Source organism: Beta vulgaris, chromosome 5, assembly GCF_026745355.1.
Source record: "Beta vulgaris subsp. vulgaris cultivar EL10 chromosome 5, EL10.2, whole genome shotgun sequence".
In the NCBI taxonomy this organism is placed as follows: Eukaryota; Viridiplantae; Streptophyta; class Magnoliopsida; order Caryophyllales; family Amaranthaceae; genus Beta; species Beta vulgaris.
In genome coordinates this window covers 5,380,099-5,452,187 of record NC_079206.1, presented here as the reverse complement: position 1 = coordinate 5,452,187, position 72,089 = coordinate 5,380,099, and the positions used below count along the sequence as shown (strand labels likewise).

Below are 72,089 nucleotides of genomic sequence, written 5' to 3'. Positions count from 1 at the left end.
TTTCAAATTTATCTTCCTTTGGGACAAAACAAAATTTTAAATTTATACTCACTTAATCAGTGAACTGCTTATTGAATATGCTTAGTTCCTGTTCCCGTTAATTCCAGAGACAAAAAATCTGATAGTAAAATAAATGTGCAAGCACCGTGAAGTTTGTTATAATTAGCTATGTATTATGTAGGACATTTATCAACATTTGTAGCAACAGTACCGTCATTCCCTGCCAATAACCTATACTTATCCTTCCTAGTGAAGTTGGTACATCCGAACTTGAGAGTGGCAGCTAATAGTCTTTGCACATAATTTGCGACGTGAATTGATGTTTTACCATGGAAGCAAGTAGTCTCAATGGGAAGCTTATCTAAGAAAGTGAACTCATAAACCGACGTAGGATTCATAGCGAAGAAAACTGGATCCAAGGCCTTCCATCCCCTAGCAGTGGTTGCGTAGAATAATGGAGCCTTATAATTTATGGCAACGGGAACGATTTGATCAGTTAGTTCTGCAAAAAGACTACTAAACCTTAAGAGGAAAGGCTCACGGCATGTAGTTCCTTCAGGACAGATTATCAAGTCACCTTTTGCCAACTCTCGTTTTATCTTCTCTTCGTCGGTGTTGCGAATTCGAGATAGACGAATAGTTGGAATAGGTGCAAAGGCCTCACATATAGATGAGAGAGAGTAAGTGACGGCGGCGATCCTTCTTCTATTCAAGATGCTTGCGACAAATACGGGGTCGAAAAGAGTGCGATGGTTGCAGACAAAGAGGACACTGGTGGAGGAGGAAGGCGGCGGGGAGGTGGGTTCGCCTTTCACAATCATGCGAAGACCCATTATCTTTACCCCGTATTTAAGTGCCGACATTGGAAGCATTATGAAGGACACTATGCGGATGATTGCAAGCAGCATTCCAATGGGGAACCATAGTAAGATGAGGAGAGCTGTTACAGGTTTCGGGAGCTTAATAAGTCGACCATCATGAAAAATCACAGGAATTGGGAGGTTCGATCGGTCGTATTCTTCTAATGGCTTATGTACGAAAGGAGGATGGCATTTCTCCTGCAATAGTGGAAACACCGTGTTTTTTATTATACTTTTCTTCTAGCACATAAACAAAATAATGATCTTTATAACTTTGTTTCAAGCTAAGGTTTATTTTCAAATCCAAGTCGTCATGAAAGTTTTATTAATGCGTTATTATGAATATTGACTTGTTGATACATACCTCAAAAAGTGAAAAGTCGATGTGAATTTAAGCATGGGGTCCTATCACGCAATTAGTTGATGGTACAGTTACATCAAAAGGTCCTAATTGACGACTAGCACATAGAGCCAAAGCACATATAACAATAAGGAAAAATGATCAAAACATACCTTATAAAAACACTTTTTTTTAAAAAAAAACTGCTTTATATCACGTTTATTTTACAAAATTACCTTATAAGTGGAAAAACCTTACAAAGCACTACCAAAATGTAAAATAAACTAATCATGGTTAACTATTTCCTCCAATTATTCGTCTAATATAAGATTATGAAAATACTCCTTAATTGACCTGAACCACCCTCTTTGTTTATTCCCTCACAAGAGCATTTTTTCATCCCTTCCACATACCACAATCCCTTCTAGACTCGTTGAATTTTTTTTCACTTCCTCACTGTCAAATTCCTCACTGCAGTCATATTTTTTTTTACTTTCTTTCAATTACCCCAACCAGGTACACGAACATCAAATTGCATCTAAGTCATTAAGAGAAAGATACATATATTGCAAGTTGGGTTAAAAATGGAATTGCAGAGCAGCATTTAGTGGTTTTAATCAGCAAATTTCCAATATCACTCGTCTTTCCTATGTCTCTGATGAACTAGAGATATCTCTGTCTCCACTTGATCCAGATAATTGGGGTCCATCGTTAATATCTAGACGATAAGGCACAGTTGTGCACATGTTAGCCATCTATGTTTTCATTATAAGTAAGGGCTTAGAGCAATAACTCTGGCTTTCATAGTCATTAGTCATGAATGCAATTGCTTTTTCCCTTATGTTTAGAGAGCTGAGGATTGATGCTGAAATTCGTGGTATAAACTTATGGGAAGATTTCACTGAGGTGGCTTGAAAATTACCCTTACTACGTTGAGAGTCTCACCTTCAATAGTTACAATGAGGTAGCCTCGCAAAAGCTTTTGACTTGTTTTTTTTCATGCTATATATAGTAGATTACTTAACCCCTATTGCAAGAACCAAAAGTTTAAGTTCTCTGAATGTTTAAACGTGGGCAAAAGGATGCTAGTGGTAGTTACCATTGAAATGGTGGACGGGGGAGATTTTTGCTGTTTAGGGGTTGTTATAAGTCTATATGAACTACTAATGTAATCAGAAGACAAAGGGATGATGACGAGAGATATGCTACTGCTGTGAGAAATTGACAATGAGGAAGTGAAAAAAATTGCATTGATAGAGTCTAGAAGGCAACGAGATATGGTATGATGGGAATGTCGCTGCTCTGCAATTCAATGGTTGAAGGGATGAAAAATGCTACTGTGAGGGAATAAACAAAGATGGTGGTTAGGATCATTTAAAGGGTATTTTCGGAATCTTAAATTAGAGGATACTTGGAGGGAATAGTTAACCATGGTTAGTAAATGCTACATTTGGTAGTGCTTTTTAAAGGTTTTCCACTTATAAGTTATTTTTGTAAAATAAACGTGATATAAGGTAGTTTTTAAAAAAAAAAAAGTATCTTTAAAAGGTAGTTTCTAACAATATTTCCTAACAATAAAGAATAAAACACAAAATGTTAGAATTCGTGTTTTAGGGAGGAAGAAAGGAGAAAAGAGTGGAGTTAGTCATTGATGAGTTAGTGAGAGCTCGGAGAGCGTAGAGAGAAAGAGAAATGGAATGTGTATATCATTATATAAAAATTAAAAGTTAAGTATTAGATTATTATAACATACCTATTTATACTAATTACAATAGGTAACCAAACTAATGGTAAAATTACATCTAACAAACTAATTAGCAATACTACCAAATCTTAGACTCCAACCCACCCACCCACCCCCCCCCCCTCAAATTGGGAATGGTAGAACAAGTATTTCCAGTTTGAACTTTGAAAGTGAATAACCATTGATGTTGTTGTTGTATGAAATTGAAGAAAGAACCTTGCATCTGTGTGAACTTGGGAACTTGTAGTTCATCACCTACTAGAATGAACATGTAGAATAGGAACTTCATTTGTCGCATGAATATTACTTCAGCCTTACCATATACCACCAAGCATTAAATACCACGAGTCCATCAAAAAGAATATACTCCAAAATACCACAGTGCAGCAAACTTTTCTTAAAATAGAAAGCCAATATACTTTACAACTTCTTGTCCTCTGAACTAACCACCAATCAAAACCATATACACCATAACTCCAATGTAATATGTAAAACAAGCCCCCCTCAAGCTTGGAAGGACTACATAACATTCCAAGCTTGAAAAGAAAACCAGTCACTAAGGTGAACTGATACCATATGTGCCAAAGGGCAAGTGAAGTACTATGAGACAATTCATGTATAGAACCAAGAAAAGAAAATAAGAAGAGACTAAAAATGGAAGGAATAAAGATGGGAATGATAGGAAAAGAAGTAGAGTGAATATGGAAGGGAGAGATAAAGAAACAAAAAATATGAACCACTTTGGGTCTTTGAAAATGACTAGCTACAATGAGTCTCATAAAAAATGATCACAATGATCATAGAAAACACCATCTGTTAGGTCTTGAAGAGCAACCACTATGGGTGTAAAATTGACCATCTAATGGGTCACAACAAAACCTCCAATGGGCGACAAAGGACCAATATGGGTCGCAACAAAAAAAAAATGATCACTTGGATCTTGAAACAAACAAGCCTCTAAGGGCACAAAACACACCTGTATGGGTGAAATATAAAGAAGATAACCACTATGGGTTGGAGTTTAAAGTCATAAGACTATGAAATTTAGAATCTAACAACGTATGCTTTGAGAAAAAGAGATCACAATGAATCATTAAACAAAACAGATAAATGATCACTCAATAGGGATCACAGAGAAAATTTAGAAAAGACATTCAGTAGATAAACTGATTTTAGATGATTAAAAGAAGAATTTCAAAGAAAGAGAAGAAAAGCACAAAAAAAAAATTTGGAGAAAATATTGTAGTAGAGAAAGAAGATGAGGCAGGGAGAAATGAATCCATGTGAAGAATTAATCAAATGCACCAAACATCATTATCAAGGTGTCGACTCATGAACAATGAGCAAGAAACTACATATCCAAAAAAATACACCACAATTAATCCTCAACAAGACCATCAATAACCACAACAAAATCAACACAACAACAAATCCAAGAACAATAACCAGCAAAACAAAAACTAACTACCCAGTTCACACCAACAAAACAAAAAATATCAAGCATCAACATAATACATAATCTTTCAAATCACCAGGAACATCCAAAAAAAACCTCATATCCTCCAAAAATTAATGCATCAGAGTATCCACTCAAACTCATCAGATCTTAATCCAAGACCAACCAAATCGACCGAAAAACACCAGAAAAATTCACTAAAACACTCTCATATTCAGATGACTACCAAATAATCATCATCCAATAAACTATTACTCCAAAATAGGACTCCGATTTCCAAATTGCAATCAAGAATCAAAGTAATTTCTCAACAATTACGAAATTGCAAATCAACACAAAACAAATCTCTAACTTCAAGAAAACTCAAGATTCGGATATCAAACTAGTTGCGCCGGAGCAACTGTGTAGAGAACTGAGCAAAATCATTAATTCAGCGATGAGAACTTTGCAGATGAAATCTTGAAACAAAAACCAAGAACCAAACTTTGAATGCTTCGAATAAGAGAAGAGGAGATAGAAGCTGAAAATCGCGAGCAAAAAACAGCAAGCACAAATAAAATCACCACCAAGAACAACAATTTCTCCATACTAGTGGAAATAGGAGAGGATAATGATTTTAGGTTCGTGAATAAAAAATTACAGCAAAAGAACCCTAAAAATTGATCAAAACTTTGATGGGAAAAACTTTAGGGAAACTGAGAATATAAGATGAAATTTTGTGAATTAGGAAGAGAATTTGCGGAAGAAATTGAGCTAGGATTCATCCCGCTCTGATACCATGTTAGAATTCATGTTTTAGGGAGGAAGAAAGGATAAAAGAGTGAAGTCAGCCATTGATGGCTTCGAGAGAGCTCAAAGAGCGTAGAGAGAAAGAGAAATGCAATGTGTATATTAATCTGATGTAAAAATAATAAAAGTTAAGTATTAGAATATTACAACATGCCTATTTATACTAATTACAATAGGTAACCAAACTAATGTTAAAATTACATCATCTAACAAACTAACTAACAATACTACTAAATTCTTAACAATCTAACTAACAATAATAACCAAATCTTAAACTCCAACAAAAAACACTCTTGTTAATAAAGACATAATTAAGTCCATCAACACAAGAAAATCCCTCCTGAATTAACCCGTATCAAAAATTTATAGTTATATTAATTAGCATAGGTTAACACTAATAAATAAATCTACATCTTCTATTTTTTTTATCCATATGAGCCACGAAGGCAGTACATAGAAAAGGATGAGGATTCAAACCTGTGACCTATCTTTCACAACACCTCAATCTTAACCACTAAGCCAAGACATCTTTAATTTATCTTCTATCTATTTCAAACAAACTCAATTGGCTCATCGTTAATTTCCACAAAAGCATCTATGGGCACCACGATACATTCCCGCTTGCCTTGTAGACTACATCATCAGGACGAGGTAGCCACAAACCCTTAAAGACCTAGTCCATGTCTACACGAATCAAAATGTGGAGTGCGCGAACTACTTATAGCTTTATAAAGGAATCACGGGGACCTTACTAACGAGGAGATGTGCTCCTTTCATCATTTCTTTTTAATATAACAGATAGTATAAATAAATTTTATGATCTAATGATTGACATTTAATCACAATCTATTTGATGTAATAAGGTTCTCTTTCTTCAACAACTTTTCTTTAGAATAAAAAAAGGTATAAATTTAGTGAATAATGATGGGTTAAGTCAAAAAAACTTAAACACAGTGTGTTCCACTCAACAATATTGTAATTGATAGTTTAAAATGCAACGTGTCAAGCACATCATAACTCTTTCACCTCATATGCGTGTGATTGTCACTGTTTAATGCTAACAAAATATATTTGACAGTACTACTTGTTGTAATATGCAAATGTGATTCATCAAGTAGGTTAGTTTGGAGAAATTTTACTTGCCAGTTACCATGCAATGCCACGGAACACTAATCTAATTATAAATGCTTCGTTTGTAAGTGATACACTTTTCCTAAAAAGTTCCAATATAAAATAAAGAAGTGTATTACTTATATATAAATACGTAAGTTAACTTGGGGAAAAAAAACTAACCTCGCAATGTGATAAGAATGTGGTACCATTAGATCCCATCGAGCTCCCTAAGCCCAAGGAAGGCTTTTCATTCCCAAATAACTTGGAAACCCGATACGAGATCGACCCAACATTTCGAACCAAACCCGTGGCAAACCCGAAACGATTCGTGTCAAGCTCACTGCCAATAACTTCCTCAGCACCCAAATGTTCCTTCACAAACCTCTCCACCATCAACCTAGGGCTTTTAGTCACAACAACTCGTTTACCATATTGGTTAAAAATTCTCCAAGCATCCATATTCATATCATCCATATAAAACTTGGGAAGAACCGCCCTCCCAACATACTCTATGTCAGATATTCGGATCCCAGCAACCGCGATGAAAACGGTAAGCCTAAATCCAAAGTCCTGCATACCTAGTAAGTCCAACAAACGGATGACAGGCCAGAATAAGAGCAGCAAAGCAAAACGAATCGGACCCGAGGCTTCAAATGCGATCAGCATGAAGTATGGAAACGGGTCTGGATCCCTCACTAATATTCCTTCTACCTGTGCTACTACTGACCCCATCCCGAGTTTATTCATCTCAATGTGAACTCAATTTTGTGCCCAGCTGATTCACAATATTTGGTGATTAAAATGGAGGAAATTACCTAACTATTTGAGTAGTTGAAGGGGGATGGAGGCATGGTGAACCGACAGCTAGGTTGTTCAATATATAATATGATAAAACATCTTCTTTCTTATTTTTGACTTTCTATAAATGATTGTCGTCCTCCACAAACTTTCCACTCCTACTATTTCCTTAAATATTCATCTTTGTTTAATGTTTTCCATTGTCTCCCTCGTGGCCACTTCCTACTTCTATTCATATAGAAACATTGTATTAATCAATTTTTTTTGACTAATTATTTAGTATGAAAGATATCGTTGAATTTATCTAAATGTATGTTTGAAAATTAAATTTCTTTATAACTTTTAGCGAAATATATTAATAGTAGCTAAAAATAATCTGAAACTGAAAAGTTAATTGAAATTAATAAGATAAATTTAAAACTGATAAGATGTTAGAATGATAAACTAGCTGATTAGTTTAACTATTTGAAAAATTAGTTGCTTAAGTTGATAAATTATTTTTAGCAAAATTAGTAGTTGTTATCAAAATTTGAAAAAGGTTTCCAAAATTTCAGTCACCTGATTTTGAAAAGGTAAAAATTTTAACATGTCATTTATATCATTTTAACCATCTAAAATTTTGTTGAAGATATTTCTTAAACACTAGTGTTGTATTCATTGTTTTAATGATGACAAATAATATATTATTACGTCTAGAGTTAAGTGGTTTACTTAGAATTTATTTGTAGACTTAGATTTTCTTTGTTTTTAATCATTGTATATAAATTAGTTTATTTAACACACTTTGAACTTGATGAACATATTACGAATCTTTCTACAAATTATACAACATCCCTACACATTCAAATTATGCACTTTAAGACATTTAGATTTTCAGGCTTCACAATTGCTCATAATCTCGCAGACCCAAGCCACGGTATAATCCTGAGGGTCCTTAAATAAATTCTCTATTTTTATATTGAAGTTACTAACATTTGTTTCCTGATGTAGATCTTTAATATAAAATCGTTCTACTGTATATTCTAAACCTTTTTTCTTTCTTTTTATTTTTTTTATACATTATATTATGCTTGCTTGATTATTCTATGAATATTATATGAATGTCCAGCTTTGTTGATTTTATCACCAACGTGTTATTTATTACTAATCAAGACTTAAAGAACTGTTCTGACATTAATCAGATTAGATTGGACGACCTTCTAGGTTTTTCGTAATATTGATTGCATAATAACATATCACTAAAAAATAGTCTTTTATGTGTTTCCTAAATCAATCTAGACTAAATATTTTTAGGGTGCTTAAAACATTATGTGGTTATTCTATTGCATAAACATTGACTTGAATCTACTAGTAGAATAAATGCTTATTGTTGCGGTCATTAAGTGCCCTATTGCGGCGGTTTTGGACGTGCAACAATTAATGAGACAGCAATAGATAATAAATATATTGCTGCGGTTTCTGAGCAAAACCGCAACGATAGATATTTTTTTAATAATAAAAATTCAAGTATGTTGTTGCGGTTTCTTTCTGAAACCGCAGCAATATACGCGTGGCAGTTAAAAAAAAAAAAATTCATTACTCAAGGCGTAAATTTTTGGTAGTTATAATACATTTAGAATATAAATATTTTTAAATTCAAGGAGACAATTGCAGTAAAATAACACCACAAAAGTAATTAACCCAAACTGCCACATATTCAATAAAAATAATATTTTAGAAATCCTAATTACAAACCCTAATTACAAAATATAATTACAAAATATATTCACGCCTCTATTTTTGTTAACTCACGCAATATTTTACTCAATATTCACGCCCAAATAGATAATTAACAAAAAAAAAAAATAAAAAATGAAAGAAAAAAGGGTATGACGTTGAAGAGAAACAAATCTCATTCGAACGAACAGGAATGACCCGAACGACGAACATTGGTGGTGGAGACGAACGCCGACGGTGGAGACGAACGACGATGATGGAGAGATGCAAACGACGTAGTGCGGACTAACGACGACGGCGAATTACTCGAAACGCACATCTTAACATCGTCGATCGTCGTTATTGTGGGCGGTTTTACACGCTGCGAAAGACAGTTTTTCCGGCGGAATTATGGGAGAAAACGAAAGGCGGCAGAATTGTGGGCGAAAATGAGGAAGAAAAAGAGAGAGGAAGCTAGAGGAAGACAGTGGAAGCGAGATGAGAGAGAAGATGAGGGGAGGAAAGGAGAGGCGTGAGCGTGATACTGGTAAGAGGAGAGATAGAAATCCTAACTTATGAGAGGAGGCGTGATATTATGAGAGGAGGAAACACTAGAGGAATCTTTTTATAATTAATTTTAAAAGCCTATTGCTACGGTTTTTTGTAGGACTGCAACAATAGGTTCAAATAATATTATTTTAATATATTGCTGCGGTTTTAATAAAAAACCGCAGCCATATGTTTGGTCAAATAGTCAAAAAATTTGAAAAAAAATTCGTTTAAACCATATTGCTGCGATTTTCGGCCGAAACCGCAGCAATATGGTTATTTTATATTTTTCTTTTTATTTTTACGTGATATATTGCTGCGTATGTATAAAACCGCAGCAAACATCACCGCAGCAATAAGTAAATATTCTACTAGTGATTTATATGTAGTATTAGAGGCCAAAAATGGGTAACCTAGTTCATGACTGTGTTGTACCCTCACCCCTAAACTGCAATTTTTGGTTTATTTTGACCATTATCTATGGAGTCTAGACGAGAAAATCTATATTGGATAATTGCCTAATTTGTCCTTACGGTTTCTCAATATCCAATTAGGTTTATGATTCTTCCTCTAAAGAATTGTTGTCGACTTCAAAACGTTTTTAATACAAAAAACTTTCATAATAGAGTAGTCAAATATAACATGCGCTCATCCCGTACGTATAGGCGATATAAAAACACGCTTACAATAACCAATATAATAATATAGTAATTAATATAAAACTTTCAAATAAGAAAAATGCGAGAGGGAGGAATTATAATGTATGTACAGAACTGCACAAGTTTAATAGCTACTATTGATATTGCAGTAATAAATTAAACTTAGAAAATGCATGGAACTGCACGAAGTGTTTTTGCTTTCGCTAATGTGATTCCATATCTCTCTTCCATATCCATGTTGGCGGCCGAAACCCCAGCTTCCAGCTTCCAATCAAACCTATGAATGAGTGATCCTAGCACCAAATGAAGCATCCGAATCGCCAACGGCAAACCAAGACACATTCGACGGCCAGCACCGAAGGGAATCAGCTCAAAATCGTGACCCTTGAAATCAATCTCCGACCCCAGAAATCTCTCTGGTTCAAATGAATTGGGGTGTTTCCATGTATCAGGATCTCTACCTATTGCCCATACGTTTATGAGAAGCTCAGCTTTTTTGGGCACCGTGAAGCCGAAGATCATCACATCTGCATCAACTTTTCTTGGTGCTAATATTGGCACTGGTGGATGTAGTCTTAAAGTCTCTTTCACAACCGCTCTCAAGTATGGGAGTCGGAAAATGTGGGATTCATCTAGTGCGTTTCCTTTTCCGATGTTTTCTCGAAGCTCCGCTTGTGCTTTCTTAAGTTTTTCTGGCTTCTGGAGCAGTTCTGCCATTGCCCATTCAACGGTGCTTGACGATGTGTCGGTCCCTCCGATGAATACGTCCTACAAAAAGAGAAGATAAATGTTTAGCCAAATGACGAAAACGAAATTCGTATTTTCAGCAATATTTAGGAAAATATGGTTGGCGTAAGCTTTACCAAAAGAAGAAAAGGAATTTTCGATGTTTCAATTTTATGAGCTCCATCATTGTCGAAGCCTAGCAATACATCTAGAATGTCAATGTCTTGTAATGAATTTGATACCCTCTTCCCTTTTAGCCGTTGATCAATTAAGTTGTTGAATATATTAATGATTTTCTTCATATGGACACTCGCACGCCGCCTCCCACCTTGGAGATCTATCTTTCTGAGGATTGGGAAATAATTTGCAAAGTTGAGTTTGCCTGCTTCTTCCATTAGCGCTCGTATCGTCGTTTTAAACTCTCGAGCAAGTTCCGAATTCGGGTCACCCAGATCCTCAGAAAAGAAAGTGCAGGATAACAGATTCAATGAGGTGGTAAACACTGCTTGGCCAATGTCCACTGACAAACCTGATTCATTACATTTTTGGACATAAGCAATAAGATCATTCACCTTGTTTCTTCTAAGTCTTTCGCTCGAAACAAGTCTAGCAGTTGACAGAATGTGGACTGTGCAGAATTTACGGATGTTTCGCCATTGAGGTCCTACTGGCAACCAAACTGCTGAGTTTTCATTGTACCTTTCGGCATGAAAAACGTCTACTGTTCGCCTGTTGCAAAAGGAAATATCATGAGTTTTAAGGGCTTCTTTGGCCATGGAAGCTGAAGAAATGACGACTGTTTGAACTTGGCCGAGTTGGAGAGTCATCAGAGGTCCGTGTTTCTCGGCGAGTTGAGTCAACCCAACATGGGGCTTGTCGCCATGGCGTACTAAGTTGCCAAAGATGGGTATAGGCCAAGGACCAGGTGGTAAATTTTTTTTGTTTGATTCACTGCGTTTATTTGTAGCTGAAAGGAGGTGAATTGCAATCAATGATGGTAATACAAGATACAACACGAGGAACAGGTAATCCATGAATTCCTGCAGCTCTATGTTACGAGTATGTTGTGATCTGTTTATTTTGGATACTGGAGTATTTTTTTTTGTATTCATAGATGGGATACGTGGAGTTTATTGGTGTATATTACTAAATTGTTTTTCTTTTGACAGGAAAAAGTGAGCTATCATTACTGAATTAAATCATTGTTTACAAACTCTACAATGTCCAGGGGACTTTCCTCAAGCCAAACTAACATCTCATCTAACAACAAAGTCTGGTTGGCTAAATTGTTGGTCGTGACCTCCCACTACAATTTTTGTTGGAAAAACTTAATTTCTATTGTCATTCACATTTGTAATTTTCTTTTCATGTTTTTGAACAAGTCAATAGATGTTCACATATTGTTGTGCATATACATGTTATGTTTTATGCACATGTTATATTTTGATGATGAAAATTAATATAATATGTTGTAGCATGAAAGTATGTAACAGTTGCAACAGATGCATGAAGAAATAAATTGATAAACGAAGACTTTGAAGAAAAGAAAAATCAAGAATGAAGTTCTAGTTTATAATTTCTTAGAATAGTAACTTTAGATTAAAATGTAATATGCTTAGTAATATGCTATGTGCTAAATATAGAAATATAAAGTTAGTATAGTTATTATTTTCTTAGAGTTAAGAAAGTAAATAATTATATTAAAATTATATATCTATATGAGAGGAAATAAATTTTCGAAATCAGAAATAAAAAGGGATTAAGGAAAACGAGTTTTTAGAAGAAGATTTTGTAAAACCGAGTTTCTAAAAGATTTTGATAAAAACAAGTTTTTGAAATTTTTTTTAATAAAAATCAATTTTTGATAAAAACGAGTTTTTGAAAAGTTTTTAATAAAAATCAGTTTTTGATAAAAACGAGTTTTGAAAAAGATTTTAATAAAAATCAGGTTTTAATAAAACGAGTTTTTGAAAAAGATTTTGATAAAACCGTTTTTGATAAAACCGTGTGTTTAAACAAAAAGATTTTTATAAAACAAAATTTTATTAAAACATGTTTTCAGATTTTCTAAAAGGATTTGGAAAAATACTTTTTAGATGTAAACAGACTTTGAGTTGAAAAAGAAAATCTATGTGGAAAACTTATCTTTTTTAGTTTAAAAGATAAAGATAGAAAAATATAAAGTTTTATCCCTTAAATCAAGGATTAAAAGATAAAGATATTTTTAAGTGATTTTCGTCCTAAACAAGCCTATAAAAGGGAATCAGAATTCACTTTTAAATCTCACGTTTTCAGAGAAAAAATCGAGTCTATTAAAAGCTGAAAACTATTTCCTCCGGCACTGAGCATAGCACTGAGCTAGTTAGGTTTAAGTTACTATTTCACAATTGTAATTCCTCTATTTGCTTGACTAAGAAGCACATCATTGAGGATCGTTCTTTATTGTAACTTTTACATTATAGAGAGTGTCAACACATAGAGTTAAGTGTTGGGAGTCATTACTAGGGTTAGTAGTGAGGGGAATCGTATTGTATCAAGAGTTTGATATTTTAGGATTCAAAGAAATAAAAGAGTTTTTGTTTCTTGTGGATGTAGATCTCAGAGGTGAGATTGAACCACGTTATATCTTGTGTCTAATTGAGTATCTTTTAAGTTTATTATTAGCAAAAACGTAAATTAGCGATTTTCGAGTGTTTGGCTCAGAGCCTGGCACTGAGGCGTAAAAGGATTTTTGCAAAAAACGATTAGATTTCACCACTCAATTCAACCCCCCCTTCTTGAGTGTTCCCTTGGGTTCCAACACATATCTTGATATAAATTCATTGTCATGAAATTACTCAAAATCCCCCAACTATCATGTAAATGTATTATTATACCCTTGTATGCTTTTACAACTCTCCCTCCACCACCACCTAAAATCAACAACCACAAATCTCTACCTTCAATCCACCGACCATTACCACCGCTGACAACAATGTCTTCCGTTCCGGCAACGTAATTTTTTTCGGCAAGTTAATTTTTTAAAAAAACTACATCCATAGGCTAACGTGTGGCCTGGACGTTGTGTCCATGCACACACGTTAACGTTAGGCCCAGCCCAACCCTGAGGGATGTTTGAAGGGGCAAAGGCCAAGGGACCAAGGCTAAAAGGGGTCCAATCCTCTAAGTTTTAAAATAAAATAAACTAGGAAGAAAAAAACTAATTAATCACCCACAAGTCACGCGTCTTTGTCTAACGTTTCTTCAGCGTTCACCAAACTGAACAAACTCCTCGTCTTCTCCTTCTCTTCGATTCTACTTCTTCACTCCTTCTCTCTCTTTCCAAAATCCACATTAAATTCTTCTTTTAATTTCCAAATTTTTTTTATAATCTCCATTAGACTCATTGAAATTTTGCATATTTCCCAAAAAATTAGCTGTTAAATTTCCCTTAAATGTGGTAACGGGAATTTTTTCTACAATTTAAATAGGGAAGAATTGGATTTTTATAATGCAATACTCATAAGATTTAGTCTTAATCAAGTCAGTTATCAAGATATCATGAAATTAAGAATATGATTAAGGTTTTTGGGAATTTTTTCGTTTCCGATTTGGTTGAGTTCAAATTCTGATTTCTAATTTTTGATTTCTATACTGACGCCTCATTGGTGGTTGCTACCGTGCCGGCTTGCCTCCTGCCGGAGCCCATCGCAATCGTCGGTGGTTGCTGGCTTGTTGTCCTGCGGCTGCTCTGTTCGCGATGCCCCACTGCCGCACCGCCTGCCGGCTGCCGGATTATCTTCTCGCATGCTTGTTCAAGGTGTTGTGATTCCTTTCTATTGTCTGTAATATGATTTTAGTATTCTCAATCATGTCAAACTGATTTTTTAATTTCTGGGTTTTATTTATTTTATTTGCAAATTACAATGTTGCCTAAAAAACATTTATCTGGAAGTGAAAAAAAGAAAAAAAAAAGTATTTTTTAAAGGGGCCCAATCTACTATTTTGCCTAGGGCCCTAAAAAGATCAGGACCGGGCCTGGTTAACGTTTGGCCTAGACGTTGCATCCATGGACACAACGTCCAAGCCAGATGTTGTGTTCGCGGATACAACTTCTTGGACAAACATGGTGTCCATGGACACAACTTTCATGACACACGTTGGATATTGAACAGTTTTAGAACATGCTGCTTTTAGAACCTGAATCAGAGGTTGGACAGTTCTAAAAGCAGTTTTAAAAGCAGGTTCTATAAGTAGAGGTTCTTATGAGGTTGGACAGTTTTAAAAGCAGTTTTAAAGAAGCAACTTCCATGACACATGTTGGAAATTGAACAAAGGTTCTAAAAGCAGTTTTAAAATTGCTTTTAGAACATGTTTCTCCAAAATTTATATTTCCACCGTTCCATAATAAGTGAAACACTTACTATTTTAGAACATTTCAAAATAAGTGAAACATACCTTAAATGGAAAAAAGAAAGTTATAAAATGACAAGAATACCCATCACAAACTTGTGTGGTTTGCTTTTCTCTCTCCTCCTTTCGATAATGAAAAGGGTATTTTATGACTTTTTGGTTTTTGAAAGTGATGTTTATTAAATCTTGTGTTCAATCCCTATGTTTCACTTATTATGGAACGGAGGAAGTATGAGGTTATTACTTTCAAAATTTAGGCTTTACACAGGAAGATTCATATTTTGAAGAAGACCTGCCATATGACCGGAATTTCGAAAAAAGATCATATAAGTGTACTTGTAAATTTGTTACCATGAGTAGCAAGTTTTCATTTCACAATCGGCGTTTTGAATTGTTTTTTTAGATATTGTAAGGGGCTAAGGGCTAGTGCGGAAGTGTGTAACAAGAAAACAACATAAACAAACTAGTTTTAGAGTTCGTGTGGGCACCGATTATTTTTGACGTGCAAATTTTTTAATTAATTGTCTTTAGGTGTAATAACAAACTAAATATACTTTCATATATGCTCTCTTTGTCTTTTATTATTATAGGATGTTTCTTTTTTGTGGCGGAATTATATCAATTAATATGTTATTACAATAAAAAAAACTTCATGCTTTGGCAATTCTACAGAGTGCTCCTAGTACTCTTGAAAAGTTCCTCCTTGATTTTAAGTAGGTAAGATGAAAAATACTATTGAGATGGCCTCTTGGAGTATAACCAACTACGTTTGTACGCCAAACTTCTCGGTATGAAGGGGGGACGGTAAGGGGAACCTTGTCCATTGGTTTGGTCACATACCATAAAGTCATGAGGTCATACTTTACCTCTAGAACAAGCCTTGCTTCAATTTGTTTTGGCTTAGCGTAACTTATATATGCTGGACTCAACTTAATTAGTTTATGCTGTATTTTAATTAATTTTGCTAAACTTAAATTTTTTTAAGGTTATTTTGGCTAAAGCTTGTTTTAATAAATTGAAGAGACAGAGCATAAATATTTATGTGCATAATACATATATCATCTTACTAGGGTATAAATGATCACTTGAGGCTCCTAAGATAAAAAACTAGATACTAAATAATAAAGTGGAAACAAATGAATTGTATAAATTATGCAAAACTTCCCCCCGCCACACACAGACCGTTCTATTCATCTTATCAAAATGAGTTTCAACAAAAAATCAGTTTAGTTAAGAAAAAATAAGTTAAATTCAACATAAATCTACTTTAAGTTTGAGCAAAAATAAGTCAAGTTCAACAAATTATAATTGGATTAATAATGTATAAGTTTATCCAAATAAATTAACTTCAACAAAAATAAACTCAATAAAATTAAGTTGAGCACTTACCCATAAAAAAATTAATAAATTTAATAAAAATAAGTTCAGCAAAAATATGATACCATGAAAAAAAAAATTCCGATGAACAAAAATATACAAACTCATCGAAAATATATTCAATAAAAATAAGTTCATTGGAAAAAATGTTAATTAAGCAAAAATTTCAAGAGAACTATATATATTTAATATTTCTTAGACAAAGCATATGTTTGTGTGGTTAGCGCGTTCTATATCCGTTTGCTCTTCTTCACATAAGAATGTATCTTGAACAGTACGGAATTCCATAACATGATATGCTACCATGAACGCGAATCGATTGGTAGACTTTTAGAAGATGGTCCGAAAAAAGCAGTCATCTATTGCATACGTACCACGAAAAAGGATTGGATAGCAATGATTAGGGGTGTTGATGAAACGAACCGAAATCAAGCATGGGGTTGCTAGACTCGGCTTGTATAACTTTTGTACTTTGTTGCTTACATCACTCACTCATTCACTCTCCTTCTCTTTCATTTATTTTTCAAGAACCATTTCAATTCTCTCTCTCATTTATTTTGTTCTTCATTTATTTCTCCCTGATTTTCATCCATTTATATCATAAATTCCCAAAAGTTGATATTTGATTTTCTTTTCTGTTTTGCATTTTTAAAACTTTGCATGTTTTATGTACTCAGTTTGTAAAATGGGGGATATAAATGGAAATGATGGAATTTCAATTGATAATGTTATTTCTTCTAATGCAATGAGAGATTTTGGTGATGGAGGAGAAAAAGAAGAAGATGAATTACCAGAAAATTCTGGTATTCATTTGTTGAAACAAATTTTTTGATGTACAAACACATATGATTTGTTGTACAATAATATACGAGTGTACATTTTGTGTTTTTTAGTGATCAAAGTAATGACCATCAGTGTACATTGTGATTTATCCTTATTGCGTTGGTTATTGTGGTACCTTTTTTTATTACTAGCTCCACCTACAGTTGCATGCACATGTACATACCTTGTACATTTAGTCATACACAGTGAACATTAAGGCAACTGTAATGTATACAAAACAAGGTCAACTCTATAAAATAACTTGAACATCCAGTCATAACAACATTGTACATTCAGGTTTAGTAATTGAACAATCTTGGTAGAACATTTGTACATTGAGTCATATCCAGTGAACATTCAATTACAATAATGTATATATTGTGAGTTATAACTAGTGAACAATATCAGCTTCATAAAATAACTTGAACATTCAGTCATAACAACATTGTACATTCAAGCATAAAAATTGAACAATCTTGCTATAACATTGTAGATTGAGTCATAACCAGTGAATAATCAATAAAACAATGTTGCTTATTGAGTCAAATCCAGTGAACATATTGAATTTCATCACTTTGAATTGTGGCACCTGGAGCACTATGAGGTATGGGACTGTAATTGTACATATTGAATTTTATCAGTGAACAAACATCAATGCACCAGTGTACAAAGAAACAAAGATGGCAAATTACTCACTTGACATCAGCTTTAGGAATTAGGTTAATTTCAACTGGCGGGCTGTCATTGTACATTTTGATTTTGTTAATGAACAACCACGAAGCCAAGAATGTACAAAGAAACAAAATAGAATAAAAGTATTCATTTGGCATCCTAGTTGCATGTAATGTTTCACTCTTACTTGTGGGACTGTTAGTGTCATTGTACATATATTAAATTTTAATGAACAACCATAGTCTATCATTTGTACCTTTACCTCAATAATGTACAATCAATTTCACTTAATATACAATAATTTAAATAATAAGAAGTAACTATAGTTTGTTTACATGTTCATAAAAATAACAACATAGTTCATAAGTTCAATGGAAGTCCATTATTGTACAATAGAAAGATTAACAATGTAAGTCAATTGTTCAAATCAAATTCCATCATGCAGCCCCAATAAAATCGTCAATAACACACAATGAACAATAACAGACATCCAAAGTACAATCTGTTGGAACCCAATGTGACACTCAAGAAGGGGGGGTTGAATTGAGTGTCGAAATCTAATCGATTTTCGCAAAAATCTTTTTATGGCTCAGCGCCTGGCACTGTGCCAAACACTCGTAAATCGCTGATTTGAGTTTTTGCGAATAATAAACTAAAAAGATATTAGATTTGACACGCAAACACAAGTTATAACGTGGTTCAATCTCACCTCTGAGATCTACGTCCACAAGAAACAAAACTCTTTATTTCTTTGAACCCTAAAATATCAAACTCTTGATACAATAAGATTCCCCTCAATACTAACCCTAGTAGTGATCCCCAACACTTAACTCTAAGTGTTGACACTCTCTATAATGGTAAAGTTACAGAAAGAGAATGATCCTCAATTATGTGCTTCTTAGTTAAGCAAGTACAGGACAATTACAATCGTATAATAGTAACTTAAATCTGACTCGCTCAGTGCTATGCTCAGTGCCGGAGGAAATAGTTTTCAGCTTTTAATAGACTCGATTTTTCTCTCTGAAAGCGTGAGATCTAAAAGTGAATTATGAATCCCTTTTATAGAACATGGGTTGGACGAATATCCTTCCAAAGGATATCTTTCAATTCCTTAATTCAAGGGATTTAATTCTCTTTTAGAAAATCAATCTTTATCTTTTTCATCTTTATCTTTATTCTTAAAAAGATCCAAAATAAAATCTGCTTTTATGAAACTTGTTTTTAGGAAATTTCAGTTTTATAAAACTCTTTAAAAAAAACATTAAAAACACGTTTTGGAAAATCTTGTTTTAGAAAAAATCTTTTCAACCACGTTTTAAGGAAACGTATTTTTGTAAAATCTTTTTTCTTGAAACTCTTTCATTTTATCAAACACGTTTTTATGGAAAATAATTTTTGTAAAATCTTTTTCTAAAACTTACTTTATTATAAAACACAATTTTATTAAAATCTTTTTCCAAAATTCGTTTTTATCAAAATCTTTTTCACACACGGTTTTAAAATTCTTTTTTCTAAAAACATTACGTCTTTATCAAAACACAATTTTTATTAAAATCTTTTTCCAAAATTTGTTTTTATTTCTTATTTCGAAAACTTATTTCATTTTTATATAGATATATAATTTTAATACAATTATTTATTTTCTCAACTCAAAGAAAATAATAATTATACTAACTTTATATTTCTATATTTAGCACATAGATCACCAAGTTAGAGCATATTACATTTTAATCCAAGAATAACTATTCTAAGAACAATAAACTTGACTTCAATCTTGATTCTCTTTTCTTCAACAGTCTTCATTATTAATTCCTTTCTTCATGCATCTGTTGCAACTGTTACATACTTTCACACTAAAATATATTATATTAATTTTCATCATCAAAACATAATATATGCATAAAACATAACATGTACATGCACAAGACAATCCTTGTGATATACTGAACAATGTGATAACACACAATGAACAATAACAGACATTCAAAGTAGAGATTCAGATATTTCTTCTGATTTGTCCCATTTGCTCTCAAAAGGGTGGCTAATGGTATTTCTTCACTTTGTGTTCTTGCAACCCAAAAAAAATGAAATTTGGTAACTAAAGGACGAAATTTTAAAAACGAAATCATTAAACATGGAAGGAGGAGAAAATTACTCAATTGTTGGGATATTGAGCGAAATTTGGGATATTGAATGAAATATTTGCAAAATTTATGACTAATTTCTGGTATGGTGGAAAATAATTATAGTGGATTGGAAATATGGAGGTTATGGAGTTTTTGAATTTATTGGAGAGAGAAAATGTAGAGGGAAGTGAAATGATGGAGGTTGAGTGTGGGAAAGTGAGAAGTGGGATGGTGGTTTTCCCGCATTTAATATTGAACAGTAACTGTCAAATCAATCACTCTTTGCATTTTCCATATGTACACTGGAAGCAAGGGAATGTACATTGGCTGTCAAATAAATTACTTTTTGCATGTTCATTGGTGCGTTTTATTCTTTTTGCCTTGCGTTTTGGAGCTGGTGTAGGACGCTCATCCTACACCTCATACCAACATCTACTTATTGCCCAAGTAGTGCACTTTCCAAATTTGTCACTTTTCCCTTCCTCTGAATCAATAAAAATCACTCTCTCTGTTTTCTTTTGTTGTTCCTGTATTTCTCATTAGGAAATTTCAATATAATGTTCCTATTTTGAAACTTTTCATACATAGTGTAATTTATGAGTTAAATTTCCCATTAGTTTTAAGTTGCGATAAATGTTCTCACATTATTGAGTAGTCTTTTTTTTTTTACCTTTTTAACCCTCAAACTTTTGTTTCATTGGTTGCCTAATATAGAGTAACTTCAAGGACAATAAATGTATTTCAATGAGCTTATAGTCATTTTTTTATTTTTACACTCTTGAAACTTTTGTGTCATCGGTCGCCTAACATAGAATAACTTAAAGAGATATAATAATTACTTTTAGTCAATTTAATTTTTTTGAAATAGTTAGATCTTGCTTATTTTTTAAGTTGCATCAATTTTTTCACGATTTCAAATAGGAAAAAAAGAAAAAGAAAATGGAGGGAGTATTAGTTCATGATAATAGTTAGGGAAATTCCCAATGGTAGGCTTCTATTTTTAAGAATTCTCAATGGTAGATTTAACTTCTTTTTTTCCCCATTGCTAGGCCTCAACTTTTCTAATTTACCCAAATGTAGCATTAATGAAAAGCAAAACCGAATCAAAAAGAGTTGTTCACATTAAACTAAAAATATACTAGTACTCCCTCCGTTTTCTAAAGATCTTCCCACTTTCCGTTTAAGTGTGTTTCCAAAAGATCTTCCCACTTTTGCTTTATTCCTTATTTGGCAAAACAAATTTCCCTATTTACCCTCTCATGTCACTATCATATGGTCCACTATTACATTATTAATTCAATTTTACTCCCTTTCTCTCTCCTACTTTAACCCCTTTTTATTTGTTTATTTATCTTAACCCTTTCTCTCTCCTACTTTACTCACATCATGCCCCACACAACTTGATTTTCCTTGGTATCTGTAGGAACAGTAAGTGGGAAGATCTTTAGGAAACGGAGGGAGTACTTGGCTACTTGCAGATTTATGATTCTTGTATAAAGGTCTAAGACATTAATTTACAAATGATATATGCCTCTTATAATATAATACTCGTATGGCCTATTAGATTCTCAAACTAGTTTACAGAATTTGTAGAAACAAGTACTTATTCAATTGTGGGTAAAAGTAAAAGATTTAGTGGCTTTAACATAAGATAAAGATTGATACTTTAACATAAAACTAGTTTGCAAATATTGAAAATAAAAATTGATACTTTGAAAATTACAAGGTGGGTCAGTGCCCACAAATCAAAGTTCACGAGATTGACATCATAAAATAATACACCCATGTCAATATGCATCATACTCAAGGAAATCTGAACCAACTCTTTGTCCTCATAGAATTCACAGAGACAGAGACGAATTTGTGAGAAATTATACCAGAAACAGAGGAACATCAATCAAATAAAATTAAGGAAATTCAGTTCGGTGTAGTTATACCTTATTCCCTTGCGTTTAATTGGGAAAAAGAAATTTCTATTACAATTGAATTCCAAAAAGAAACCCTGTTGCAATTGAATGATAAGTATTTCAATAGGGAAGATCAAGAGTTTTGAAGAGGAGGGTGAATGAAACGGGAGTGTGGCAACAGTAAAAAAAGAAAGAAAAGAGGCTAAATTAGGTTTAACATAGTTAATTTAGGGGGTTTAACGCCTAATTAATGTCAAAATCCGATTGTTAACGGAAAATTATCACTAATGTCATATTTAGTAAATAAATAATAGTTGAAGCCTAGCAATGGGAAAAAAAATAAGTTGAATCTACCATTGAGAATTTTAAAAAATAGGAGCCTACCATTGGGAATTTCCATTTCCTTAAAAAATGGTAAAAAAAAATAGTTATCTCGCGCACGTGCCACAAACAATGGTCAGATAGCAGTGAATAGTGATAGTGTGTATGGGATGCTGACTTTTAGCCTAATCGGCTAATTCATAGTGGGAGTAAGTAAAATTACTCCTTAGTAAAGCCAAATAAAAATAGTCTAATTTTGCCATGTGGTATAAAGGACTTTCCACTTCTCAGGGAACCATGTTTTGATGTTTATAAGACCAAACTTTTAGCTCCTGTTTGCATTACAAGGCACCAATCAAATTAATTTTCCAACAAAACTACATGCGTTCTTTTTTCATCTTATTACGTAGCAGAGCCGTTGCCCAAATAATAACTCAAAAGAGTAGTGGAGCATTTTGAGTATTAGGGAAAAGGTCATTAAAAAATTAACTCTGTTATTGCAAGGATAAAGCTCATTACAATTGACCTAGTATACCTGTATAGCTATATGTGTATGACATAAGTCTCTTTTATAATATTATGAATGTAAAACGCTGCTAACTTGTGGTGAACATGGGCATCAACTGTTGAAACACAACATTGCATAGCAGAAGAGTGCATGCACGTCTAGCTAGGAGATGCCAACCATAACTATTTAATTAAGCGGGAGCAAGGATATGGATCGAGTATATTATACAATAGAAACATAGATTTTGTAATGACAAATAAGATGGCTCTTAATCGTCGTGTCCAGATATGCGAGGATATTTCCTTTTGATCTGATGTTTATCTTGATACTTTTTCAAAAGCAGAAATGATTATTTCTCAGATAAATGTACGTGCATCAACCGAGACTATAGCTTGCTGAGAGTTAGCTGTTTTAATATACAACGTGCTTGAGTCACGTACATAAATCAGACATACCTTTCTAGGACAGCTAAGAAATTAACTAAGAGGAAGGGAAGTTGTGAATAGGGGGACAATGAGCTTGATATAGTTCAATTCGTGACCCGTTCAACTCCACTCTGTCAAAGTTTGGTCAAAACTCGATTCTTATGCCTCAGCTCGAGTTCGAGTTCGGCTCGAGACCTTAATAAGTTGAGTTATGACAAGTTCGGCTTAAAAACTCGTGAACAAACTCAATTACTTTTTCATATATGGAAATAATGTATTATGTATGTATACATACATATGTTTATTAAATATATTACACAATAATAAGTCAATAGTTTTATTCCCCTAAAAAAGAAAATAATAATATTATTGTCAAAGAATAAACTCAAAAAACAAACTATTCAAAAATTAAATATGCAGATGACGATTAAACTAAAGATAATAATAGGTCAAACTTTTTCATAACGTTTAGATAATGGCTCGGTCAATGCTTGGTCAAAGCGGCTCTATTACAACTCAGTTCCTCAAGTTTCAAGCCCAACTTCCCTTTTTCCATTTTTGGAGCACTTTGCGTCGAATCTAATAACCCATCCGACGAAAAAGGGTTCCCGCTTCCTCCTTTTTTATTAGAATGAATCCAAATTAGTCTACAAAAAATCAAATAAGTCAAAATTAACTTAGAAGACACCATAAAAAAGCTCGAATCAACATAATAAAAGATCCAATAAAGCTAAAAAACACATTAAATGCCAGGCTTAACCAATGAAGATTTGAGTTTTTTCCTAATCATGCAACTTCAATTAAATACATTGACATAAAAGAAACAAAAAAAGATAAAATGTAGGAGAACACTGATCATGATTTAATTTTAAACAGATGATTTGTAACACTCTCATAACATAAGCAGCAAGCCTCTATTAGACGTTAATATATACAAGAGTAGTGTGCGTATAAGCCTAATGCAGGGGCTAGTTGGTACTGGAAGAAAATTTATGAAGTGAAGGAGCAACTGAAGCAAGTCCGTACACAAGAAGAATTGGTGCGTATGGATCAATACTCAGTTAAAGCAATTTATGAGAAGCTAACAGGTGAGACTGAAAAAGTGAGCTAGAGTTCTATTATCTGGAATAGGCTTAATGTGTCTAAACATAGATTTATAATGTGGTTTGTCTATGCAACAAAAGCTTCAAATTACAACAAGATTATCAAGCTTTGGAGTATGTGTTTGAGCTAACTATTTGATCTGTGATGCAAACACAGAAGATCATGCACATCTTTTCTTCATGTGTATATTCAGTGTCAGTTGTCTAGCTCATATCAAAGCATGGTTGAGTATCCAGGCTACTATGAATGATCTACAACAAGTTTTTTAGATGGGTAAAAAATAGTGTAAGATCTAAGTTTCAAAAGGAACTAATTCAAGTTAGTATGACTGCATTAGTTTACTTTATCTGGCAAGTCATAAATAAAGTATATTAGGAGGCTTGTGTGCCTAGTATTCAAAGAACATGTAAAGAAGTCAAATGTATTGTTAGAGCTAGGATCTTAGCTGTTATGTCACAGAAAATCTCTAGGAGAGATCAGCTCTGTTTCAATAGTCTTTTTTTTTTTTTTTTTTTTTTTTTTTTTTTTGCTAAGTAAGAGTAAGTAGTATTAATCACAAGAAAATTCAATACACCAACAGCTATCCCCTGGGGAGCAAACCAACTAGGTTGGACTCCTCCACACAAGGGAAGCTACAACCGTTTGGCTAACAACTAAACACTATACACTTTGCTCTTTACATTTTCCCACCATGCTATATCCTTACTGGATATCTTCCTAGGCAAAACACTATTAATTCGCATCACTATACACTCCCTAATGATTCTATACACCTTCTCTGGTCTCCAGAGAACCATATTCCATTGAGCCTCATTCCTTGCCCACCAAGCATAATAAACACAAGCCTTGATTATTGCAGCATGTATTTGCTTCTGAACTCTGGACTTTCTACTTCTGCCATTCAGCATCATCATAATACTCATCAGTTGATCCTGCCTGCTTTTAAATCCCAACCATTCAAACACATACTTAAGGACTCTCTTTACATAAGAACATTGAAAAAACAGATGTTGATGACTCTCTGTATGCTCACAGCAGAGATTACATTATGCATCAGTTGTTACACCCATCTGACACAGCCTGTCAGTTGTTTTGAGTCTTCCTTGGATAGCCAGCCAGCAAATCACTCTATGTTTAGGCACTGCTAGCCTATTCCAGATCATTTTATCCCAGTATACTCTCTCCTCTTCCTCTGTAATGTTGTCATACACCACTTTAATCTTGAAGGTCATCATCCTCTTCATCTCTTCTTCTGTGTAGTGGTGCTTCATATACTCTTTCACATTACATATTTGCTTCCAATACCATGAGCAGTTCTTTGGTGGAATATAACTCCACCAATTTTCCTCTTTTATGTACACTGTGTGCACCCACTTGACCCACATGCTGTCTTGTTTTGTTGTTATTGCCCATACATACTTTGCAAGAGCTGCCATATTCCACTCCTTGATTTTCCTGAAGCCCAGACCCCCTGAGTTCTTAGGTCTACAAACTTTCTCCCATTTTATGCTACCAGGGACATTGCTAAAGTAGTTTCCAGACCATAGGAATGCTCTACAAATCTTCTCGATGTCTTTTAACACTATCTGAGGCAGCATAAATACTTGTGCCCAGTATATATGAAGGCTAAGGAGCACAGAATTGATCAGCTGTACTCTTCCAGCATATGAAATGTTCCTGCTACTCCACACTTTAATCCTTGCACACATCTTAGCCAGCAGCACCTCACATTCAGCAACATTCACCCTTCTAGCACATATAGGAACTCCCAAATATTTGAAAGGTAGCATACTGTGATTAAACCCTGAAACCTCTTTAACTCTTTTAATCACTGATTCATCAACATTAGCAGTGTAGAAGTCAGAATTCTGCTCATTCACACACAGCCCTGAAGACTTAGAAAACAATTTAAAAGCCTGCAGCATCTTGTATATGGATTGAAAATCACCACCACAACACAGTATGATGTCATCAGCAAAAGCTAGGTGGTTCAGTTTAAGTGTTTTGCATCTTGGATGAAACTGAAACTCCCTTGATACACTTAGTTTCATCATAATCCTTGATAAATACTCCATACACAGGACAAACAATAGAGGAGAGATAGGGTCTCCCTGCCTGAGTCCCCTTTTTGAAGCAAAGAAACCATGTATGCCTCCATTAATCATCAAGGAGAACCTAGGTGTTTTAACACAATTCATCACTAACTGTATAAACATCCTAGGAAAACCCAATTCATACATCATCTCCTGTAAAAAATCCCAATCTATAGTATCATAGGCCTTTTTCATGTCTAACTTCATTAGACAACTAGGCTTAGTATTCTTTCTTCCATAAAACCTCACCAGGTCTTGACATATCATAACATTGTGTATGATATACCTTTGCTGGAAAAATGCACCCTGATTCTCAGCTATAATGTCAGGTAGAATCTCTTTCAATCTATTACACATCACCTTTGTGATACATTTATACAGCACATTACAACATGCTATTGGTCTAAACTCCACCACACTGCTAGGACAACTAACTTTTGGAATCAAAGTTAATATAGTTGTATTCACCTCAGTTAACAACTTGCCTGTTTGGAAGTAATTAAGGATAGCATTTGTTACCTCTTCTCCAACTATTTCCCATGCATCCTTGAAGAAATGAGCTCCAAAACCATCAGGTCCAGGTGCTTTATTCCCTTCTATTGAGAACATTGCATTCTTCACCTCTTCTCTTGTATACTCAGCTTCCAGCCTAGCAATATGCTCTGCAGTTAATCTAGGACCCATCTCAATTACTTCCTTCTATACAGGAATTCTATCTTCCATAGTTCTACCAAGCAAATTTTGATAGAATCTAAGGAAGCTTTCATTCACACTCTGCACTTCATCATGCCAGTCCCCTTGATCATCATGGATTGCATATATGGTATTCTTCATCCTTCTGGCTTTAATTGACTGATGAAAGATTGCACTATTCTCATCTCCCCCTTTACACCAAGCTAACTTAGCTTTTTGAGCTAAAAAAGCCATATATTATTTATGAACTCTATTGTACTCATAACCATCATCTCTTTCTTTATCTGCTAACTCAGTATCACTAGGATTCTGATGCAATTGGTCTTGCAAAGCCTTGTAAGCTGTAAGAGCAATAATCTCCTTACTTTGAATCTCGTCAAAACCTTCCTTGTTCAACTTTTTGAGAACCCCCTTAACACTCTTCAGCTTCTTCACCACCTTATACATAGGAGTTCCCATCTGGCTAGTTCTCCATGCTTCTGTAACAATATCAGTGAATTTTCCAGATAAACTCCACATATGAAAGTATTTAAATGGCCTTCTTCCCAACTGCAGCTGAGGGTATACATGAATTTCAACTGGACAATGATCAAAAAGGCCTTCTAGTAAGAAATGAGCAGCTGAGTGCTGAAACTGATCTATCCATGCCTGATTAATCATAGCTCTGTCAAGTTTACTATAAACTCTACTTTCACCTTGTTGCTTATTATTCCATGTAAATAAGCAACCAGTACTAGCCATGTCTTGCACACCACATACATTCATACAATTGCAAAGATCTGCTATCTCCTGGTGCCTCACCACAGATCCTATCCTCTCACTAACATTCATGACACAATTAAAGTCACCTGACAATAGCCAAGGACCAGTAATGCCTCTAGCCATTTCTTCCAAATCTTTCCAAGCTTCTCTTCTCCCCTGACCATCATTCAAAGCATAAACAAAAGTACAATATAACTCATTGGTCCCCTGTCTATTAAGAACCTTACAATGCACCAGCTGACTAGTCATAGCTAGAATATCTATGCTAAAACTGCCAGGATCCCAAGCTATCACAATTCTGCCACCTTTATGTAAAGCAGAATTCGATGTGAAACACCATCCATGGAATACATTGAAGTAAAGGCTACCCATGTTACTTGCCTTTACTTTTGTTTCGAGGAGACTAACAAGACCAACCTTCCTAGAATTCAAGAATTTCTTGATTTCTCTTTGTTTAGTTGGACTGTTAGCACCCCTCACATTCCAGCTTATGATACTATCCATCCTTGTTGGAAGGACTTCCACCTTCCGCCTCTTTATTCTGCCTTTCTTGCTGATCATTCACCCTGCCTTCCTCCATTGCATCCTCTTCATCTGCTAGGACCTCAAATCCATTCTGTAATGAGATCTGGCTGCTAACAACCTTTTGATTTTTTGTATTTTTAACAACAGTAGTGAACTCCTGTGTCTCCTGATTTACCACTTGATTCCTCTCCTTCACCATTCCAGCCTTAACATTCCTATCATCACCTTGCAATTGCCCTTTTGCACGCCATATCTGCTTCTTCTTGACCTCAGGTTTCCTGCATTCCTTTTGAGTGTGTCCCATTCCTTTACATGAAGCACATGTAACAGGTTTCCATTCATAATTCACCTCTACTTCCATAATGTTGTCCATTTCATTCAGAAACACAATCTTCTCAGGAAAGACCTGATTCAATTGTACCTCAATCAGCATTCTCGCATATTGCAATTTCTCTCGCTTAATTGTAGCTTGATCAAGCTTGATTGGTTTACCAATGGATTTTGCAATTTTAAAAATGCATTGTTCTCCCCAATATTTGAAATCCAACTTCAGCTGTATCCATATTGGCAGCGTTCTAATCTCCTCTCTCTGGATATCAACCTCAGGATTCCAAGCTTTCAATATCACTGGTTTATGATCAAAGAAAGGTATACTTCCATTCAAAATCTTATCTCTCTTCTCCACTGATCGAAATCGAACTACAAATATACTAGGTTTAACCATCGCTACCTTATCAACTCCCTGATCTCTCCAAATTCTCCTTATGTAACCTTCCATTACATAATCAGGTGGATTCGCACCAACTACATAACAATATAATGCTGAATTCCAGTAATCGATCTCAGATTGTATATCTTCTAGTTCAATCTTAATCATATCAGCATTCGCATTGTTCACTGTTTCATCAAAGAGAATTGGAATAGGATCATTACCTCCGAATTGAATCCTGCTCCTCTGTTCTCCAGACATAGTCTCTTTTGACTTGTTGATCGTCTCTATCCAATCTGAGAAATTCACTCTCAATTCAGAGTGTTGCTGTAATTCTCTCAAAGAGGTTCGAGGTGATAATATTTTTTCCTGAATGATCTCAGTCTCATTATCAATCTCCAATGGTGTGATCCCCATTATTACATCAATTGACTTCGTTTTCCTATTTGGCGTATCCAGACTAGGTCCAGTTTTCCGCATACCTCCAGCATTTCCACCATTCTTCCCTGCACCTCTAGATGATCTTGCCATAGCTACCACCATACAATGTACGTGGAGAGAACTTCTAGAGAGAGAAAAGAATTTTCTTGTTTCAATAGTCTTCACCGATGTTTAGATATAGTACTGTTGTAAGGTGCTTGAATTGTATGAATAGCTTGATGGCTTGTGAATTAACTTTGAGCTGAAGAGGTCCAACCTAATTGGTTCGCTTTCTCTTAGTTGATTTTAGGTTGTAACTGTTTGTTCTAATTAATATAATTACATGCTTACTTGCTTAGCTAAAAAAAAGTCATATAAGGATCATTTGGCTAGCTGACTAATCATCATCCAAAAGGAAAAAAATAAAATAATAATTCCCTCACTTGTTAATGGCATACTAAAAGAAAAAGCTTATGCCAGACAATAGTTTGTGAGGGTAAACAAATAGCAGGGCAAAGGGTTCAAACTGATGGCGCATATTCGAAGTGTAAAATTGTGTTTGGTTGATAATGGGAAGTAGAACTTACTATGAGAAGCTCTACTTACCTAAGGGGACCTAGGTAAGTAACTTCCTCCATTTTGGAGGAAGTAGAACTTCCTAGGAAGTGCAAATTCCCATGATTTTGCCAACCAAATAACTTCATATACTTCTACTTTCTAGAAATTTACACTTCCCATAATTTATTTTGTCAACCAAACAAGACCTAAAATCACAATAAAAGTGTCAATTATCCTTCACTATCAATACAATTGCCTGCACTAACATGATCAAATTAGTGAATCTGGAGTTAGACTCTATCACTCAGTTTCAACGCACACGACTCCACTATTTGAAATTTAATCATTATCTTATCAGAGACCTTGTTCATCCGGATATGAGCAAATTTCTAGCGAGCCACCAATACTTAATTGCAATAAAAACTTCAACAAACCCAAATAAAACTTCAACATTCCCAATTGATAATACGATTCAGAAAAAGTAACAGGCATAAGTTTAAGATGTAACCAGTAAATAGTTTTTCATCTACACAAATCACACAACGTATTCGTAATACTCATATATTCAACAGTTAAATTACACCACTCAATTGAAAAGAAATTCCCCAATTAACCAAATTTCCAAATTAAAAACCCTAATTTAGCCCTCAAACACAACAAGAATCCGCCTTTTTAGCGTCTGAATTTAGCGTCCGACGATATAAGCGGACGGTAAGTTTAAAATTAGCGTCCGATAAACAGCAGATGCAAATTAGCGTCCGCTTTTTGAGATTTAGCGTCCGTTCTTTTAAACTGACGCTAATTAGCGTCCGTCTAGTTATAATACCGTCCGAAGGACAGACGCTAAATAAGAGGTATAAAAAAAAAATACGTCCAGTCGACCAAACTATCAACCCTAATAACCACGCCTCTCTTTTCCTCTCACTCTTTCCACGCCTCTCTCTCTTCCTCACTCTCATCTCAGGTTTCTCTCTCTTCCTCACTCTCATCTCACATTTTCGTGCTCTCTCTTTCTTTCAAATCTCACGAAATTAGGTATTTTTACTCAGATTTAACTAATAATTTTTTTTTTTTAGTTTTGATTGTTGATTATGTAGTTTATTTTCTCGATTTTCTTTGTTTTTTTAATTTCGTTTTGCGTTTTCTTGTTCTTGGTTTTTTCAGTTTTCCCTATTTATGAATTTCCTAAGATTTTTTTTAATTTTTTTTGTTTTTCGATTTTTCTTTATTTTTTTGAGTTTTCGGTTTTATGAGATTTTGATTTTGTGTGTATTTTCTCGATTTTGATTTTGTGTGTTTTTATTTTCGGCTACTTGGTTTTAATTTTTTTGGGCATGAATTTTCGTCTTTTTTGGAAATCAGTTTTTCGTTTTTTTTTTCGTTCTTCGCTTTTTAGGAATCAATATGTATAATTTTTTTTTAAATCAATTTAGGGGTGGGTTATTTTTGGGAAAATATCAGATATAGATGTACTGTGTAATTCTAAACCCTTATCGGATATGGGTTTAGGGTTTCTTAATTCCCTTATCAGAAATTAGTTTTTCTTTTTTTTTTCGTTCTTCGCTGATTGATATTTGATCATCATCATGCTAATCTGTCTTGTTTCAATTTGTATTTATGAATATCTTAACTTGTTCAGTATAGCTAAAGAAGATTTGATCTAATCTTTTTGATCTGGCTGCAACAAGAAGAAGTAACAAGTTCCTGAAATTAGAGAATATGCATCAATTGACTGTGTTTTTGTATTTATTTCACCTAGCATTAATTTCTATGGGAATTGGGAAATGTTACATATGTTTGTTGTTCGACAAAATTGTTTTACAAATAGAGTCTTAGAGCAAACGTTGTCAGGGGCATATGATACCTATCTGCTTAATCATGTTTTTAATATAGCCCCTAATAAGGAGGAGGGGTTTGGGCTTGGGTGGAAAGAGATGGATAATGCATGTATGTATGTCTTTTATCTGTGCATATTCCTTTGGACCTACACTTTTACAGGTATGTGATAAATTTTATAGTCTTTCTGACTTAAGATATGTTGCTAGTTTTTTTTCTTAATTCTCAATGAACCTTGTCTTAGACTCAATTTTGCTCGGGTTTATCGTGGAAATTTTATACTCTTAGACCTGCTGGACACCTTGGTCAAGAAGCATGTTTGGCTCAAGTAGCCGTAAGTATTTTCTTACCTTTCTGGTTTCCAAGATTCTATTTTGTATAAAATACTTGGAGTCCTTGTAGCTGTCGTTCAGCTGTATTACTGGTGTCTTTCAGTGTTTGGAAATCGACACACATTGTTTCTTATCTTTTAGAGCAGCATGTCTATAGTATATAAAGTATATCACTAGCATGTTATTTACTTGTTCCCAAAATGCATATAATCAGTTTCACTAAGTGGTGCATAGATTATGTTAACATCATTCATCTGGATTATACTGTGCAGGGATGATATTAGAATGAGCCTTAGTCTTGTGGTCAACTACAGTGGCATGAAAATTAATACAATTAAAGGGTAAGATTCATCAATCGTTTTTCTTATCTACTAAAGCATGTCTTCCCATTTTTATTGTTAGTATGGAAATCACAATTCTCTTTTAATATAGTTTTGTATTTTGATTGTGGTTTAGGTACCTTTAGTTCAGTGGGAATATAGAGATTTCAATGTGTAGAGTAATATTTATGTAATATTTATCAATTTTCATTGTTGTCTTTTGGGGAGCATATGTCAAATATGTCTCTATAAATTTGTTAGATTGGACATTTTAGGGCTTGATACATGGGGCAATTTGACGCTTAAGTAAATTTGCATCAAATGTATGTATCAACTATATCATAGAAGACAACTTTATTGAAATGATCGACATCAAAGTAGCTTGAATTAGTTAAGAAATTGTTACATAGTTATTTCCCGTATGAGCTATATATATAAGTGGATGTGGATCTCTTTATTTTATCCAATGAAGCTGGGCCTGCTATGCTGCCATATCTCTTACTTGTGTTGTGTGGTAACAACACTTTTAAAGTTTCTGAAAACACAATCACACCTCTGTTTAAATTTTGGCTGGGTGATGGGTTCGGGTGGGTGATGGGGGGCTGGGTGGTGAGTTAGGCTGGCTCGGGTGGGGGTTGGGGCAAAATAGGTTCCAGATTTATTTAGTTATTCATTTTATTCTTGTTAATTATTTTTTTTTCTGGTTAATTTCTTTGTTTTTGTTCTAAGTATACTAAAATTTGCATCATTTCGTATTAGATTTGTATTAGATTTTGTTCTAAGTATAGTAGAATTTAGTTCTAGAATTATTTTTTTAGTTGTATCTACATTTATTATCAATAATAATTGAATTGATTAATTTGTTTGCCTTAATAAAAGAAGTATGGTATTTGCATCATTTCATATCTTATTACATTTAATATCAATTAATTAAAAGCAAAAAGCTATTACATTTAATACTAGTTAACCAAAAGCAAAAAAAAAAAAAAGAAGTGCAATAACGTAATGACTTGGGTCGCTAACGAGTTAACCAAAAGCAAAAAAAGAAGTGCAATAATGTTAACCAACAACAGACACTAATTAGCTACTGCCAAGGCTAATTAGCGAATGCCAATATCAGACGAGCGGACGCTATTTGGAGAATTAGCGACCAGGGGTTTTGCATCAGGCCTTTAGCGTCCGTTGGTGGACGCTAATCTATTTAGCGATCGATTCCGCGTTTTTAGCGTCTGATTTTGGCGGATGGAAAGGAGTGACATTCTTGTTGTGAAAACTACATAGAAAAAACAATTATAATGAGTTAATAACTTAACTAGGAAAATTAAGAAATTTAGGACCAAATTCGAAGAGATTCATACCAACTCACGTTCTTCTCGCCAATTCAGAGCTAGATTTCCACAATTTATGTATCTCCACTAGATCCCCAATAGCCAAGTAAAAAACGCCAATCCACAATCATCGTGCTTCAAGAAACGACGATAAAAGATTAAAGACAACGACAAGGAGGGCAAAAGAGAATCAAATGCAAAGTCAAGAGGAAAGGATCTCAAAGGGTTTTGACTTTTGGGTGCGCAAAATCGCGGAAAAAAGGAGGGAAAACCACAAAAAGAAGCGATATACTGAAAAATATTGTAAATAACCTATTTTTTATGTTGTTTCAACATGTTTTAGATGTTTGACAAAAAAATTGTTGTAATATCTCACCAAAATATATAAAAAATGAAAAACTGTTGCAATAAAATAGTCATAATACATAAATGTTGCAATAGTTTTTCTATGGCAACGTTTTTCCAAAGTCAAAGCCTACTCAAATTAATAATTATTTAACTGTTGCAATAGCTATATATGATATAGCAACACTAATGAAATTGTTGCATAAAATGGCATTGCTATAGCCTTCTTAAATCCTACGAATAATTAAATTCAACACCGTCTCTCCCACTCTCTTTATCTCCCTCTTTCTCGGACCTCGCACTTCTTCTCCTCTTTTTTCCTTCACTCATCGAAATTGAAATCTTACTCGCATGAAGTTAGTCCCTCGCCTTCTTCTATTTCCACAACGACTTCCTTATCATTCGAAAGAGTAGACGAAAACAGCAGCGAAATTAAAATCTCACTCACATGGAGGTGATGAACATCGGTATTGCATATGGCGATTTGAAGGAAAACAAACGAAAATTGAAGAAAAGAAAGAATGTCGGCGCAAGTTAAACAAGATCTGATTTGAAGAAGAACAACAACCGTCGACAAATGTGAGATTACGATGGAGATTCTCAGGGTTTTCGGTCGTTTTGGTTTGACTTTAATGTCGATTTGGTTTATTTTAGAGGCTGATGATAGATATTTAGGGTCTTTTTAGGGTTTGGTTCGTTCTTTACGAGTTTATAATTAATTCATAATTACCTATCAACTCTGGCATCACTATTTTGATACTTGTGATTTTTATGGACCTCATACTAATGAGATTCTCCACGGCAAGGTAATTCAACAACTACCCACTTTAAATTTTGGCCTTTGTTGGGTCTTTTTTTAATTTTTGCTTAGTTATTATGAAAATATTTGGTCTTGATTTGATGGGTGTGCTCAATTTTTGTGAGTTTGGTTTTAGCCAACTTTTAGTTATATCTGGTGATTTTGTGCGCAAATTTGATCGTGAGTTTTGGTGTCTTAAGGCATTAATTTGTATTGGTCATATTATTATGGTGGTGGTTGGTGCGAAATTGGTGAATTTTGGTATAAATTGGTGGTCATGCAGATGGCATGAAAATATTTTTTAAAAAAATAAAAAAGCAACAGTTTGTGTCGATTATGGCACCCCGTCCGACGCAAATAGCTCAGACATTTTGGCCTTTTGCGTCAGATTTGGTCTCAAATCCGATGCAAATTGTTCATGTACAATCTTTTTTCGCGATTTGCATCAAATGGGACCTAAAATATGACGCAAATGGCACGACTTTTTGTCAGACCTTTATCTGACATGGATTAGTTCTACATATTTTGCATCCAAAGTTGTCGCATCGGACCCCAGACCCAGACACCCTTTGCATATTGATGGTTCTGTATTAGTGCGCCTATCAATCAGTTTGTAAAATATGCCTTGAATCATATGTGCATCGAAGGTGTTCGACGAAATGAGTCAAAAGGGAGCTTCGGGGTACCGCCCGATCGGGTCGGGCGAGGCCGCCGATCGGGTCCGCAACGAGAGAAAGCTCGTCCGACCTGATCGGGCCCGCAACGAGAGAAAGCTGGAAGTGAAAAGGAGTCTCGCCCGATTGGGCGAACTACCGTAACTACGACTAGGCGACTTCGCCCGACCGGGCGTGCAACGAAGCTGGGGAAGGAAATAATTACCGCCCGATCGGGCGGCTGCCCGGTAAACGCGAAAACGCGTTTTTCTGACGAGATATAAATACATTATTTATATCTTAGGGTTTTAGACTACGAAAAACACTCTATTATCTCTGTAATCTGTTTTTCTCACATAATAAAATATTCTCCCTCTCTCTGCCGTGGATGTAGCCAAATTGGTGAACCACGTAAATCTGTTGTTTGTTTTTATTGTTTTTGCATTCATAATTTGTTTCTCTCTCACGTCCGTTATAACACAGTTTTTTGTGGTTAGATTTTTTTTTTCAATCTTTGGAGAACCTAGCCAGAACAAACGGTGTGATTGAACGATTTGAATCCTAAAAGATCCACACTGGTAAAACCACAAAGCAAGTCACATTAAAATAAAACTTAAAGAAGAAAAAGGAAAAACAAGGTCACTTTTGCTGTCCATTATAAATTAGACCGCACAAGTGAACACCGCTATCGAGGTATGAGGTTTACTTTTAGCCCATGCTTCATGTACATAGTCAATGCGAGCTTTGGTTCAACAAGATGATTTTGCGTCACCTTTACACGGTATCTATAGATAATAGATGCAGCAGTAAACTTCATTTGGTAGTAAGCAAATTCCTTCCCTAAACAAAGTCGAGGTCCTCCATTAAAAGCAGTAAACTTATAAGCTGATTCATTGATGAAGCGACCATCCATTATCCACCTCTCTGGTTTGTATTGCCTGCAATCCTTTCCCCATATAGTTTCCATTCTTCCCATTGAGTAGATAGAATACACAACTTTTGTCCCTTTCTTTAGCAAAGTTCCATCTGGAAATACATCTTCTTTCATAACCTATATGTGCATACATCACAAAAGTATCTCTATTAAATACTGAAACATTTGAGGATTTTAGTTCCCACATCTTGAACTTTTAAACCGTACTCTTGATATTAAACTTTGAACTTAGGAAATTAACAAAGCAGTTTGAGATATTGTTAAACTTTCTCTCTCACACATACACACCATAACATGACTGAGTACTTCAGTATATAGAATATTGAACTAGTTATTAGGTCCGGGATATATATTCCCTTTTTCTTTCATTAAAACCCTATCTAATTCGCGTATTTAGAAAGATATGAATGAGAATGTGTTTTTTAAAGAAAAGCCATATCTATCGACACTCGCTCTAAAATACTTACTTAGTTTGTAACAACCCTTTTAGCAATTGTATATAACGAAAAATTCTTAAGTATTCGACTTTTTCAAGTATAACTATAGAGAATGGTTTTCCATTGAGAATTGAAATCAAGTTCGACTACCAAAGAGAAAAAGCCATAAATCATGATTACCATTGAGAAATTTCCTTCTTATTTTACAAGATTTCTTTCATATTAACTTATTATTATTCATTTTTTTTATCTTTATCCAATTTTTCTTATACATGATTTACTTATACTTCATGCTTTCTTTTTCTATTGCAACAATTGGATTTTAAACTATTCGTCCGCCACCCTTTCACTATCTATTGTGATTTTTACTTAAAGAAAAATATAGTTATGTGGGGTCTTGTTACATTCGTCTCGATATATACTTTCAATATATCAAATTTTAATACTTTATACTAAGAAGTAATTAAAGATACTTAAACTTAAAGTTGTGCATTGACAAACGTAAAAACTTTGAGTTTAGCAATAGAAAAAGAGCAGATGAAGTAATATTTAAAGTTTTTGAATATTTGGCATTTCTGTTTCGTCATTTTGCAAAGATGAAAACTATTGAAAAATTGAATGAAAGTCATATATCTGTATATAAAAATACGCCATCCCGTATGTTAAACTTAAGGACGGTATCTCCATATCTATAATTTTTATATTTGCCTTATCGAATACTCGAATTTGATCTCGTATTCGGTACTCGTAACTTTGTCCATGTAACATACATATCAACTAAAAGTCTAAAGTAAGTAATTGCCCTCCAATAGCAAGATTTTGCAGGATTTGCAATTGCTCACACGTACATAATGATATAGACTCCAATAAAAATGACATGTACCATACAAATAATGACATAAATCTAATGTCCTTTTGACATTTATTTCATGCCATTTGATTCTTTTGTACAAAACAAATGGTGGTTTTTGGATTGTTACACCATAAGTTATTCTGGTGTAACAGTTACATCCAAGAATTTTCATTCTTTTTCATATCCTAAGTAGTTTTTTTCGAAAAATATAGTAAACATATCGTTCTTTCTATCCAAAAAAAAGGAAACACGAACTTAAAAGAAAAAAAAATAGTCATATAATTCCTCTGTTTTCTTTTACTGGCAACTTTTGAGATTTGTACCATTATTCATTTGCTACTATTTGATTATCTTTGGTGATTTACATAAAAGTAATATATAGTCCTATGAATCTTATTAAATTCGTCTCAATGTATATTTTCACAAAATTTAATTTTGATAATTCTTATAATAAGTTATATAAAGAGTCAAAGTTATACATTGGTGAACGTAAAAGTGAAAAAAATGCGAGTAAAAGAAAATGAAGGAAGTATTGTTTTTACCTCTTTGTGATCCATAGGCACTGAGGGGTAGAGCCTGAGAGCCTCTGAAATAGCAGCGTGTAGATACTCCATCTTTTTTATCTCCTCCGGTTGAAATACTTCAGGGTGTATTGGAGTTTCTCGTTGACTGATTATTCCAGAAATCTCATCTAGAATCTTCTTTTCCACCTCACCATGCTGATCAACAAGCCAAAAGAACCAACTTAGTGCCACAGAAGAGGTATCACGTCCAGCAAGTATAAGGTTAACACTTAAATCTTTTAGAAACTTGTCCGAAAATGGCTGGCCAGTTTCATCCTTAGACCTCATGAGCACAGCGAGTAGATCAGATCTATTCTTGGTGTTATCTTCTTGCGAATTACAGATCTCCTTCTTCCGCGTCATTATGACTTGTTCAGCGAATTTGTTAATTCCTTTGATGGACTCCTTGAGCTCCTTCTCAGGCCCGAGGTTGAGAAATCTCATGAGCTTCCATATAGATGTCGGGGTCACGAAACGAATAGCAGTTGCCTCGGTTGCTTGCTCGAATGCACGAGCAAAGGGTATGTCCGGCAACCCTGGAGCAAGGCAGCCAGGATCAACCCCAAGTGCGATCATGCAAACATTATCAAATGTCAACCGAAGTAGAACATCTTGCAAATCAATTGCCGCAGATTTCTGCCGCGATTCCTCCAACACTGGTAATAGTCTGTTGTGAACTAATTCAAGCAACGACTGTACGGTGAGTTGGCGGAATCGTGGCGAGTGGAACTCCATGATTACCATCTTCCTCTGACGGTGCCACATCTCGTTATCTGCGTTGAAGATTCCATCTCCTAGTAGGTCTTCCATGATGCTTCGATAGTAACCACCCTTTGGAAAGTTTGAAAACTTCGTCTTCAGCAAGTATTCAATGTTGCGAGGGTCGGCCGTCAACAATGAGTTGAGGTTGCTCAGCCAAGGGCCTTTAAACTGAAATGTCCCCTTCTGACTGCAAATTACATCTGTAAAGTATTCGTACGCATTGTCCCTAACACCTACTATCAAGGAAGGGAGCATTCCTACGAATGGCCATGTGGGTAATCCTTGACGATTCTTTCGTCTTAGGGAATGTATGGTGAAGAATGCTCCTACAGCAAGAAATATCTCTAGAATTTGAATTTCGCCCAAGGAGAAAATTGGCCAGGAGATCGCATCTCCAGCCACTGTGGCCCCATTAGAGGAGAAGGAATTTGAGAAAGAAGAATTCATGTTGTTGGGCTGCTTATTATTGGAGATGTTACAATGGGAGCATAAGGAAAACTATGCATATTTAAATTGGTGTTAGAATGACAGAGAATAGTTTATTAAGTGATTCCAACGTGTTTAATAGTTTTGACTAAAAGGTGGAGAACCACATTAATAGTGACATCCAAAAAGATAGTGGCACTAGGCAAATGGTAGGACAAATGATTTTAATTTATTTAGTTATTAGCTCATAGTATATTTTTAAAAAAATAATAGAAACCTGCTGTATTTAGGTGGTTATGATCTCTGACAAAATTGACCTCTCTTGTGCACCAAGTCGTGGATTTAAATTCCGGAGGTTATTGTATTGGGATTATAGAGTTTATACATATTGATATTAAAAGATTATTGTTTTATTACTTTTAAAGTAATATTTATTCGGTTTTTCAATTTCCATTGGAAATCTTACACTATCAAGACAACACCCTTTCATAATCTATTGTGATTTTTACTCAAAGAAAAACATAATTATGTTCATCAGATACATACATTTAAAATATCAACCTTCTTATAATCTTCATCAAAATGTAGTTAGCGATTGTTACGACTAATACGGAAGCGTATTATCAATTAAACAATACTATAAACAAATCTAAGAGAGTAAAAATAAAAGCAACGACAAACACAAATAAAATTTGGAAAACCTCTCCCGTAACAAGTAGAGGAAAATTCACCAACTGTTTCATTAATCCTTCAACGAATATAAGCAAAACCCCAAACTCACAAATCTTGAGGTTACTCAGAACTCTAATAAAAACCTAAGAGTCTTTATAATATTTCTTCATATTTGATGAGCGTACAAAATAATTAAAGATCCCAAGCCCCCTTTATAAATATACTAGAATATTTTGCACGCGATGCGTGCTTGAATTTTTTTCAAAACAGAAACTCGATTTGCTTCGGCATAAGAGTCAAAATTTGAACATAAGACATACGAAGTATAATTGTTTTACGTTACAAAATTTGATTGATTTAGTTTTGTCACTTAAGTCTCTCACCATTCTTTTTGTTTTTTTGTTTTTTTTACTTTTCAAAGTTAATTCTATGAACAAAATACATATTTTATTGAATTTATTTATGATTTTTAATATTATAAATTTTTTAGTTGATTTTTGAATTAAATACAGTACTTCATAAAATTGTAAAGAAAGTGGACACTTTGATTTCAAGTTAACTTTTTCATAGGTTATAGTTTGTAAGTGAATTTTTTTAAGCTTTTGTAAAGCTTCCTCATTTTAGTGATTTGCATAACGCAAATTATGCAATTTTATAATTTTAGTTGACTTGTGAGTGATTGTTATAATTATCTTTTTGGTATTTTAAGCGCCCCTTTTGATTTGTAAGTGAATTTGTAATTTAAAATGGAAAAGGCGTAACATAGTCTCTTTATTTGGGGACACCATAGCTCCCCCATTCCCTTATATAATAGAAATATGTTGTATTTTAATTCTTGAATGATATTTTACATAAACCTTTTTTACCTTGATAATTAATCGCTATTATATAATAGAAAAAGATAGGTCCAAATCAATTAGAAGCAAGGTAGGGGTAAAAAGGATGAGAGAGAAAGTTAGAGAGAGAGGCTCTAGTCTAAAGCCTTTGCAAACCAGGAAAAATAGAAAACCTAGCTACCTGCATTTTCCCCAAATCGATTTCAAGAAGCCCATAGCCACCCAATTTGCAAAATATTTCCTTCGTATAAGCATCATCATCTCAGTAATTCCAGCTTGTGTAGGATGCAATAGAATCCCGTTGTCCAAAATTTCCCCAATTCCTACCAGAAAGTTTCGTGAATTTGGGGCCATTAACTCTCAAAAGCACATTTTGAGTTCTGAGAGAAATAATCTTTCTCTCTCTGAATTTCCCCAGATCAGTTCATCTTCTTCTCCAGTTCAGATTTTGCCCTTTGTTGTTGATTGTATTAAAGATTTCTTTTTTCTTCTCTTCAAGTTTAAAATGGGCTTCCTGGCTAGGGTTTCAAGGGTTTCGGTTTCCTTTGTGGAAGCCTGGATTTGGTTCTCATCTGCTTTCATTGCGGTCGGTGCGATTTCTTGGCTGCTCTTAAGTGGTGCTCTAGTGGGTGATGGTGTGCCTTTGAGTGTCTATAAATGTGGCGGGGTTTTGGTGGGTTTGAAGCTACTGTATTGTGACTTCCTTGCTTTTTCAGAACTCAAACTTCCCTATTTTGGGGTCAAAGTGAGTGGGAAGTTTCAGTGTCTTGTCTCCATTGTTAGTTTACTATGTAAGCTTGCGTTAGCGGCTAAGGTATGGCTTTCCTTAGTCCTATTGCTTCTCAGTATAAGGTACTATTTGTATCATGCTACTCTTGTGTTATTCAATAACATTAGAAACTTGTTCAAGTCTAATCAATCATTAAAAAAATATGCAGAAATTCACTTGTACATTGCAAGAACTTCTTTTTTTCTAAAATCTCCGATCTAGGCTACCGAAGCTATTGGATTGGATTTTTTCCCTCCATTCTAGGCCCCAGAAGCTATTGGAATGGCAAGGATTATTTTTGTTATTATGTGCCAACAGCGGGCCTTGTCTATATTGTGCATCATAGTACTGGTAAAGAAAATTGCAATGGTTTTTTGCAACCTCGTATTTATGTCTTCATGAATATATATAGTCTGTCCACCATTCAACCTGTAAGGCTATCATGTAAGATCTTGTGGGTGTTTGTTAATGTCAGAGATCTTAAAATTAGAAGCTTGTTTCAGAACTTTCGATTGGTAAAAATAGTAGGCAGAATTTTTTCCACGCTATTCACTATCTATATCAGTGATCATTTGTATCACTTCCTTTCTCCCGCAAATCTCCCTAATATTTGTAGTTACTGTAGAGTTTGGGTCTTGTGGAAGCATTGGTGTGCTAACCCATTTTCTTTGATAGCCTTTCATCTAGTTTTGCCTCTCATATATTGTAACTTATTAGTGTATGTCATCATAGAATTGATTACTACTGATAATGCCTTCATGTCTAATAACGAAATTTCCTTGCTTAATTTCCGGCTTGATATAGTGCTGCTAGACACAATTGCAATGTTGACAAGGGTGTGTTCTTATAGCCAGGCATCAAAAGACATGGTCTTCTACCTTCAGCAAATTCTTTTTACAAAAACTCCCAATGACTTTTTTCAATTAATTATTAAATTGATTGACTTTATTCTGCATCTTATCTTTGGTATCCTTCTGTTTTGGAAGAACCAGTGGATTTTTCCCACCTTAGAAACAAGTATTAAGTTAATGTTTAACTTCTTACTATGCCTTATTTGTTTGAGGAGACTAATATTTCAAGGTATGTCGTCTCTTTGTACTTTTCAGGGAATATGGAATACTTCTATTAGTATTCCTAGCTGTAAACAACTTTCTATAGCAAGATTTTTCAATCGATTTGTAGTTTGTTCAAGGACAGAAAACATCCTTAGTCGGCTCTTGTTAAGACAATATCTTCAATTGAATACCCATCTTAAGTATATCTGTACTGATCTCAATATTATTTTTTTTGGGTGGTGGCATCTTATAAAAGTTGTCTTTCTATATGATTTAGTGCAAGAATTGATTGTAGTTTGGATGCATGTTAGTATGTGGTTCAGTAATTTTTACAGCATTCATTTTCAGGAGATTCTGAGATTAACAGCCCCTCTGCCACCTAAAAACGGGTGGTCTTATATTTTTTAAGTTATTATGATTATTGGTTTTTGGAATATTCGAGGGGTTTCTAAGAAGAATGCATTGACTGATATTCGAGATTTCTGCTCAAGTAATTTCATTAAGATATTTATGATATGTGAAGTGAAAACTAGAACTCCCCCTACTCAGATCATAACAAACCAGTGTGGATTTCAACATGTTGATTATGTTCCCACTTTAGGACTAGCAGGTGGTTTATGGCTTTTTTGGAAGGATTGTAATACTTGTCCATTTAATTTAGTAGTATTACATAAAGCTGCTCGTTTTATTTCTTGCTCTATAACTCTTCTCAATGACCATCTTTCTTTTATCGCGATTTTTATCTATGCTCCTGCTAGACAAGAACATAAAGCTGAATTTTGGGAGGAGTTAATTATGTATGTTAATAGTATTACTTCTCCCTTTGTTATACTTGGTGATTTTAATGAAATTAGTTGTGAACAAGATAAGTTGGGGGGTGCTATCTTCAACTCTTCTAGAACCCATACCATGAATAATCTTTTCAACCAGGTTTCGTGTGTGGAGCTTCCTTTCATGGGATCTCGATTCACTTGGAGAAAGAAAAAAGCTGGCCCGAATAATATTTTAGAACGTATTGATAAAGGTGTAGCTAGCACTGTATGGATTAGTAAATTCACTCAAGCTAGGCTGAAACATCACCCTTTTACTTCTTCGGATCATTGTCAGGTGTCTTTAGATTTATCGATTTCTAAGAGCTCGAAAGCCCCTCCATTTCGCTTTGAGAAAATGTGGTGTCAACGTAAGGATTATGACACGTTGGTTAAAAAGACATGGTGTACCCGTTTTAACGGTTCACATATGTTCAATCTTGTTAAAAAATGCAAACTTCTTAAAGAAAACTCTAAGAAATGGAATCTTTCTCAGTTTGGTAACATTTTTAGGCAACTTCGTTTAGTAAATTCCAAATTGGCAAACATTCAGGAGAGGCTCATTCCTAATCCTTTATGCTCTTCTCTTATTCTGCAACAAGAACGTTTTCTTCAAAAACGTGAAAACTACTATCTTTTAGTCGTGAGTACTGGAAACAAAAGAGTAAGACTAATTACCTCCATTTGGGGGATGCAAATACTAAATTCTATCATACTCATGCCTCTATTAGAAGGAGTAAAAATCAAATTAAGCACTTCACTACAGACACTAATCAAGTCATTTCCTCCCCAGCTTCTATATCAATTGAAATCACGAGGGAGTTTAATAAAGATTTATCTCGAATCCTCATTGTTATTTTGATGAAGAAGTGGATTTTTCCCTCCTCTCTCCTATTATTTCCCCGGAAGACAATTTTTTTCTCACAGATATAGTGTCAGTTGAGGAGATCAAAGCTGCAACTTTTGATCTTGCTCCTGACAAATCCCCAGGCCCAGACGGCTTTCCACCGTTCTTTTTTCAGAAATATTGGACCCTTGTGGGCAATTCGGTTGTAAGAGCGGTCAAAGCTTTTTTCCACTCGGGAAATATTTTGAAAGAGATTAATCACACTTTTCTTGCTCTAATCCCGAAGATTGACAACTCTTCTAATGCAAATCATTTTCGTCCAATTAGTTTGTGCTCTACCATTTATAAGATAATTTCAAAAGTTATTTGCAATCGCCTTAAATCGGTTATGGGGAAGATTATCCATCCGCTTCAAGGTGCCTTTGTTCCTGAGCGCCTCATTCAGGACAATATTTTAATAGCGCATGAGGTTTTTCATTCTTTTAGTAAAAAATCAGGTTCAGAGGGCTGGATCGCAATCAAGTTAGATATGGAAAAAGCATATGATAGACTAGAATGGGATTATATTTTAGTCTCTCTTAGAAAGTTGGGTTTCTGTCCTCAATGGATTGCGTGGATTAAAACCTGTATTTCTACTCCGTCTTTCTCAATTCTAGTTAATGGCGTCCCAGGGGATAGATTTTTCCCTTCGAGAGGCATCCGCCAAGGTGACCCTCTATCCCCGTATCTTTTTATTCTTTGTGCTGAGTTACTTGCTAGACAACTCTCTTTTGCAAATTTGCAAAAAGATAAATCTATTGGAGTCTCTATAGGTAAATCCGGAGTGAGAATCCCATTTCTTACTTTTGCAGATGATACAATGATTTTGCCAAGGCAACAGATCATAGTTGCTCCACTATTAAGGCCATTTTGGATAAATATTGTTCAATGTCAGGTCAGTTAGTCAATTTTCATAAGTCTGCTTTCCAATGTTCTCTAAGTTTCAAATATTGCTAAAGCTAATTTTGCTAGAATTTTAGGCATGAGTGAAACTTCCAATTTAGGGGATTATTTGGGTTGTCCAATTATAGATTCAAGGGTTACTAAAGAAACTTTTGGAAAAGTATATAGTATGGCTGTTAATCAACTCCCTAAATGGAAAGCCAATTCTCTTTCGCAGCTGGTAGAATGGTTTTAATTCAAGCTAATTTGGCTACTAAAGCCAATTACCAGATGCAAAGTTTTATCTTCCCAATCAAATCCTTTCTAGTTTAGATAAAACCTATAGGAATTTCTTTTGGAATAAAGATAATCTAAATAAAACAGCTAATTTGATAGGTTGGGATAAAATTTGTTTGCCAAAGCAATATGGGGGATTAGGAATTCGAAAGGCAGATGTTAATAATATTGCTCTTCAAATGAAACTTCTTTGGAAAATTGTTAAACAAAAAGACAATCTTTGGGTAAATTTAGTTAAGAAAAAGTATAGTAAAAATCAGGATATTCTATCTCATAAAGTCTCTTCAGTAGCCTCTTGGCAGTGGAAAAAACTTATGTCCCTTAGACCCCTGTTTAGGCAGGGATTGAGATGGCAAGTAGGGGACGGAACAGAGATCAAATTTTGGGATGATAATTGGATCTTCCAATACCCCCTAGAAAAATTATTTTCCCACTTATGAGTCGGAGCACTTGAAAGTGAGTGATGTGATTGATGATCATGGGCTTTGGGATCGGGAGAAAATTGCTTCTCTTGTCCCTCCCCATATAGCTTCAATTATTTGTTCTTCTTTCCTTCTTTCCTCAGCCCGATTCTCTTGTGTGGGGTCTGACAGCTGATGGGGAGTATTCAGTCAAGTCAGGGTCCATTTTGGCTCAGGGTCTTCATAACCCGAACTTTGAAAAAGTTGAATTTGCTTGGCTTTGGAAGCTTCATGTTCCTCCCAAAATAAAAAAATTTCTATGGAAAGCTTGTCATGATGGTCTTCCTACAAAGGATAGACTTGAAAAGTGTAAGGTTTTTCTTCCTCAACAATGTGTTTTATGTAGTAATGCTCCTGAATCCTTTCTCACCTTTGTTTTGGATGTCCCTTTACTTTAGATGTTTTTGAATGTCTTCATGAAAATGGTGCTTGGCCAAATCTCCCTCAAGAGATTAACTTTTCTAGTCAATTTTCTTTTCGCTATTGGTTAGATTATTGTCATTCTGAGCTCTCTTTGGAAGTAATCAAAAAGTTTTCTTTTGGTGGTGGTTTATCTGGTTCTTTAGAAATAGAGTGATTTTTAATGATGAAGGCATTTCCCCTCGTCGTGCTAGTTTCGAAATTAATAGTTTTTTTGTTCAGTGGTCTAGAGTGGACCTTGATGTAGGCGACTCATCCTCTATTTTTCTTCCCTCTCAAGAATAATCCTCCCCCATTTCTCGAGCGGGAACTAATCTCATCTGGTCCCCCCTCCTTCAATTTTTGCAAGCTAAATTTTGATGGTTCTAAGCTTAGTAATGGTAATGCCTCTTTGGGCTTTGTGATTAGAAAGTGATGGAGAAGTTCTTCTAGCTGGTGCTAAGTCTTTGGGGTCTCACGTTTCTATTATCCAAGCTGAGGCTTGGGCTCTTAGTGAAGGTATTAAGGGAGCCTCTTTCCTTAATATCTCTCAGCTCATTGTAGAAGGCGATAATTTAGGAGTCATCAATTCTATGAAAAATTCTTGGCGTATTCCGTGGGAGATTTCTAACATTGTTAAAGATGCAGGTATGGATGCTCTTCGGTTCCAAATGTGCGAGTTTCGTCACTGCTTTCGTGAAGCTAACAAGGCTGCTGATTTCATGGCTAGGAAGGCGCATGACTTCCCTTCCCTGTTGTATTGGTTTCCTCCTTATTGTATGGAATTTCTCCTTACATCCGAAAGGATGTTTTAGGCTGGCCCCCGGACTAGGGTGTTAGTCTAAGCTTGTTCTCCTTATCAAAAAAAAAAAAAAAATTATTATATATAGGAAACACTATAAAAAAGTAAATAATGTGTTTTCTTGTCTAACTTCTAAATTCTGATTTTACTACAAACACACCTCGAATTTTAATCATGACCCCCCATTAATTGTGAATGGTTCTTGAGAATAGTGATTTGTAAGTGAAGTTTTGTAAATGTTTTTGTATGTATTGACGTTCTAGGTTATTAGTTTTAGTTTGTATGTAAATTATAAGTTTTAATAAAGTTTCCTGATTATTTGAGTGATTTGTGTGATTTTTATAACGTGATTTTCTCAATTATATGAGAGATTTGTAAAGTTTCTTCTTTTAAGTGATTTGTGAGTGAGTGTTGTAAATTAATTTTCGGTAGTTTTCTTTGAGTGTCGATTTTGATTTTGATTTTGACATTCATTTTTGTAATTTAGAAAGGGAAGGGGGTAAAATAGGCATTTCAAAAGAGGACACCATTGCTCTCCCCCTTCCCTTATATAATAGTGATAGAGGATGAATTTCTTATTCTCGTTTTACTTATCAAAAAGAAACAAACAGGATGAAATTCTATCCCTGGTAAAATTAATTTCTAATAAGATCTAATCTAACTAGATTTAGGAAACTAAATTCTTATCTTCCTAAAATAATTACCAACCTATTAGGAAATAAATAATCTCTAAACAATCCTAACATAAAAAGACTTGATATAAATAAGACGAAAAGAGATAAGAAATCAGAGTATTCCGTAGGCGAGGATTCCACTCCACGAGCGCTGGTTTTACCCTGAAATTTTCCAATTCGTCTACTATTTTTCCTTGAACACTCTTGAAACCCAGAACGTGTCTCCACGACCTATTAGTGGTGTTAAACTATTAGGCTTGCCAAAACTACAGAGATATTAATTGTTATTGTAAATTGACAAACATGAAAATTCATATGTTGTAATATAATAAAAAGGAATGAAGTATATTTGAAGGGTCGCAAAAAATTAACTTTTTGAAGCATCTACTTCACGTTATTTGATTTTTTTTCTCCAATGTTACAACTTTTAATAAGCGAAAATAAAATTATTTTTATTGCTGATCTGAAGCAACTTTGTTCATTTGTAAACCAAAAACAAAAAGAACATCGTCTTCATGTCATTTGTGAATCCACTCATTTGTAAAGTCTTTGTATGGACAACGTCTCTTGTATAGCTATTTTTCTCAAAGTTCTTCCCAAGGGGGTTAACTGTATTAAAGGAAAGTGCAGAGGACAATTAAAAAGCCCAAAAAATATCTCCAAAATGGATTCTAGAGAGAAGGAGGACGCTCTCTCTCTAACTCAAAAAGCCCTCAAGGCACAAAGTGAGGACTGCTCCGGGACCCTACCCGGCAACGCCCCTGGCTCAGCAGATGACGCCGGGAAAAAAACCCCAGATAAACCCCAGCCAACCCATCTTCAAACCACAACCTCCACTACCAAACTTATCCATCCATCCGTTAAGTCTTTTAAAGAGGTCACCTCCATGAATTGTACCGGTGATGCAGAAATCTCGCTCATGGAAATGATGCCATTTCCTACTTGTAATCTGCCGTTTGCGACTGAATGCAAAGACCTTCAAGAGGGTTTGGAAATATTTATTCCTATTTCAGAGGATGAGTACAAATCGCTTGCCCAACCTTGGGAGGCGGCCATTATTTGCAAAGTGGTGGGGAGGTCTTTCTCCAAGGAATTCCTCCGAAAGGAGCTCCAAAAAATGTGGGAATGGAAGGGTAATCTAGAAATGACAACCCTAGGGAAGGGTTTCTACAGCATTCAATGCCCAAGCCATGAAAGGAAGTCGGAAATCCTTATAGGAGGGCCTTGGGATTTGCTTGGCAGCCATGTGTGGGTGCAAAGTTGGAAACCTGGTTTCAAACCATCGACGGCCCAGTGTACGGAATACCCTAGATGGGTAGCTATGCCGGAATTGCCCATAGAATTCTATAGTAAAAGCATACTTGAAAAAATTGGTAATAGCTTAGGTAAGCTATTAAAAATTGATGTTCACTCGTTAACAGGGGAGAAAAAGAGATATGCTGCCATGTGTGTACTTATGGAGAAGGCGAAACCCCTGCCAACGGGTGCATGGATTGGGAAAAATTTCCAGCAGCTTGTGTTCTGTGAGGGGCCAGGTTACTGTGACGTATGTCAAAATTATGGCCACCAAGCAAGGCATTGTGGGCAATCTAAAAACTTCATAAATGCGCCTGAGCAAAGGAATGTAACCCAGAAAATTTGATGGGGAAAACGACAGGGAAGAAGGTCAATGGGCGGAAGTCAACAGGAGAGGAGGAAAAAACAATTTCGGGCTGGGACCCAGGAAAGATATGACCCAATTGAAAAGGTGGACTCCAAAAAAGTCCACGGAAAAAGTGGGTATAAAAGAAAACACAAAAAAGCCGGAAGATAAAAATGTAGAGAGAGAAAAGGAAGCCCCTAATGTCATAGAAAAAGGGGAAAGCAGCTGCACCATATCTAATTCTTTCATATCCTTGCAGGAATTGGGAGATTTAGAGGAGTAATCTCTGAGCACACTCAAACCAAAGTTCCCCAGGAAGTGAAAGGTGGCAAACCTACTCAACCTATCTCACCCAAACCATCCCATCAATCTCCTAGAAGCCTCCATAAAACACCCCAGGGAAAATCATGTTCCCTCTCCCCAAACAAAAACTTTCAAAATTTCACCACAAAAAAACCAACACCCCAAAAGAATGGAGGTCCCAGTGGAGATTTTTCCCACCTCGCCTCCGCCTCTCTCCCCACCAAACTCACCACCATCTCCACCGTCTCCGCCAAAAATCTTGGCGATCAGATACGACCATCCTGTCCACTACAATCGACCAGTCAGACCGGTGATGGCCGAATTCAACCTGGGTTACGCGGATTATCTAATTCCGGAGGGGGAGGAGGGATACTTCACCGACCTAACATGGAAGGAAGTGAAGGAAATAATGATCAACCCCTTCCCGAAGCCGGAGATATTTCAAAACATGATACTGTATGTGAACTCCGACATAGCACCGATCCATGTACCGCAATTCCACGATGCGTGTCACCTCCCGAAAAAGATGAAAGTATTCCTCAAGTGGCTCCTAGAGAGAGAGGGAGGAGTAGAGAAAGAAGAGAGAGATTTATTTCAAAACATGGGGCAGTGGCTAGACCCAGCGCCACTTCTTCCCCCTACTCGCACCATGGTCATGGTGATGAACCGTCAGGTGAGACTTCAGGCTATGAGCAATACAGATGCTGTACTCTTAGCCCGACTCCGACGACCTATGAGGCAGATGGAGATGTGTGTCAACTGGGTCGAGGCAAGAGGACTCGAGTTCCCGCGCGAAGCCGAGGTGTATCTTATACCTCTCTTTCAAAAATGGATAAATGTGGCAAAGAAAAAGGAGGTGATGTTGTGGGAACCGGGAAACGAAGTGCTGCGTGCAAAGTATCTCAAAAATCCTCTTCTTCCAAATAATATGACAATTTTGTTCTGGAATGTACGAGGTATGGGGAGACCATCTTTCAAGCCCAATCTTCGGCTTTTAATTAACCAACATCACCCGAGTATTATCATTCTTGTGGAAACCCGTGTTCCTAAACACACTACCGAAACTATTATCCAAAATCTGGGGTTCGATTCCTGGCACATTGTTGAGCCGAGAGGTTTTGCGGGAGGCATTGTTCTTCTATGGCATGCGAATGACATCAAATTCCAGGTCATGGGGGAGAGTGCTCAAGGGGTCCACGGTGTAGTCGAGGTATGTAGCTCTTCAAAATCTTTTGTTCTTTCATCAGTTTATGCAAGTCCTAAATATGTGAATAGAAAACATTTGTGGCAAGAATTAAGCAACATGGCGGGAAATGTAAATTGCCCATGGTTGGTTATCGGTGACTTTAATGAGATAACTAACCAGGGAGAAAAATTCGGGGGTCGACCGATTAAACAAAATCGGGCTAGGCTATATGTGCATACTATGGATACTTGCAATTTGTTAGATATGGGTTACAATGGTCAAAAATATACGTGGTCCAACATGAGGAGAAACAATCCGATTTTCGAAAGACTGGATAGGGGTTGGGTAAACTTAGAATGGATGGCAACCTACCCCAACTCAAGCCTTTGGACCCTACCGAGGGTAACCTCGATCACTGCCCATTAGTTGTCAAATTGGATCACCCTATTCCGAGACTTGGCAGTCGCCCTTTCCGTTTCGAGCCCATGTGGCTCATGGACCGGTCGTTTAAGGATAACATAGGTACCTCGTGGCCTAAGGAAGGGGGGGAAATAGGGGACATGTTGTACAACCTACAAAATGTCCTTGTGGACTGGAACTTGAATAATTTCGGGAATGTGTATAAGAGGAAGAGGAGAGCTTTAGCGAGATTAGAAGGCACTCAAAAAGCGCTCCAAAACAACCCGAACTCGGGTTTTTTCCATGACCTAGAAAGTGAACTTAGGGCTGAATTAGTTCAAATTCTCATGCAAGAAGAGGAATTGTGGGCTACAAAAAATAAATTGGAAAGAATTAAAGAAGGGGAGAGAAATACGAGATACTTTCATAGAAGTGTGATGATAAAAAGGAATGCAAGTAGAATCATGTCCCTTAGGAATGAGGTGGGCCTAGATATTCGTGATCCAATTCAGGTTAGAGACCATATTCAAAATTTCTTCCAGACCTTATACACCACGGAACAGGTGCAATGTAATTGGGAAATGTCTATAAGCCAACAACTAATCGATATAGCCTACCCTCCTTCAAATGAGGAGATTAGAGAAGCTCTGAGACACATGAAACCTAATAAGGCTCCTGGACCAGATGGTTTCCACCCTATCTTCTTCCAGAAAATGTGGGAGGTTGTAGGAAAAGATATATGCCATAACATTAGATCATGGTTTGGCCAAAGAAAAGTCCCGGAGAGTATGTGTCAAGCGGTTATTTGTCTGATACCTAAGCAGAATCCACCTGAAACTGAAACACCTGCGTCCTATCAGCTTATGTAACACCGTTTATAAGATTGCTACCAAGGTAATAGTAAATAGACTCAAACCCTTGATCCCTTATTGGATATCCCCGAACCAAAATAGCTTTATTAAAGGGAGGGGGCCAGATGTGAATTTGGTTGTAGCATCAGAGATCTTACATTCAATGAATAAAAAAAAGGGGAAAAATGGATGGTTTGCATTAAAAATTGATTTGGAAAAGGCTTATGACAGAATTGAATGGAGCTTTGTTAAAACATGTCTGAGAAACTTGAACTTAAGTGATTCATCAATCGACCTAATAATGAGCTGTATATCTCAATCATCCTCCTCAATTGTCAATGGTAGACAGACTGACTCCTTTAAACACTCGAGAGGACTTCGTCAAGGGGACCCCATGTCTCCATATCTGTTTAATATATGCTTGGAACATCTGTCCCACATGATAAATCAGGCAATGCTGGACAAAACATGGACCCCCTTTTGGGTTGGGAAAGACAAAGTCCCGATATCGCATTTATGTTTGCGGACGATTTGTTAATTTTTGGGAGGGTGGATGAAGTGACAACATTTACTGTTCGTAAGGTCCTCAGGGATTTTTGTAGTATATCGGGGCAAAGGATAAATGAAAGTAAAAGTCGGCTTATCTTCTCCCCTAACACCCCCCTTGAACATAAAGAGTTGTTCCAACAAACCCTGAATATTGAAGAAAACCAAGACTTAGGCATGTACTTGGGGCCCTCTCTCTCAAAAGACCAACTAGGAAACAAGTCCAATTTGTGGTGGAAAGGTGAAAGCTAAGCTTGCAAATTGGAAGACTAAGTATCTATCGCGAGCAGGGAGGTTATGTCTTATCTCATCTACCCTTGCTACCATCCCCGCATATTATATGCAGGCAACCTTCCTACCTAGTGCAACCCTAAAAGATCTAGATAGAGTCTGTAATAATTTCCTGTGGGGTGAGGAGGAGGGGAAAAGGAAAATTCACCTTGTGGGGAAAAATCGAACTTTTAAACCAAAAGAGTGGGGGGGCCTGGGAATACGGGACCAAACATTGATGAACAACGCCTACATGGCCAAACTAGGGTGGAAATTGTCCCAAGGACCGGCAAATTTAGCGCAGAAATGCATCATGTCAAAGTATATCCACAAACACTATGTTACATCATTTGCGAAAGGTTCGCCGATTTGGCAAAGCGTGGGAAAGGGGTGGCCCCTACTGGCTCATAGGAGCCAATGGATCGTGGGGGATGGTAAAGACATTGACTTTTGGCAAGATGATTGGTTAGGAATTGGACCCATCCGCACTCACATAGAGGGACCTTTAGGGGAAATGGAAAGCCAATATAGAGTAAGTGATGTAAGCCAGGAGGGAGGATGGAATTTAGACATACTATCCATTCCACTCCCTCCCGGGATAGTGAGTAGAATCCTAGACCTTCAGCACCCGGGTATTTCGAAACAAAATGACATTCTTGCTCCCTTGTATCTATCAGCTCAGGGGTTTTCCCTCTCCCTTGCATATCAAACCCAAATCTTGAGTGAGGACAATATTGACTTAGGGTGGGTGTGGAAAATGAAAACAACCCCAAAAATCAATTTCTCTTCTTATGGCTGCTTGCCTTGACAGACTACCCCATAACCGGTTGCTTGTTGAAAGACGAGTAACCACTCATAATTCATGCCCTAGATGCCAACAACAAAACGAGGACACTAATCACATACTGCGAACATGTCCTGAGTCTCAGAAAGTTTGGGATATAATCCCTACGTTTGATCTCCAACTCGGGGAGGGGGTTTCTTCATGGATCCAGGAGCAGCTAAGATCTAAAAGGGAGTTTCGGAGGTTAGCATGGCCTAGTATATTCCCTTATTTATGCTTCGAAATCTGGAAAAGCCGAAACCATGTAGTATTTAATCCTTCAAAAAAACCTCTAAGTGCGCAAACCATTGTCACAATGGCGTGTAACAATGCCTTGGAATTTGTGCGGGCAAACCAGGTTAAGGAGAATATAGCGCAAGAGCACACCTTAGGAAGCCTCATGGACCATATCCCTCACTCTTGGGTAATGGTTAACGTAGATGCAGCGTTTAAAAGTCAAAATCAAGTCTCGGGAACGGGAGGGATTATACGGGATAGTAAGGGGGGTGGATTATGGGGTTCACAAAGACAACCTTTGCGAGAGATGGCTTGTTAGCTGAGCTAAAAGCCATACATGAGGGTCTCACCTTAGCCCTAAATCACGGCCATAAGAAAGTAGTATTGTTCTCGGATTGTAAAGTGGCCACAACCCTTCTTGACCACGAAGTAAGCCATACTAACATCTACGCTAACATTATAAACAAATGCAGGGAATTGCGCAGGAAATTTGACAATTTGATGGTGCGCTACTGTAGCCGGAACTACAACAAAATTGCAGATATGATGGCAAAGGAGTGCGGTAGGAATGAAGACCCAGAAATTTGTAATAGAGTACCTAGGATTTTGCATATCCCACCTACTTACTGTATGGATATTTATATAGCGGAATGTATGAGTGTTGTAGGGAGAAATTGCTCACTTGAGCTGTATGATACTTTAAACTAATTTAATGCACTACCCTTTTTCACCAAAAAAAAAAAAACTGTATTAAAGCGAATGAACCAACTATTTTTTTTCGTCTATGCGCTCTTTCCAAATTTCTCATCACCGACCAGAAAAGCACTGGAATGAAGCTTTAGATTAAAAAAAAGGTACTTTAGTAAATTTAAAGAACTAGTTTCATAAAAAGTATAATAGTCCTATTTTTAAAAGTATTAATTGAATGCTAATTATATTTATTAAGTTAATTATATTCTTGATATTGTTATTTTATTGGGCTCGAATATGATTATTTTTATTAATCGTGTTTGTAAAATATCTATCTATCTAATTTTATGGATCGGAGTTATTGTAGAATTTTTTAGAGGAGAAAAAAGAGAGAAACTTGGAGAGGATTAAAAAGACTACATTTTATATATTTTTTATACTCACTTAATGAATAAACAAAACAACCTTTAAATAGGCATACAAAGTACTACTAATAACATGTCCGCTATGTAGCCCACTACTTGCTTGCTATCCCACTATCTAGACCACTACTTCTTAACCCACTAACTAATTATTAGCAACTAATCCTAACTATTAGGAAAACTATTTGACTAATTTTGGAGCATAATCCAACACACCCCCTTGCTTCAAAATTTTTAGGAGCCAACATTAAGCATTATGTCACAATTAATCTTGATTCTTGTTAATTCTTCCCACATGATGGACCTTCATTTTTTCTATCTTCATGGAGCACTTCTCTCCATTAACATGGAAGCACTTCTCTTCCTAATGTAATGTACTTCTCATTACCATCTTCAAATTTGTTGACGCACTTCTCATCAACACCATCTTTTGTTGATACACGTTATCACCAACACCATATTTTAATTTGTTGATGCACGTTATCACCAACCTTCACTCAATGGAGCACTTCTCTCCATAAACTCTATTTGACGTAGTCTTGCAAATTTGACCACATCCACTACTACAACTTTGGAAATCTTCTCTGCGCTGAGTACCACTTCCACACACTCGTAAAGATTACTCGATCTTCAACTTAAATAATTTTTTATGCCCTCTTTTTCACAGGATTGAAATCCATTTTCATGGGTTAAAAGGGAACCCAACAACACATCACACCCAACCATTACTTTCATGGTTAAACACAAAAAATTTCACTCAAATAAAAAAATTGCTCACAAATAATGAAATTAAGCTGCGTTGCTTGTTTCTTTTTACTCAATTTTTTTTAATACTCTTTTCCTCTCTCTCTCTCTTTTTTTTTTCTGTTTCCTTTCCCGGATCTAACCTGATGCTCTTGATACCACAAATATGTTGGGGAAATTAACTTATTAACAGTAAAGGTAAAGTGAAGAAAGAGAAATGTTACTCATTACTATAGAAAATGGAAATACAAAGTACTTAAATAGAAACCAAACAACATAACTGAATCCTATAAACTAGGAACATGAAGGACCCACTGACCACTAACATAAAACTGCACTATTGACTTAGTAAAAACATAAACCCACTAATTGTAAGTTGTACCTACAACTAAAACATAGATCATGTAGAATTTTTTAGAGGAGAAAAAAGAGAGAAACTTGGAGAGGATCAAAAAGACTATATTTTATATATTTTTTATACTCACTTAATGAATAAACAAAACAACCTTTAAATAGGCATACAAAGTACTACTAATAACATGTCCACTATGTAGCCCACTACTTGCTTGCTATCCCACTAACTAGACCATTATCTAGACCACTACTTGTTAACCCACTAACTAATTATTAGCAACTAATCCTAACTATTAGGAAAACTATTTGACTACTTTTGGAGCATAATCCAACAATTATTATTGATAAATTTTGGATTTTAAGTTTCAGTTGAGTGATATTTGGCCAAATAGAAAAATTAGAGTCGGTTTATTTTCTTTTCCCTTGTCGGTTTTGAATTGCAAACCCAAAATGAACCAAAACCCATCTTTATCGATCTCTCGAACATCCTCGTCATTTTCCCTTGAAAACTCAAAAGGACCCCAAACTCATTTCTCTCTCTCGATTCCCTGCTTCCCTCTCAAATTCTCACTCCGAATCTCCCGTTTTACCCTGCAGCTCGTTGGAGCTCCTCACATGACCATCGGTCTGTTCTGCCCCTTCTCTGTACTTGTTCGTTGTTGGGCTAGTTTTCTCTATTCTTCTTGTCGTTCTGCCTGTTGTTGCTGTTGGATTATGCTCCAAAACTAGTCCAATAGTTTTCCTAATAGTTAAGACTAGTTTCTAATAATAAGTTAGTGGGTAAACAGGTAGTGGTCTACATAATGGTCTATTTAGTGGGATAGAAAGTAGTGGGTTAAGTAGTGGGCATGTTATTAGTAGTGTTTTGTGTGCCTATGTAAAGGTTGTTTTGTTTAGTACTTGATGTACATGAAAAATTTATTAAAATGTAGTTGTTATTTCCCTAGGAACACTACAAGAGGGGGGGTGAATTGTAGGTGTAGAAATAAACGTAACTTTTTGCGGAAATTAAAACTTAAACGAATAAACAAGCTAAAGGAACACAAGGGATTTTTACGAGGAAAAACTTCTTGGGCCCAACAAGAAGAAACAACCTCGACCACTAGGGATTTTAAACTCAACACTTTCACTAATTAGGCCAAACAACCCTGTTACAACCTAATTCTAACTCGAGCCACACCTTGAGTTCCTAAACTCAAGTTCCTGAACCACTGTTCCCTTAACAGCAGTTCCTCTCAACTTCACTCGAAGTTTTCTACACATACAAGCTTCACTCAAAGCCTTTCTCTTACAGAACTTCACTCAAAGTTCCCTTACCCCAAAAACCAAAATACAATTGATCGAAATAAGCTTAGTGGAATTAGAGTAAGAAGGCAAAGAACAAATGGCTATTATGAGAGAATGAAGGCACTGACACTTAATAAGTTAAACTCACTTAATTACTTAGTCAGACACAATTTGGAACTTATCTAGACTTCTATATTTATAGTGTTAATATGAAGAACGTGGGATTAATGTTAGAGTACACGTTTTAATCCATTTACCCATGATGTTCCTTCCCCTAAGGAACACGTTTTACATCATGTCCCATGATCCCATGAACTATAAATGAACGTGGATAAAATGCAGCCATTACTCCTAATAATAGGAGTTCCTTGAGCATTATCCGAAAATCAGTTTTTTATAAACTCTTTTTATCTTTAAATCTGAATTTCTAATCTTTAAGAAAATAATATCTTTGAAATAAAATCTTTCTAACAACCGGATATTTATTTTCTTATTTTCCGAAAAATAAAATCTTTTCCAAAACAGATTTTCTTTTTAAAACTGATTTTATCATTTGAAATTAGAAATAACTAATTTCCTATAATCTAGGCATGACTTACTCCATTATCTTTTAACCGTTCACTAAGTTACACGCCTAAGTCTAGTTCCTTATATTAGTTCAGTTCCTTTAACATATTTCTAAGTGCCACTTAGTTTGTTCCTTACAAAGGAACAAACGCTTCATTCTCAAATATTCTGCCACAGTTCCTTACCATTCTTTCTTTGTTCCTTTACATTGGAACTAGAAAATAAAAGCCTAGCTTCTATTATTCTTGATCCAATGCTTGCTCCAGTATCAACATAGAAACTTCTTTACTTAGCCTTTGAAATCCTCTCTTGACTTCTTCATTGACTTCGTATTCTCCCAGTTCCTTGCATTGATACCTTAGACACCATACACTTAAATAATTCATTAGTTCACTACTTAGTTTGTTCCTTTGTTTCTTTGTCATTATCAAAACTAGGGTTCAACAATTTCCCCCTTTTTGATGATGACAACAAAGGTACAAACTAAGGAAAATAACAAATAATATAAGTGAATGAAAATAAAAACATAAAGAAGAAAATGAAAAATAAAACACAATTATGTGAGTAACTGAAGTTTTGATTTTTCATTTACCTTAACCTATTTTTGATTTTTCATTTACCTTATCCAATTTTTAATTTTTTTTCAATTTTCATTTTTTTAAGTTTATGTACAGTTTGTTCCTTAAATCCTTTTCCCCCTTTGTCATCCTCAAAAAGAATAGACTCTGCATGAATTGATGAATTGATTTAACACCTTAAGACCAATATGCAAGCACCATTAGTGGTTAAGTTAGAAAATCAAAGAGTAAACTTGCTCAAACATCAATCACATAATACTAGCCATTCCAAGGAAGAAATTATGCAAAGCATTTAGAAACATAGACAATATAGCAAAAGTCATTGATTATATAGCACTTGTTCCATAACAAAACAAAGAAAGAAAAGAAAAGAAGAAACAAAAGTTGTGTTCCTGAAAAGAAACAGGAACAACAAAACAACAATAAAAGAAACTAAGAAAGGGAAGGGGAATGGTGTTCCTCACAACTTCTTCTTCAACCACATCCTCCAATTTTTCATCACCACCCCATGATGTAGTCAACCTGTTCCTTCAGCTCCTCCAAGACGAGCCATAGTGTCCATCTTCTTTTGCTGCGCAACCACGGTATCACTCAATTTCTTCATAAGACTTATCATAGTATCAGTTTTGGCATCCAAAGTCCAATGAAGATGATTGTAAAATTTTATCATATGTTGTCAGGAAGGCAGACTTCATTAACCCAGTTAGTTCATCCGGATTTTCCTGTTCCTTACCCTTGGAACTAGAGGCAGATGGGGGATGTTGTGAAGGAACTGGGAGGTTTGAGTGGAAGGCTCATCTGTTCCAGGAATGGAAACAGAAGGTGAAGGGTGATAAATGGGAGGAAGAAATGGTGGTGTGGGTGGAAGAGTTGTGGAGGTGGAAGCAAAAGGATTTGGCCTTTTATTTCATCCTTCAACTGCTCAAAACTTGAAGGAACAGAGAAGGACGAAGGTGAAATGGAGGGTATTTTTGTGAAAGGAACAGAGAGTTTGGGAGATGGTGGGGTATGGTTCCTTGAGAGTAGAGGGTACCTGTTCCTCATTATCCGAAAGGACTAAAGGAGAGTCCTCTTGGAAGGAACAGGAACAGGAGCAATTTTTCGACGAGTGCTCTTTCTCACTCTCAGAGGAACAGAGGGTTTAGGCTTAGTGGCAATGTGTTTGCGCCTCTTAGGTTTTGGTTCATCCGGTTTAGGAACAGGATCATCCAAGATCACGTCATTATCCTCTTCTAAGTCCAGTTTGGGCATCTTTCTTTTTCTTGAGGAACTGGAAGCCATTCTTCCTGGAATGAGAACACCTTCTTGGACGACAACCAAGTCCATTTAGGGTCTTCTCATTCAAGATGTTCCCTTGTTTGACCTCTATGGTGGTCCAACCAGTAAGTCTTACTTCAAAATGATGAAGTAAGGAAGTGATCAAGGCACCGTAGCCAATAACACAATTTTCTAAATGCAGTGGTTAAGTGTTGAATGAAGAGGGAAGGGAAATTATTTGTATGTGGTGGTCCAAGCAAAACATGTAACACATATCCAAGAGACCCACTTCATTCCTCTTTTCAGTTCGAGGAATGAGTGCTCTCCAAACCAAGTTAAACAGTACTTTGTGAAGGGGAGAGAGTAGGTTATGGTTAAGTTTGTTTTGGCCAGCTGTTCCTCCAAAATATTCTAAGATTTTGTCTTGAGGAAAATTCGGAAAGGAAACAGTTCCTTTCCTTTTAAAATACAAATCAGTTCCTTTGCAAGGAACTTCCCATACTTTGCTTAAAGTTGCTTGATTAAACCTTATTTTCTTCCTCTAACTCAGTTGTGCAAGTTCCATTAGTATTAACAAATTTGCACAAAACTCATCCATAGCTAGAGGAACAAGAGCATTATTAAAGGCGAATTCAAACAAGAATTCCATGCCTTGTTCCTTTAGAATGGAGGTTAATTCTAGAAATTCAATTTTATTTGCCCATTCTAAATCGACGCAAAAGCCCAAGACATACCTAGATTCACTTCGTTCGACCCTTTTCTTGGAAGACGAAGAAACAGTTCCTTTGGAAGGAACAGGTGCAGTTTCTTCTTCTTCCCCCTGAGATTGTTCCGGGGTTTCTTCTTCATCTCTTCCCCAATCAATTTTCTTCTCCATGCTCCTTCTAGGAGATTCTAATTGCTGTTCCTCTATGGGGTTTTCTTGAATTATGTCGGTTTCAAGGGTTTTAGTTGGAGATGAAGAAATTTCCATTTTTGAAGTGTCGGTTGTTTTTGGTGTTGGAAAAGGTGAGTTTCTTGAAGTTTTTGCCATGATTTATGAAGGTTTGGAGGTTTTTATGGAGTATCAAAGGGTGTGATGAGGTTTCGGATTTGGTGAAGATGAAGCGTTTGAGAGGAACACGGTTTCTTAGATGAATTGAAGAAGGAAGTTTTGCATGTAATAGTAATTATGACACGCGGGAAAGAAATAAAGCAAAGAAATAAAAAATAAAAATAAAAAAAAAAAGAAAAAGAAAATAAAAAGAACCAAGATTTAATTAAACTGGTTCCCCTTATTTTTGGGATTTTATCGGATTTTTCGGATTTTTATGAATTTTAATTTTTGAAAGAAAATAAATGCTAAGGAACTTGTGCTATAGGAACAACTAATGCTACATATCAAATCCTTCATACTATGCATGTTTCTTGACCTTAGGAACAGTAAGGGGAGTATTATGTGACATTTGTGAGTTGTTTAGTTTCTTTGACTTCATGGTTATGTTTTGCAACATTCCAATTTGCAATGGTCTTAGGCAATTAAACACAATTATTTTTAGCACACAAAGTCACTCAAATTGATTCAAACATGGGGGAATTGACATAGGAACAATCACTTAATTTTTATTAAGCCTAACTCAAGCCTTAATTTTCATATCTATCTCTTTGCAAAGGCTTAGTTAGGATATCAGCAATCTGATAATCAGTTTGACAAAACTCAAGTTTATCAAACCTTTTTCGACATTTTCTCTTAAAAAGTGATGTCTAATATGTATATGCTTTACTCTAGAATGATGCACTGGATCTTTAGATATACTATAGCACTTGTATTGTCACAATAAATAGGAACACATTCAAAGTTTATTCCATAGTCACTAAGTTGTTGTTTTATCCAAAGCATTTGAGAGCAACATGCAGCAGCAGCTACATATTCTGCTTCAGCAGTGGATAAAGCAACTGTGTTTTGTTTCTTGGTACTCCAAGAAACTAAACTATGACCAAGGAATTGTGCCATACCTGAGGTGCTTTTCCTATTCAAGATCTCCAGCATAATCTGCATCTGCATATCCTTTTAGTTCGAATGTATCACTTCTTGGATAGTAGAGTCCAAGATCATCTGTTCCTTTAAGGTATCTAAGAATTCTCTTCACAGCAGTGAGGTGAGACTCCTTTGGATTTGCTTGAAATCTAGCACACAAACCAACACTGAAAGCTATGTCTGGACGACTAGCAGTTAGATACAAAAGTGAACCAATCATTCCTCTTATTTTGTTTGATCAACACTTGTTCCTATGGAGTCTTCATCTAATCTAGTTGAAGTTCCCATAGGAGTGTGATTTATCTTTGAATTTTCGAGGCCATATTTCTTTAATAGTTCCTTTATGTATTTTTGTTGGTGAACAATTATACCTTTTTAGTTTGTTTGATTTGTAGTCCAAGAAAGAAATTTAACTCACCCATCATACTCATTTCAAATTCATTGCTCATGAGATTGAGAATTCTTTGCACAATGTTTCATTAGTAGCTCCGAATATGATGTCATCAACATATATTTGAACAAGCAAAATATCAGTTCCTTTAGATTTTAGGAACAAGGTTTTATCAACCTTTCCTCTTTTAAAGTTTGTTTCTAAAAGGAACTTGATAATCTCTCATACCATGATCTAGGTGCTTGTTTTAACCCATAAAGAGCTTTATCAAGCTTGTAGACATGATTTGGGAGATTTTATTATTTCAAAACCAGGGGGTTGTTCAACATATACATCTTCGTTTAGATAGCCATTTAAAAATGCACACTTAACATCCATTTGATATAATTTGAATCCCATGTAAGCAGCAAATGCAATTAAGATTCTAATGGCTTCTAATCTAGCTACAGGAGCAAAGGTTTCTTCATAATCAATTCCTTCTTGTTGGTTATAACCTTTTACTACAAGTCTAGCTTTGTTTCTTACAATGGTTCCATATTCATCTAGTTTGTTTCTAAACACCCATTTTAAGCCAATTACTTTTTGTTGTTTAGATGAAGGAACTAGATGCCATACCTTGTTTCTTTCAAACTCATTTAATTCAGCTTGCATTGCAATAATCCAATCAGAGTCAGTTAAGGCTTCTTCATGATTTCTTGGTTCCATCATTGATAGGAACGCATGAAATGCACAAAAGTTCCTTAACTGAGATCTAGTTTGCGTACCTTTGGATATGTCGCTGATTATGAGTTCCACAGGATGTGACTTTTGTAATCTCCAAGGTTTTGGTTGAAACTCTCTTATAGGAACATGTTGTTCCTCATGAGTTCCTTGAGTGGATGAGGAACTCTGCTCAGTTGTTCCTCTGTTAGCCTCGGTGGACTCAGTTCCTTCATTTAGAGGAACAGGAGCATCTTCTCCTCCTTGAGGAACAGGAATCATTGATTCATTATTTTCGAATTCCTCGTTCCTTTCCTCTTTCACTTCTTCTTCTTCTTGTGAATCTGTGTTCCTTGTACTAGGTTGTGCTAACCCTATCTCATAGTCATCAACCTGTATGCTTGGATTATGTTTGTCAGATTCATCAAAGATTACATGAATGTTTCTTCAACACACATAGTTCTCTTGTTATATACTCTATAAGCTTTACTATGTGAGGAGTATCCTAAAAATGTTGCTTCATCACTCCTTGCATCAAATTTTCCAAGATTATCTTTTCCATTATTATGCACATAACATTTGCATCCAAATGTTCTAAAATAGGTGATGTTTGGTTTCTTTCCAAAGTAAAGTTCATAAGGAGTTTTATTAATGATAGGTCTCATCATGGCACGATTAATTATGTGACAAGCAGTATTAACAGCTTCAGCCCAAAAGTTCCTTGGAAGTTCACTAGCAATTAACATGGTTCTAGACATTTCCTCCAAAGTTCTATTTTTCCTTTCTACAACACCATTTTGTTGTGGTGTTCTAGGGGCAGAAAAATTATGATCTAGGCCATTATCTCTGCTTAGGTCATCAAATTTATAATTTTCGAATTCCTTGCCATGATCTGATCTAATGTGCATTATTTTATGTCCACTTAGGTTTTGAACTCTTTTAGCAAAGACAAGGAACTCATCATAAGTTTCATCTTTACTAGAGAGAAAAATAACCCAAGTGTACCTAGAGTAGTCATCTACAATCACAAGTACATACCTCTTTCCACTTCTGCTTTGAATTCTCATGGGTCCACATAAGTCCATATGAATTAACTCTAATGGTTTAGTGGTACTTACAATCGTTTTAGATTTGAAAGAGGATCTTACTTGTTTACCTCGTGCACATGCATCACAAACTTGATCAATATGAAATTTTATAATGGTAATCCTAAAACAAGGTCTTTTGATCTAAGTTTCTCAAGTAATGAAAAGCTAGCATGTCCTAGACGCTTGTGCCATAGAAGTGAATCATCTTCAATAACACTAAGACAAGTTAAATTGATTTGAGGAACAAGGTCTAGATCCACAATGTATGTGTTCCCTTTCCTTGTTCCTTCCAAATAACCTTCTTAGTTTTAATGTTGATGATTAAGCATTTTTCTTATCAAATTTTACAGTATTTCCTTTGTCACAGAATTGAGAAATGCTTAATAGATTATGTTTTAGACCTTCAACTAAAAATACATTTTCAATGGAGTGTAATGGTGACTTACCGACCTTACCCATAGCAACAATGTTACCTTTCTTATTATCACCAAATGTTACACTGCCACCTTCATAGGTTGTGAGTGAGAGAAACTTCGTTTTGTCTCCTGTCATGTGCTTGGAACAACCACTATCGAGATACCAAGTGTTGTTCCCCTCACTCCAACCTGCAAAAATCAACTAGTTGTTAGTTGAAGGAACCCCATCTTTCGTGGGTTCCTGTTCTTGACTAGGATTTGTTTTGACAACCCATTTTTTCTTACTTATTGTCACATTTTTCCCAATCATCTCAGATTTTAGTTGACATTGATTTATGTAATGACCTACCTTGCCACAATACATACAGAACTTATCACTAGGTAGATCAACATATTTCTTTGTCTTGTTCCTTTTCTTGTAGTTTTCAAAACCAAGACCTTCCTTCCTTTTGGTCTGTGGTTTCTCAATCCACTTAGGAACTTTCATGATTTTGCCTCTGTTCCTTGCGACAACCAGTTCCTTTTTAAGATTACAGATCTGTTCCTTTAAAATATTTTTCTCTTTATTTATTTTTTCAATCTCAGATCTGTATCCTTTCAAAGGGGTTGATCTTATATCAAAGGAACTCAGAACAGGGACAAATTCCTTCAAGTGTGAAATCTCTAAATTAATTAGATAATTTTCATTTTTCAAACTCTCATAACATTCTTTGATTTTTAAGTTTTTATCAAACAAATCAAAAAATCTAGTTTCGACATCAGTTCTCATTTTCTTAAGCCATTCTATGTGTTCCTTGCAAACCTTTAAGGCTTGTTCCGTTTGTTCACGTTTTTCACGTTCATCTCTACATTCAAGAATTGCATCATAAAGAAGATCATATATTTCAGTCCTAGTTTTACCATCTAGTTCTGACTCAAGTCCATGTTGACTTACCTCAATTTTTCTTCATCTTCTTTTTCGTCAGTGTTTGCCATGAGGCAAAGGTTTGCTGTTTCTTCAGTTGGTTGTTCCTCTTCTTCTTCCGTCTCTGAATCTCCCCAAGCAGCTATCATAGCTTTGCGCACATTTGCCTTAGAGAAAGGTGCTTTTGATTCTTTGTTCCTTTCAGCAAAGCGTTCCTTGTTCCTTTCTTTGGTTTTGTCTTTTTCCCAAAGAGGACATTCTTTGATGAAGTGATCTGTACTTCCACATTTATGACAAGCAGCTTTGTTAGAAAATTTCTTAGTTTTACCTTTGAAGTTTCCATTCTTCATGTTCCTGTACATCTTTCGAAATTTTCGAACCATGAGGGCTGCTTCTTCTTCTTCAGAGTCCGAATCATCTTCATCATCTGCTTTGAGAGCAATTGATTTTGATTTGGAGCTTTCACCATATTCAGTATCAAGGTGAAGCTCATGAGTCATAAGTGACCCTGCCAGCTGTTCTAAGTTGAACTTAGTGAAGTCTTTTGTTTCTTGAAGAGCGTGACTTTAGCCATCCATCTGTCCTTAGGAAGACTCCTAAGAACCTTTCGAACCTGTTCCTCAGATGAAATAAACTTTCCAAGAGAAGCCAACTCATTTATAATGTTAGTAAAACGAGTAAACATGTCTCGGATGCTTTCTTTGGATTTCATGCAGAACAGTTCATATTGATTCATAAGTAAATCAATTTTCGATCTTTTAACTTCATTAGTTCCTTCGTGGGTTACTTCTAGTAAATCCCATATTTGCTTTGCGGATTTGCATCCCATGATCCTATTATGTTCATGGGGTCCAAGTCCACAATGCAATATTTAATAGCCATGGCATTTACTTCCATTTTTTCAAAATCAGATTTGTCATAATCAGAGAGGGGTTTAAGAGTTACCTCATTTTTGTCATTTGTAGTTGTGACTTCGAAATCACCAACTTCAATGACTCTCCATACCTGATAGTTTTAGCTTTGATGAATATCTCCATGCGGTTCTTCCAATAGTTGTAGTACTTCCCATTGAACATAGGAGGCCTTTGAGTGGAATAACCTTCTTCAAGTTTCTCGGTGGTATTCATTGTTCCTTGGATCTTTTCCTCAATAGGGTTTCCTATCTTACGTGAGTTCTAGCTCTGATACCAATTGTTATTTCCCTAGGAACACTACAAGAGGGGGGGTGAATTGTAGGTGTAGAAATAAACGTAACTTTTTGCGGAAATTAAAACTTAAACGAATAAACAAGCTAAAGGAACACAAGGGATTTTTACGAGGAAAAACTTCTTGGGCCCAACAAGAAGAAACAACCTCGACCACTAGGGATTTTAAACTCAACACTTTCACTAATTAGGCCAAACAACTCTGTTACAACCTAATTCTAACTCGAGCCACACCTTGAGTTCCTAAACTCAAGTTCCTGAACCACTGTTCCCTTAACAGCAGTTCCTCTCAACTTCACTCGAAGTTTTCTCACACATACAAGCTTCACTCAAAGCCTTTCTCTTACAGAACTTCACTCAAAGTTCCCTTACCCCAAAAACCAAAATACAATTGATCGAAATAAGCTTAGTGGAATTAGAGTAAGAAGGCAAAGAACAAATGGCTATTATGAGAGAATGAAGGCACTGACACTTAATAAGTTAAACTCACTTAATTACTTAGTCAGACACAATTTGGAACTTATCTAGACTTCTATATTTATAGTGTTAATCATGAAGAACGTGGGATTAATGTTAGAGTACACGTTTTAATCCATTTACCCATGATGTTCCTTCCCCTAAGGAACACGTTTTACATCATGTCCCATGATCCCATGAACTATAAATGAACGTGGATAAAATGCAGCCATTACTCCTAATAATAGGAGTTCCTTGAGCATTATCCGAAAATCAGTTTTTATAAACTCTTTTTATCTTTAAATCTGAATTTCTAATCTTTAAGAAAATAATATCTTTGAAATAAAATCTTTCTAACAACCGGATATTTATTTTCTTATTTTCCGAAAAATAAAATCTTTTCCAAAACAGATTTTCTTTTTAAAACTGATTTTATCATTTGAAATTAGAAATAACTAATTTCCTATAATCTAGGCATGACTTACTCCATTATCTTTTAACCGTTCACTAGTACACGCCTAAGTCTAGTTCCTTATATTAGTTCAGTTCCTTTAACATATTTCTAAGTGCCACTAGTTTGTTCCTTACAAAGGAACAAACGCTTCATTCTCAAATATTCTGCCACAGTTCCTTACCATTCTTTCTTTGTTCCTTTACATTGGAACTAGAAAATAAAACGCCTAGCTTCTATTATTCTTGATCCAATGCTTGCTCCAGTATCAACATAGAAACTTCTTTACTTAGCCTTTGAAATCCTCTCTTGACTTCTTCATTGACTTCGTATTCTCCCAGTTCCTTGCATTGATACCTTAGACACCATACACTTAAATAATTCATTAGTTCACTACTTAGTTTGTTCCTTTGTTTATTTGTCATTATCAAAACTAGGGTTCAACATTAGTCTTTCTAATTCTTTCTAATTTTCTCTTTTTTCTCTTCTAAAATTCTACAGTTGCTTCCGGTTGGTCAGTGTTACTGCTGCTTGCCGGTGCCGTCGTCGTCGTTCTTGCGCGATTCACCGTGCGTGTTTCTCACTCTCTCCTTTCCTTGCTGCTAGGTTGTTGTTTTTGCTGCCTTATTCTTTCTCCTTTGAAATTTCGTTGCTGCTGCGTGGCTTCCTGTTGTCGCCGTCGTGCGTCAGGTACTGTTCTTGTCTCCCCTTTCCTCTTGTATTGTTATTGTTGTTTTAGTTATTGTTGTGGCGGTGGTGTTGTTGGGTTCTTGTTCTTCTGTTGTTGTGGTTGATGTTGTGTTGTTGGTGTTGATGGTATTATTGTTGTTGTTGATGCGGCGTCATGCATTGTTGCTAGTTGTGTTTAGTAAATCAGTAGGAGTAGTTTGTAGTTGATTGGGAAGTTCAGTTAATGTTCTAGTGTTTTTGGAAAAGAGTATGGGTTATAAATTCTTATGTGAGTTTAGTTTAATTTGTTAGTGATTGTTACTACTAGTAATATATTTAGTTAGTTTCTATTTGGGAGATTTAGTTTAGATTAGTTCTTATTTAGTGAGGATCCTATTAATCATGGTTATTGGTGTGAGGTGATTATTGGAGGATGATTTTGAAGTGAAGTATCATTCGGGATTATGAAGGGGATTGTGTTGTTGGAATTGGATTGCGATTTAGAGAACTTTTAGGTTCAGTAAAGTCATTTGCTCATGTCGTTCTCTGTGTGGATCTCTTTATTCAGTTTTTGATAAATAAGTTCGTACTATGACCATAGTTATAAATGTGCTTATTGTGGAAACATTATTGGATAATATAAATACACAAATGTTTTGCTGGCTTAATTTATGAATAGAAAATATAAAGTGGGCAATGTATGGGTGGAGGATGGTTACTCTTTTGACTTGATATGGTCGGCTACGTTCCATAACGAACCTTGGGGGTAGTATTGTTGGGCTCCATATTCCATAACGAACCTTAGAGGCAGCGTTTGTCCAAATCGTGTACTTGCCACTGATTTGTTTATATAATGAGCTATGCCAGCGTTGTAACGGAAAGAAATGATTTGACAAATAAAATATTTAAAACGGGCTGAAGTAAAGGTTACGAGTTTTAACTCATTTTGGAATTTTGTTTGTTTTGTATTTTTTCCCTCAATTTCCAGGTTTGATATTCAGAGCTCGAAATTGGAAGTAGAGCAAGATAAAGATGTCGCATAAATTAAGGATTAAGTTGTATTTAGATACTTAATTCAAGAGTAGTTACTGATATTTCATTGTATATAATATTTGGGAATTTGGTCGAGTTATTTGTGTATGTAAGAATATGTTTTTGCTAGCTGTGAAGTAATTTATTTAAGAGAGTTAATTATAGTTTATGTATATTGAGTGTGTTTCATTAGCAGCTTGGAAGAGCGCGTTGTTACAAAAGGGGTTGACCAACTGTCTCTTCTTTGCTATGGGACTCTTCTCACAAGTCTCCTTAATCAATTTTAGCATAATGCTTCTTTCGTTTTTTTTATAATAAGTGACACATTTTTCTTTTACAGAAAAGTGAAATTAAGTGACACATAGCTCAAAGTAGTAAAGAAATACTTCACATTTATAACATCTTTGCCTTCATTTAATTGTTTCATCTATTCTCTTTATCTAATACTCAAACTTGATTGGTTGTATAAGTGGTCACTTTCTCTCTAAACTCCTTTGTATTCCCTACTTTCTCTGTGTTTCACTTCTTAAAGAATAGAGCTATGTGTTCTCTACTCCTTTTATTACGAAGATAGGTCGATCAAAAATAACAAATTGCAATACAATCTTCTCGTATAGTTGATTAAGCAAACCAATGCCTTAAGCCGCTCAACAATACCTCCAAGTTGTTGACCATAATTTTATACCAGCTCTGTCTCAAAATACTCTTGATACTTATCAAGGCACGTAGTTTTATATAATAAGTTATTGTTTGATTATCAATTGTTATTTTATTAAAAAGTAGATGTGATAGGAGTTAGTAGTTAGTAAAAGAAGTAGTATTTTATTTTAAGGAGAGATAATGTGGGCCATAGTTAGAGTTGGCAGGTAATAAAAGTGGTGGTATTATTTTATTTGGAGGAGAGAAAGTGTGGGCCAATATAGTTAAAAGGTAGAATGATTAAAATAATAGTGGACCATATCCCAAAATAGAAGTGGAAAGAGTATTCTGTGACAAATAAAAAAGGAAAGTGTAAAGAGTATTATGGGATAGAAGGAGTATGTGGTAGCCCGCAGTGGCGGATCCAGGAATCTGGGAATAGTTGGTCACACTCTAGGTAGCACGGAAACGGATATAGGGACGGTCATATGGGTCCAGGGATGGAAAACGTCAAAATTAAAATTTTAAAAATGGATACGACATAAATTCAGTTAAAAGAAAAAAATAACTTAATTAACTTGTAATTGGAGAACCAAGGCTAGCACTATATTCTATATGCCAGTTACAATTGCTCTAAACTTGCAATATACACGATTCCGAGTGAAGTCACTTTATCTCCACAAATAATCACATCAAACTATTGATGTATCAACAAGAATCACAAAATACCCCCAATATCATAGCATAGCCACAACATGAAAATGCCAAAAATCATCAGAAAAGGATAGTATACAACAAAGTATAGAATTATAAGCAATAGACGGATCAAAAATACGACGAAAACTAACCACAGTTCATTCAATAAAATCAACAACTGAGAAACAGCTGCCAATCTGTCGCAACATCAAGCAAATGAATACCCAACAGCAAAAGAAAGCCACTCTAATGTACGCAATCATCAAAGAACCGTATACCCCAGTAAGCAAACAATAAAATAGTTCAAATGATTTTACCTGAATATAATGGTGAATTACAATTTCAAACTGCCCCTTCAAGCTTGCAAAGAACACCAATTCATCAATCCTACCATAGTTGAGATTTTGAAATTAAAATTTTCGTTAATCATGGAAGCAAAAAGCAAAGTGCCAAACAAACAATTCAGCATCTGTATAAAATCAAGGAGAAAGAATAATGTCTTTCAGCTAACAAATGGTTTGTCAACATATTACATATGAACAAGTAAACATAAGTCCCTAAATTTCTTAAGCCTCTGTGGTCCATCGGTCCATGAACAATATGGGAAATTCCAAGCCCTTTACTGAATCTTTAGAATTATCACCAACCTCATACTAGACAAAGTCCCTAAATTCTGAAGCCTCTGTGGTCCATGAACAAATAACAACAAATCAGAGAATTCTCGAATCAAAATCATCTAATTTCAAAAAAAATACGTATAAAGAAAAGCCTAACTTGTGAAAAATAGGAGATTCAAGAGGATGATTTGAAGAAGAAGAATTTCGCCGAGTTTCACTTCATCAATCACCATACTTACGAGTTTTCCCCCAAATTCTAGGGTTTTGAATGATAATTTTTCATCTCTGAAAAATACAAAACGGGTATCAATCGGTAGATCAAGATGAGATGATAATTTTAGTTGAAGATTTGAATGAAAAAGGATATTCATGTAAACAAA

At 35.4% G+C, this 72,089-nt stretch overlaps 6 protein-coding genes across 6 annotated transcripts in view; 2 read left to right on the top strand and 4 right to left on the bottom strand.

Annotated features, from left to right (window-relative positions):
- Positions 1 to 7,605, bottom strand: part of LOC104892373 (glycerol-3-phosphate acyltransferase 5) — a 7,722-nt gene extending 117 nt beyond the window's left edge. The window contains exons 1-2 of the mRNA XM_010678292.4: positions 6,483 to 7,605; positions 1 to 1,058 (exon numbers count right to left, since the gene is read on the bottom strand). The exon at positions 1 to 1,058 is cut by the window's left edge and continues 117 nt beyond it. Of these exons, the coding sequence (XP_010676594.2) occupies positions 174 to 1,058; positions 6,483 to 7,049 (1,452 nt within the window). The 5' untranslated portion in view covers positions 7,050 to 7,605 and the 3' untranslated portion in view covers positions 1 to 173. The remainder of the gene's footprint in view (positions 1,059 to 6,482) is intronic.
- Positions 7,606 to 10,165: 2,560 nt separating this feature from the next.
- On the bottom strand, positions 10,166 to 11,763 carry LOC104892688 (geraniol 8-hydroxylase-like). Its single transcript, XM_010678677.3, has 2 exons — positions 10,867 to 11,763; positions 10,166 to 10,771 (listed from the first exon to the last, which is right to left on the bottom strand). Exons 1-2 carry the CDS (start codon positions 11,761 to 11,763, stop codon positions 10,166 to 10,168), a joined length of 1,503 nt encoding a protein of 500 aa, XP_010676979.1.
- Positions 11,764 to 28,427: 16,664 nt separating this feature from the next.
- On the bottom strand, positions 28,428 to 29,696 carry LOC125497954 (uncharacterized). Its single transcript, XM_048645681.1, has one exon. It carries the CDS (start codon positions 29,694 to 29,696, stop codon positions 28,428 to 28,430), a length of 1,269 nt encoding a protein of 422 aa, XP_048501638.1.
- Positions 29,697 to 36,441: 6,745 nt separating this feature from the next.
- LOC104892372 (cytochrome P450 86B1) lies at positions 36,442 to 41,593 on the bottom strand. The gene is made up of 3 exons (XM_010678291.3): positions 41,462 to 41,593; positions 38,523 to 39,803; positions 36,442 to 36,807 (listed from the first exon to the last, which is right to left on the bottom strand). The coding sequence occupies exons 1-3, from the start codon at positions 41,591 to 41,593 to the stop codon at positions 36,442 to 36,444; spliced, it is 1,779 nt and encodes a 592-aa protein (XP_010676593.2).
- A 151-nt stretch (positions 41,594 to 41,744) lies between these two features.
- LOC130591670 (uncharacterized) lies at positions 41,745 to 47,612 on the top strand. Its single transcript, XM_057395346.1, has 5 exons — positions 41,745 to 42,053; positions 43,994 to 44,519; positions 44,800 to 45,653; positions 46,503 to 46,575; positions 47,227 to 47,612. Exons 1-5 carry the CDS (start codon positions 41,745 to 41,747, stop codon positions 47,610 to 47,612), a joined length of 2,148 nt encoding a protein of 715 aa, XP_057251329.1.
- Positions 47,613 to 48,940: 1,328 nt separating this feature from the next.
- Positions 48,941 to 55,265, top strand: LOC125497633 (uncharacterized). The gene is made up of 2 exons (XM_048645120.2): positions 48,941 to 51,428; positions 55,004 to 55,265. Exons 1-2 carry the CDS (start codon positions 50,388 to 50,390, stop codon positions 55,022 to 55,024), a joined length of 1,062 nt encoding a protein of 353 aa, XP_048501077.1. The 5' UTR covers positions 48,941 to 50,387; the 3' UTR covers positions 55,025 to 55,265.
- Positions 55,266 to 72,089: the final 16,824 nt, after the last annotated feature.

Bases quoted from the DNA above. Each gene is read 5' to 3' on its own strand.
- LOC130591670 (XM_057395346.1), top strand. From the start codon at position 41,745: ATGGGCTTCCTGGCTAGGGTTTCAAGGGTTTCGGTTTCCTTTGTGGAA. The intron at 42,054-43,993 runs GTATGGCTTTCC...CTTTTCAACCAG, and splicing joins AGCTTGCGTTAGCGGCTAAG to GTTTCGTGTGTGGAGCTTCC. The intron at 45,654-46,502 runs GTCAGTTAGTCA...TTCTTTCCTCAG, and splicing joins TAAATATTGTTCAATGTCAG to CCCGATTCTCTTGTGTGGGG.
- LOC125497954 (XM_048645681.1), bottom strand. From the start codon at position 29,696: ATGGCAAGATCATCTAGAGGTGCAGGGAAGAATGGTGGAAATGCTGGA.
- LOC125497633 (XM_048645120.2), top strand. From the start codon at position 50,388: ATGGAGGTCCCAGTGGAGATTTTTCCCACCTCGCCTCCGCCTCTCTCC. The intron at 51,429-55,003 runs GTATGTAGCTCT...AAACAAATGCAG, and splicing joins GGGTCCACGGTGTAGTCGAG to GGAATTGCGCAGGAAATTTG.
- LOC104892372 (XM_010678291.3), bottom strand. From the start codon at position 41,593: ATGGCCCCAAATTCACGAAACTTTCTGGTAGGAATTGGGGAAATTTTG. The intron at 39,804-41,461 runs GTGGCTATGGGC...AAATATGCATAG, and splicing joins GGAAATATTTTGCAAATTGG to TTTTCCTTATGCTCCCATTG. The intron at 36,808-38,522 runs GTAAAAACAATA...ATGCACATATAG, and splicing joins TGCCTATGGATCACAAAGAG to GTTATGAAAGAAGATGTATT.
- LOC104892688 (XM_010678677.3), bottom strand. From the start codon at position 11,763: ATGGATTACCTGTTCCTCGTGTTGTATCTTGTATTACCATCATTGATT. The intron at 10,772-10,866 runs GTAAAGCTTACG...CTCTTTTTGTAG, and splicing joins AAATTCCTTTTCTTCTTTTG to GACGTATTCATCGGAGGGAC.